Source organism: Teleopsis dalmanni, chromosome 1, assembly GCF_002237135.1.
Source record: "Teleopsis dalmanni isolate 2A chromosome 1, ASM223713v2, whole genome shotgun sequence".
NCBI lineage: Eukaryota > Metazoa > Arthropoda > Insecta > Diptera > Diopsidae > Teleopsis > Teleopsis dalmanni.
Window position 1 is genome coordinate 188,510,083 of NC_051846.1, and position 72,089 is coordinate 188,582,171.

Sequence of the window (72,089 nt, forward strand, 5' to 3'; positions counted from 1 at the left end):
TCGTTAGTTCGTGGTTCGTATCGTCATTTTTCCGAACAAATACGTTACTTTTTCTATTTATTATTTTACAGTTAAAAGGTACGAAAATATATACTTTAATCACAATCAATAAAGAAAAAAAATTTTCTCACCAATAGTTGCAATGTATTATTGTTCATTTACGAATTTTCAACTTTAAATTTTATTACGTGTTTTGCACATGTAAGCCTAACAAAAACTCCATTTTGTTCCGAGCTGCCACCGATAGTAATGCTTATTTTATTTGTTCTTTTGCGAGATGCTTCCAAAAGAAAAGGCCTTATGTTAATGAAATTTAGATATAATCTTTTATGCTTATGCGTTGCCAATAAATGTTTGAAATAAAATTCATGTAGTTTTTAACCACAAACGCATACCCCTCATCATATAAAACTGTTTATTGATGTCTACTGATGTTTTAATGCCATTTGTTGACACAAAAATTTATTGGGATATCTTAAATATTTTGATTTTAAATAGTTTTTATTAAAAAATAGGTTGGCAACGCAATATCAAATTTTTATAAACTGACATTAGTTTTGAAAAATAATTGGCAATTCTATATTGTAAATTCTATGCATGAAATATTATTTTGTTGGTAATGTAAAATTAGAATAAATTAATTAAAAATGAGTGGCACTGATAAAAAGGATAAAGATAATGAAGCTGACTGGATGGTAGTGGCCTCAAAATCGAGAATAGGACATTTCTACAAATTCAACAAAAGAACAGGCGAGAGGGTTTGGTGCAGTAGAAGTGGTACCGATATAAAAGCTGAAATACCAGCAACGCCAATAACAAACAGTTAGTTTACATTGCATTGCATAATTAAATAATAATATATAATTAAATATTAATATTTCGCTAATAGGTTCACTTAAAACTCCTGCACAGGATCGTTTAAAACGTTTACAAAATAATTTAAAGAAAAATAAAAATGATGAAAACAAAATTAATGAGAAAGCAAAAGCAGATTTGGAAGAAAGGATCAATGCCAGAAATAGAATATTTGGAAATAACAAGTACAAGGTACCAGCTGCTAAGCGTGATTCGAATCACGATGAGTCAACGGAAGGTGCAACTAAACGAAAAAGAAGTGACAGCATTAAAAGCGAGACCAAAAAGGAAGTGAATACGAATGCGACGAATAATGAGTTATTGGAGTCTTCAAATAAGTCTTCTGCTAAAACAAGTGATTCAGCTGAAGTAACACCAAAGAAAAGAAAACGCAAGGCCACAAAAACTAACTCAAACGATTTCATTCCATCGACAAAAATAAAAAAACCGGAATCTCAAACAAATTTAGTACCTGCAGAAAGCACGACCGCTGCCACAATTTGTGCAACTATCTGTAATAAAGCGATGCAACTCTTTAAGAAACAATTTTTCTCAAGCAAAACTAAAGTAGAAAACAAAAAACTAGAAGATAAAAAAGACAAAAAAACAAATGTGCCAAAGGAACCAAAGAAAAGCAGTGATATTGTTATTACCAAAGCTTGTGAATCATTGGTTACTACTTCACACACTAAAGATGTGTCTAAAACAAAATGTACTACAGCCACTGGAAGAGGTAAGCAGTATTTTGATGGTATATGCATATATTTGTTTTATAATTTCTGTTTTTAGCTAACAAGAGTTTACCGCTTTTTAATTCCAAACCCAGTGTATCAATGTTATCAACATCATATACTCAAGGTGTACCTAAATTAACTGGTGGTCCATTGACTGGAAAAGGTAAGCAGCATTTTATAACTGCATGCATACATAACATATCTAATTTTGCATTGCATCTAGACAATTTCAAATCTTGTGAATCATTGTTAGCTAGCTCAACCCTTAAAGTTGTGCCTAAATTACCTAGCTCTGCATTCACTGGAAAAGGTAAGCTGGACCTTAATTCTATATTAATATATAAATATAATATCGTATTGTTTTCAGCGAATGAACGCTTACAACGACTGCGACAGTCACTCAAACAGCAGGTAAACTTAATGGAATCCAATCTCAATGCAGACGGTGGTTCAATAAATAGGAGTTTTATTGATGCAGAGAGTCAAAATGAAAATTCTAACCCACAAGCTGTCATCAAGGAAAATGGTATAAGAAATTTGAAATAATATAAAATACGATTTAATATTAAATGTATTTACAGAAATTGAGCAAATGGATTGGGAACCCACAGAGTATACTATTGGAGAAGTATGTTACTTCGATTTTTTTTTTCAAACTGAGGCTATTATTCATATTTTATTTATTTCAAATTTTAGTACAATATAAACATTAATGTCACTTGTCCGCAACCAAAGCCAGAGCCAACTATAGAATCTACAGAAAAACAACGTATAAATGAAGACATACGTGACACCTATGAAATTTTAAATAAAAATCTTCTGCGTTTATCTGCCGAAAATAATTTTACAAATAAAACTATTACAAAAACTTGGCATAAAGACCATTTTTATTTTGTCGTGGATACAAATGTATTAATGAGACAACTTACATTTACTGATGATCTTACAAAAATGAAGTTATGCAGTAAGTACAAGTGTTATTCATACAATATTAATTTAATTTTTAATATTTTATTTATTTTTTTGTCAGATACTGAAGGCACTATTGTGTTTATACCGTATATAGTATTACAGGAGCTTGATAAACTAAAACAATTCGGTCAAACAGAGTCAGCGAAGACAATGGCATCGCGTGCTATACGCCACTTGAATGTTAAACTTGAAGCGAAAAATAAACATTTACAAGGTAAGGTATATGTTTTAATACAATGTGTAATGTTAAATATGTACTAATTAACTTCTCTCCATTTCCTTTAGCACAAAGTGTCGTCGAAGATCGCAGGCATTTAATTGATATAACTTCAGCAGATGATAGGATCATAAACTGTTGTTTACAGATTAAAGAAAATGTTGAAAATGTTATACTTTTGACTGAGGATGTTAATCTACAGAACAAAGCTCTGTGTAGCGATCTGGTAGCAACAACAAAATCAAACTTGCTTTCGTCACATCCCGAAACAAACACCAAATCATGACGAATTCAAAACTTTTTGTTTAATTTGTTTAAATTTAAGTGAAAATATATTATATAAATATATTTTTATGTATGCTTTTATGTTGAGTTTTGTCCAACAAACATGAATTATATATTTTTCTAAGTGGATTTATATAAAAATTTATTAATTAGAAATTCGATCAAATATCATTTATTAATGAAATATTTAATTAATGCATATAAGGACTAAAAGTATGTATAAAAACAAGTATTCGTATTCAAAACTAGCGGTAAATCAAAATCGATTTATATCTAATCTTTACAAGCAGTTTATCACGTTTATTTTGTAATAATTTTATTATTACTATAATAGTTTTAATAATGTAATAAATATTTTTTTATTATAACTTTATAATTATAATTACTTAATTATTGTAATAATTTTATCAATAAGTAAATTTCGATATTAAGATATTTTCTATGTAAATAACAAATTGAAAACGGTCTTAGCATATTTAGAATTTACGTTTTGAAGTTTATTGAATAAAATGTATTTAAGTTGAGCATCTTATTTGTATTTAATTGACATAACATCGCAACTCATATTTTTCGGCATCACTGATTTGACATCAAATTTTAGTAGAGCCAGTTAATTTGAAAAATCCGAATATAGTTTCTTCTCAAGATATTGACGCTTAAAGTTGTAAACTTTTTAATAATAACTTCCCCATCCCAAGAAAGGCAAAGAACAGTAGCAGTACTCAGCTTTTTTATACGGCACGTTGCTTCTAATTCTCTCTTCCACAAACCTTCCTAAGAGGTGGTTTTAATGGGTTCAATTCTCACACTGTGACTGTCGTTGCTTTCCACTAAATGCGAAAAAAAATGATTTTCCCTTTCAAAAAAAGTTAGACTACTTTTTTCCATTCCATTTTCATAAATACTTCCTACCTTTCTCTATTCATGATTCTTTCAATTTACAACGTTGAACTACTTTTTTCCATTCCATATTCCATTTTCATAACCACTTTCTACGTTTCTATATCACTTTTCATCATTAATCTACATTTTCCATCACCCTTTAAACTTCCTACCATTCAGCTCCTCTTTCTTGTATGAATTACTACTTCCCAACATTCATTCATACAACCTTACTACCACACATTATGAATTTTAATGTTCACTCTCACCCTATATCCACACTGTCGACTACTACATGCCATTCAGGATCATTTTTAACTATCACCTTTTTTCTTCCATATTTCAGCACTCTTATCAAACGTTCTACACTTTAAAGCCACTTCTCACCATTCTACCTCCTTTCCTACATAACATTGTCTCTCATATATATTCTCTTTCCGTTTCATCCCATTCACTTGTGTCTTCTACCATTTATCCTTAGTTTTCTATAATTTATTACTGTTTCTATTGCCATTTCCTATCTAACATTATCCTCGTTATTGCCCCTCGTTATTCCGGTTTTTTACTATTCATTATCAGTGGTAAACTTCACATCATCCACAGATCTCTTCGTATAACTTGACGTATCACTATTTTTCTACCATTTTCCTTCCTTCATTCATTTATTTCTGTTTCGTATAGTTCATTACCAGTTCCCACTATTCAACCTTGCCTAATGCATCGTCAGTATTGTGGTATCCCCGGTTTGCACGGACTAAAAACATAACCCCTCATATACCAGACCATTTCTATCATGGAACTCAGGCTATACAGGCTCCAGGCTACATTGGCTCCAGGCTATATGGGATATATAGCCTCCAGGCTATATAGGCTTCAGGCTATATAGGCTTCAGGCTATATAGGCTTCAGGCTATATAGGCTTCAGGCTATATAGGCTTCAGGCTATATAGGCTTCAGGCTATATAGGCTTCAGGCTATATAGGCTCCAGGCTATATAGGCTCCAGACTATATAGGCTCCAGACTATATAGGCTCCAGGCTATATAGGATCCAGGCTATATGGGCTCTAGGCTATATGGGCTCCAAGCTATATAGGCTTCAAGCTATATAGACTCCAGGCTATATAGGCTCCAGACTATATAGGCTCCAGGCTATATAGGCTCCAAGCTATATAGGCTCCAGGCTATATAGACTCCAGGCTATATAGACTCCAGGCTATATAGGCTCCAGGCTATATAGGCTCCAGGCTATATAGGCTCCAGGCTATATAGGCTCAGGCTATATAGGCTCCAGGCTATATAGGCTCCAGGCTATATAGGCTCCAGGCTATATAGGCTCCAGGCTATATAGGCTCCAGGCTATATAGGCTCCAGGGTATATAGGCTCCAGGCTCATTACAGGCTCCAATAACATTTTATCTATAGCTTGAGTTTTGCAAGAAAGGAGAACTTAAATCTGACATTCCCAGCAAAGATTTTCTTCACTTTAATTGCTTCCTCTTATTTGTTCAAATTCATCAAAATTTCATGGAATTTTTCCATTAAAGCTTTATTTAGAGATTAACTGGAGATCATTTTCTTATCAATTGAAAATCTTTGTAAACAAAAAAAAATTGAAACAGCTTCTTCCGTTTTCAGATTTTTGGTAGAGATAAAAACTTACTGTACACAGACAGCAACTTTATCAGCTTCCCTCCTGTGTTCTTGGTTAGCGATGCTGTGATGCCGCGATGCCATACCAATGGAATCTTGTATAAATATTTAATTAAAAAATGAAACCAAAGAGTAAAGAATTTAACTTTTACATTATAACTTTATTCATTTTTTACATATTTGTTTTTGTTTTTTTTTTTGTTTTGTTTTTTTGTTATTATTTTGCAATAAGTTTGGCGAAGAGTTTTGTCTGAGGTTCAATTGTTTTTATTACCGCAAAGTGTGTTACAGAGTTAAGAGGTGTAGTAACTAAGGCGCTCCAAGCAAGTCGCTTGCGTAAAAGTAAGTTTCCTTTTCTTAATTCTAAGCAATATATTTTTTTTTCTTCTTTTGTGTATGTAAAATGAAAAGTTAAAATTAAACAAACAATAAATCCATAATATAAAATGTTAAAAATAAATTACACAAAATATTAAATCCAGTAATAAGAAGTTTAAGCGAAAGACGGTGATAAATTGTCGCAATCCAAAATGTTAATATTTTGGCCAATATTTAATGTTTATGTAGGAATAACTAATTGAACTGGCAGGAGTTCAATATATGAGTGAGTGTATCCTAGTACTACGAACCGTAAATTAAAATGCGAAGCCACAGCTTTCAAAAGGTAAATGAGCAACTGTTGTAATTATGTAGTAGCGCTACTAACTACCGGAAACAGTATTCTCTTCCTTTACTTGTACTTCGTCCTTTTCGATTTTAACTTCGCTCGTATCGATCACATCCTTTTCGATCTTGATCTCATCAATCAATTTGAACGACGCCTCTGCACGCTGCAATTGATCGGACAGCGATTTCTGTTCAGCAGTCAAGCGAAAGACTTCCTGTTGTTCTTCGGCCGTGATTGGCTTTTGCTTAGCCTTATTTTGTACGGTACGCTTGTAGGTTTCTAAGATCTCCTGATCGACTAAATCTAATTTGCGTTTAATTTCTAAACGTTTTATTTCATTGGCTGAAGCCGTTTTCAATTGTCTTAAAGCTTTGCTATTATAATCCGATATAAGAGTTAACTCATTAGTGATACGTTTAATTTCATTCAGCACTTCATCATCGTTATTATCGTCAGGATCAAGTAGACCTTGTTTAATAAGCTCCTCTTTCAGACGATTCTCGATATCGATGCAATTGCGCATCATGGACAGTGAACGAAAGTTTAGTTGAGCGGACGAATGTGTATTTTCGCTGCTGCTATTACTCGAGTCTGCGGCATTTGTTACCAGTTCTGGTGGTAGTGTTATTAGCTGCTCTTCCATAAATGCTGAAATAAATCTTTGCGTAAGGGAACCAGTTACACATTCATCAACTAAAGCATCTCCCTTCTTCAACATGACATTGGCAACAGTATTTTGTTGCTTAAGCCGATTATAATTTGGATTTGATGCTTGTTGTAAGTCTTTTATATCATCTTCTGCCCATGTTTTCGAATAATGTGGACCCAATTCTGGTATGGCTGGTACTAATGGCTCTGTATATTGTTCCAAAAGATCGTCTATTAAGCGCAAATCTTCATTTGTTATAGGCATACAATATGGTTCTACAGACAACCAAAATTTATTTGGTGTATCATTTTTAGGCAGTGTCACTTTTGGCGCATGATGCTCGCCACTGCGCGCTTGGCCAGCTGGCACAGTTAAAGTATTTTGCACAACCGTTGGCGTGGAATCTGTACTATCGTCCGTATGCTGTTGTGGATTAGGACTTTTCTTAGCGTTTTTTATATGTTTTACGGAACTTTTCGGTTTACGTGTTAATTGTGTACTCGTGTCAGTATCACGCTTTCGTTTGCCCGATGAAGATTGCACAGCTGGTGATGAAGGCGCTTTCTCACCACTCGTTGTATGTTTCGATCGACGCTCATTGCGTCGTTCATCTTTATCTAAACTTTCATACTCAGCCTTGAGTACACGATATCGTAATGCAACATTTGACAATAAAGTTTCTAACTCAGCTTGTATTTTGTCTAAATCTTCAGCAGACAGATAGTCTTCACTTGAACGTTGAAGAACGTTATAGTAGGTTGGTAGTTGCTTGGCATTGTCCTTGCTTTTGATTAGTGGTATGCTGCCGTTGTTGACAGCATCTACGTACAGTACAAAATCTTTGTTAAAATCTTTCGTGTAATTATTGGAAATTGTGTTACCTGCGTTATTACTTGAGGAATATGATTTGGCATTTTTTGAAGCCATTTTATTTAGTATTAATAATTTATTTTATTATTAATTTATTTTGTTTACAATAATTAATATGGCAGCAAATATTTTTTCTGGAAATGTCAAAAATTAGCATTGCCAACTTCATTAATAACGCAAAGCGATATGGCATACCAATGCGTAAATGAATTTACACTTCGCTTGTGCGAACGAATAAATAATGCGCATTGGTTGTGAATGCTTATATATGCTGTGGAATTATAACATTTATTGCATAATCTTATATTTACATATAATGAAAATGTGGAAATCTGTATACGTATATATTTTTTCATTATTTTCAATAAACGTTTATAATCAATTGCAAACAATAAATTTAAGTTAATTAATATGTTGCTGTGACTACGGGGATCATAAAATATGAAGTTTATATTGTTGGGTGTTTTGTTAAATAAATTATTTATGTAAACACATATTTTTTTAATAATAATAATATTATTATTTCATTATCACGCTTTTTTATATGTTAGTATTTAAGAAATCATGTGGGGTATGTTATGATTGCAGTCACGTCACCGCAATTGTTGCTTTCAATGCAAAATGAAAATTTGACACTGACAGCTCACTACATTTAGCAGTAAAAGCAACAACAATTATGGTGACGTCACTGCAATCATAACAATTATTAAAGTGTAAACACTTAAATTTATTTTTTTTGGTTTATTTTCTACCTTTATTCATGTATAAATAAAATATTTAATTTTACCGGACTTTGAGTTGTTTATTTAACGTATTGAAAATGAAATCACATTAATTTTATTACATGAATCGTACATTTTTTTTATTTTTATTTTTAACAATTTTTTATAAATATTTCGACTTTCCTCGTAGATCGTGTGTATACAATCTAGAATATATTGATATATTAATAAAATTGTAGAAAGTGAAAATAAATTGTATGGTATTTTTAATTAATTTATACATTTATTAAATAATGTTTAACTTATGTGTATAAAGTAAATATTAATAACAAATGCAAATCACAATTTCCAATTTAATTTCAAATTGTTTTATAAACAATTTTTATTAATAACATTAGTTCTATTAATTTAATTTATATTCAATATTTATTATGTTGTCAGTAATTCAACTGAGATCAATAATCGTATCAATTATTTTATTATTATTTAGCTTTCATAAATAAACAATGAACATATTTATTATATATAATAAATTTTTGACAAACACTTCGGGCAACTAAATGTCAAAAGTGAAAATCGTTTGAGAAAACTAATTGAGAAAGTTGAGAATTGAGAATGAGCCACAGGTATAAAAAAACTTGCAACAAAAAGGTTAAACGCAGTCTTAACACAGATACTATCATCATCACCTACAGTTAATAATTCTCGCATAATATTTTTAACAGTTATTAAATTATATTACAATTATTAATATTTTCAAATAAAATTATGTTAGTCTATTAGAAAATATTTCAAAAATAATAATATATTATTTCACAAACATACCTTTTTGATGTAATTGTTTTCTCAACTTAATTAAAAAAAGTAGTTTTTAGTTAAGGCAACCCTGTTTTGTCTTCTCAGCTGATTTTGTGTTTAGTAGCCGTCGTACTTTTGTTGTGTTCGTTGCGTTCGCGTTTGTTGTTATTTCTTTTTTTTTTTATTGAAGACGTTTTATAATTTAATACTGTAAAACTTGTTAGTGTAAAAATATTTGATAAGGAAACTGAGTGTACTTAATTTACAACATGAAATAAAAATATACCTACGTAATTGCGACAACCTTAAATTAAAATTTATAAATGATTTTTCACAAATATAAAATAAAATAATAAATGTTATATATTAAACAAAACAATATTTGCGATATAAACAAGTTTCTTAGCTGTGCTAAAAGCAGCAACAGCAGCAGTAATTGGTAAATAAAATATTTTCTGTTTCACAGAGTTTTGTCAATATAAAAATTAATCTTAATCAACGCAGAACAACAATAACAACACAAAATAAAACAATAAAATAATTTAATTAATAAATAAGCAACAATTTGCAATATAATTACATAAAAACTTTATTCAATTATTGTTCTTAATTTCATACATAAACGTTTTTTTTTTCTAATATAAAACTCTAATATGAAACTCGTGACTTTTCTTGTAGTTTAATTAATTAATTGTTCTCATATGTGTAATTTAAAGAGACACAAAAATTAATTAATTGTAGTTCATTAAATGTTCTGATAGCGAACATCAGCGCTGTGAACATTTTCACAGAATCATGTTACATCAGCAATGCACACACTCCGCTTCCCCTTTGATTGCATTCGCTGCACTAAGTCTTCTTCTTCACGTGTGCAATTAATTCGCCTTTGCTCTTTTGTGCTTTTGTTTTGATGAAATTTATTGGAGAGTTCTTTTTTGCCGCTACAATATCGCCAGAACCCTTCTTATGATCGCTAAGAAAAAAATAATCATATTTTATTGTTTTACAGTTGGAAATGAAAAAGAAAAACAATATCTTAATACCGAACATGTGATAAGTCAACTTATTTTACTGCGAATTTGTAGTCATAAATTATTTAAACTTTCACACAAACGTGAATCACTTCAATGTCCGGCGGCGCCTAAGTAACTTCAGTACAGAAACTCTTCAATGAGTTTTAATTATAAACAAAATTTGTGATTCCCGCCTTTAATGTGTGAAACAAAAAGTTGCAGGTATTGGTTCTATATATGTATGTTCGATATGGGTCAGGGAGTTCATTAGAATAAAATCAATAATTTTCGGTATTATTTACGTGGAGTTTTTTTTTTAAACTCTTATTTATTTTTATATATAAAGAAATATTTTATATACTACTTTATATATTTGTTTTTATGCATTAATTTGTTTAAACAATTTATTTACACATCTATAAAAAAAATTATACTTAATTTAAAGTATGAACATAATGCGAGGGTTTTCATACTGAAACTGATCTTGAAATTAGGGTCTTTGATCGAAAAAATTTTTATTACTTTTAAGGCACAGGCAGATTGCTCCTAAGGGGAGCTCTTAAGCTGCAAGAGTGAAAAAGAAAACGAGATATGTGAATTTGAATGGATGAAACTGGAGTAATGTTCTTGTATGATATTCCAGATATAAACGTTTAGAGGAATAATATTCAAATCAGATTTTAAAATTTATTCCAGAAAGAAGTTATTCCAGAGAAGTAAAATAATCTCTACACATACTTAAATCACCAAAACTAAGATATCCCAGATATAAACGTTTAGACAACAATATTCAAACCTGATTTCAAAATTTCAAGTAGCGTTTATATACTATTTAGATAGAGAAGGAACTTTTTTTGGCACCAGCGTATCTCAGCCTTTCTCTTTTGTTATTCCAGAAAAGTAAAATAATCTCTACACGCACTTAAATCACCTAAAGTAACATATCCCGGATATAAAGGTTTACAGAATAATATTTAAACCAGATTTTGAAATTTCAAGTGGCGTTTATATACTACTTGGATAGAGAAGGAAATTTTACTGGCACCAGCAAATCTGAACTTTTCTCTTCGTTATTCCAGAAAAATTAAATAATCTCTACACGAACTTAAATCGAACTTAAAAATTCATTGCCTTCAACTGGATTAATTGTTGCAATAATAATTATTTTACAATTAATTAAATGATTTCTTCTCCCATCAAACTTTATTTTGTTTATAAAATCCATAAATATTTTAATATTATGTAGGTACTATATAGCAATCAATATCTGCAAATTTATAATACACTCTTTCATATTCAAAAAAACATAAATGAGATGGGAGAATGAGTAAACTTGTGCCAAAACTAAATATATCTGGCTGTCCATAAACCCACCTAATTACTTATAAATAATTAACTTGAATAATTAACGAAATCGGTAATGATATATGCCTTGTAGGTGATCATTGCTTTAACAGTTCTTATTTTCTGCGAAATACTTAGGACGTGTGCGAGTTAGGCTAAGTTGCGTTCTAAATGAGGGAAATTCTAAGTTGTGCCGATAATATATGTTAGTGATACTTGTTAATAAATGCTAAACGTGTGCAGTGCAAAAAATCCCAAAAAATCTCCCATTTTGTTTACCATCAACTTAGTCTAACTCGCATACGTCCTTAGTATATTTCATTTCATTTAATTTCATTCAGAACACTAACGAATGTATTCCGTAGAATTGTATACACTGACAAATAGATGTCGTCAAAGACAACAGCTATCATTCTTGATAAATAATTATGGAAAATTACTTAAAATAACAAGTATTTTAAGACTTTTAAGACAGAAAGGTCTTAAACACTCAACATTCCGTAAAATCATTCGAAATTTTTTTTATCAATAGATAATATACGTACTCATATATATAATAAAACATAAATATCAAAATACGTAGTTAATTAGGAATAAATCCGTGTTCCAGTATTTATAAATGAACAAATTAATTCTTTATTCGATATTTATATATATAAATTAAAAAAAGAAAAATTATTTATTATTTTATATGTATGCAATAAGAGATACCTCATCATTATATGGTATCCATCATACCCCATATGAGAATGAGAAGAAGACGATGAGCAACTTTATAAACAGAAAAAGGAAATAGAATCCACGAAAACTGATTGCAAAGTACAAGCCCATAGAATTGGACAAAGTGAAGTATCTATTTCGATGTATGTTTGGAGATAGAACATAAATTTTAAATATAAACATTTAATAAAATATAAACATTTAAATAAATATTAAAGAGAATAAAAAAGAACACAGGCACGTGTTGGGCCTTCTCTAGATGTATTCTTAATGCTATTCGCATATATGAGAATCCATATATTCTGTGTGAAGACCCAGAAGAAAATATGTGCAGAAATTAGGCAAATACTTTTTTGACAGTTTATTAGACTGTTCATCAGTAATGACGAAAGGTTGGTTAAACAATTCAACGCGATGGACTTATTTTTTGTTTTCTTACTATATATTTAAAACCGACAAAAACTGGTAATTATGGATAGCAGAAAAATATCTGCTAACTTGCCACTGCAATCATACATCCGGGGTTAACGTTAGATAAAAAATTTTAATAGGAGGAGCACAAGAGAAAATAAGCTTTTTATGCAACCAACCCTCATTTCACTTCGGTCACTTTTACAAAAGATTCTGAAAAGAATCTAAAAATAAAATTTATAAACTGAATTATAAACTATTTATAAAACCTAGTCCTTGATATGGGCTGATATGGACAATCACAGAGAATTTAGAATAGAACATGTGAAAAAGTATGTAAAGAATAAGACTATGAAATTATTTGTTTTAGTAGATAAACATAGTAAAACATCATTGTATTAATGTTAGAAAGAATCATTATCTTCAGTTTCTGTATCTCCCACTGGACCATAGGGTCTCAAGAATAGCATAAGCCAAGCATAGTTAGAAAGAATAACAGTATAAAAAATTACTAGAAATGTCAGTCAACCCAGTGGTATTTGAGAACAAACACAACAGAGGTCGGGTCAAAATTGTTAGGTGATGCTAATTCTATCATTGGATCTACACAGAATATCGAATATTGTATTATAGATTGAACTTATTCTTCTTCTAGTACTATGTTACTTGACGTTATGGATTTGATATATAAAAATATTTAAATAATTGAAATTAAATTAATTTTGTCCATAAAAATAACACTTTCCTTTAAATAATGTATGGTGAGGCATTACAAGCCCATAAAATTATATATTACACATGTTAAATGTTCTCTCTCAAAAAGTCTATGTTCTATAGTTAATTTCATTTATCAAAGTGTGAGTGACCAGCTCGCCTTAAAATAGTTAGATAAACTGTGATATGTATAGATTGATTCGTCACGTTGTTCTGATCAAGTATAAACTCGTGTAAACTGTATATACCTTTCCGACATTTCCATAATTGTGTGACAACTCATAAATAAAGTTAATATATGTACCCTTTTTGAAATGTCAGGTGCTTATTTTTGAGTGATGCTATCGGTAATTGTGATCACGATTTGTATCAACGTTAATAATAAATGCATTAATCAATATAAATAATTATTTTTCAATCCAATAATTTAAATCTAAAAATATATTTCTAACATTACTTCTAAAATATACACCGCCTCTCATTATTAAAAAGGAATTAAAAGATTGTGTCAATAACAACTACGAGTGTTTAGTTCGTTCCATTTAGTATATAAGCTTTTTATGATAACAAAATTATATAAAGTGAAATAAAATAAAATTGCACTTGTTCAATCACAATTATAGTTCATATGACTTATTTTTAAAATTATCAGATTTCAGTTATCGCAAGTACATTGAAGCATTTCCGATTTAAATCTGAATTTAAAATTAAAATCGTCGCGTACACTGCCAAAAATAGATTTAATTAAACTCAAGCGAATATATGAAATTATATCAAAATCAACAGAAAATGCATCTACTTTACTGGCTAATTAAAAAATTATCAAAGAAAATTTATTTAATTTACAAAATAATGTTTCTTTCTTAATCCCTTCCGTAGAGTTAAGCAAATATTTAACAAACGTGTAATTTTCATGTGCGATATTTCACATAAAAACATTCGAGATACTGGATTCGAGAGCAGCGCCACCACTGTTCTAGATAAGTGACTACAAGTTAACAACAATTATCGCTGATAAACGGTTAGATAAAGTGTATGGCTGTCCTCAGTCTGATGGCTTATCTTATTCATGTTTACAGATTTCCATTTTAAATTGGTTATGAAAAACAAGAGAAATAATTATTAATAATTATGCAAATAATTATGTAGTGTAAACTGACTTCTTAGTTTTTAATTATACCATAAATAACTTTTTTAAAATGTACTTTGCACAATTGAAGAGGTTTCTCCATAATTTTAATCGCGATGGGTGAGAACAACACTTCTGCAATTTCAGTTTTTAACATTCATCTATCACCCACTAATAAAGAAATTAAAAGTTTATCCATTTTGTGGTTGTAAATTGGCAGTACTATTTCATTAATATATAATAAATAGAACTGTCATCCATGGCAACATATGTTTAGTTTAAGATTTGCTATTTTACAATTGGTCTGTTCCACGAGCTACTCGTAGTAAAACTCAAGTAAAACACAAGTAAAGTACAAACTAAGAGTGTAGCATTAGTGAAGTGCAAAATTTAAAAGAAATGCCTTGATTGATTTCAGGGGAGGAGATCAGTGTCGCCCTTCCCTGAAGGGGAACACCCAGTGTTTAAAAGGTGAGAACCCCTCAAACCTCTCGCATTCGGCTAAGGGTCTGTGTGATAGGCCTATTTTACCTTTGTTGTGTAAGAAATTTTACTGACATAACTTTTCGTTTTGATGAATAAGCTAGACTAATTTTATGGTGTTACGCATAAGATTCATTTTATGCTGGTAATTCTCAAATCTCTACGCTTAGAAAGCGAACATTCGTCGAGTTATGGGTAAGCTATTGTCAATTGTGAGCCAGCAAAGGTACCGGAAATTACTTCAAAAGTATTCAGCAATATAAGATATCTCTTGGCAGACATTTGATTGATGTATTACACATCTAGAGACAAGTTTCAAACATTATATCAAACTAAAAATGTGATCTTAATCACAAGAATCTTTTATTTTCCTTTACTATCGGAACCATAAAAGGGATTATAATATATATATTTATATATATTATTTTATATATAAATAGTTGTCAAAGTTATCTTTTTCATACATTATTACAAAAGTCAGAAATCGTCCGCAAGTCAGCTGACAAACTACTTACTTTATAAATCACTTAACTTACAAGTCATTTAGTTTATAAGCCAATAAGCTTACAAGCTAGTTAGCTTATATGTCACTTATCGTAAATGCCACTTATACCCAATTCACACTAAGCGATTTAATGTTCATTATCTAGGCAACCTTCCGAAGTTGTTGTTTTTGTAAATATGTTTGTTGTTTTCAAACCTTTTTGTAACCTACTAGCACAAGAAGGCATGAAAATTATAAAATATGAATTCTCATTTCATTCACTTAGATTTCATATAAACTCTAAGTACTTCTAGATGCAAGCATTCACTCAATTGACATCTATATATTTAGTATTTTTTGTGTTTGATGTGACTTGCTATGCGAACTTTTGATGTTGGGATCTTGACGTGAATGGATTGAGTCGTACTCACCCGTCTGACTTGATGAGTAATGCAGGGAGGTAGGCACATTAAATTGGCTAATTACATTAAGACTGAAAAGTTTTCGGAAATTCTCATTTAAAATTCGCGCGCTGTATATTTTTCGATATTTTAAGTTTATGTAGTTTGGCAGCACTGTCCTTAATTACTATGCCAAAAATGAGCTCGATCTGTCAGACAGTTCGTTTACGGCAGCTGTTGAAACCAGTTCACCTCAGTAGTGCGTTGCGAAATGTCTTCGACGGTCGTACGACCGTCCTGGAAGGCTTTGTACCACTCATAAACTTGAGTTTTCGATAAAACTGATTCCCCATAAGCCTTTTGTAGCATTCGCAACGATTCTGCACACGAAATTTCGTTCGAAACACAAAATTTGATGCAAACTCTTTGTTCAATATTTTTTTCCATTGTTTTTTTCGCAACGCCCTACTGAGGTGAACTGGTTTCAACAGCTGCCGTAAACGAACTGTCTGACAGATCGCGCTCATTTTTGGCATAGTAATTAAGGACAGTGCTGCCAAACTACATAAACTTAAAATATCGAAAAATATACAGCGCGCGAATTTTAAATGAGAATTTCCGAAAACTTTTCGGTCTTAATGTATACCATGTAGCCCACTTAATAAATATCTACTGGATATGACCCTATATAAGTTTGGATGAATTTTTTGGATTAAAGCACACTTGAGCTTAAATAATATCTCGTTGTGATTTTATATAAGTATTTAAAAATATGTGCTTCAAAAGACTTATCTGTTAAAAGTCATCTGACATCTGACTTTTGCTGAAAAAAATATATCTGAAGCTGAATATATGAAATATAATCTTGATGCGAATGTTTACAATATAGTGTTGATTATATTTTTTATTATTAAATATAAAGCAAGTGATCTATACTTAGAGTGCAAATAATTCTATTGTTGATCTGCAAGTCCTTTATTCTTCTGGTAGTAGTTAACCACCCGGTTTTTCTTAATAAATGATATACTGCATTTTATTCTGTCATCTATTTATTTAGACTGTGTAGTAGTATAAAAATATATTACGGTCACAGCTCTCTGCTCCATTGGAAGCTATTCTGTGATCGTTATGTCTATATGACAAAAATAATGAAACTTTGATTTATTATGTTATATAGCAGAGATTAATAGGTAGATTGGATATTGTATATTACTATTAATGAAACCAGTTTTTAATTATCAGAAAATTGTGTAAGTCTTAACCATTATGTTATAGATTATGTTATATAGCAGAGATAAATAGGTAGATAGGATATTGTATATTACTATCAATGAAACCAGTTTTTAATTATCAGAAAACTGTTTAAGTCTTAACCATGATGTATGCATTTTACTACAAAAATCAATCAACTTTATTAGCAATACTGGATAGTAAATATTTAATATATCTTTCAATAGCCAATTTATAATATCAATAATTCGTAATTTAAATCTTTAAATGCAATCTTTGTAAACACATCCATCAAGCCTTCAGCACCCCATTGCCATGATTGATTTCGCTCATAAATTTTAATAAAAAGTGCTTCGCACACAAAATCTTATCGATTGGCTTTAACTTCTTAATTCCGGTAATTGCGAGAATTTATGTCAGTCGTTGTGTACACAATATCAGAAACCTCGTATCACTTTACATTAAGTTTATTAAATCGAATGAATTCGAAAAAAAAAAATAAATAAAATAATGGAATTATGTTTCCATAGCAATTTTTCTATTATTTTTTCAGTTTCTTTATTTCTAATTCAGTTGCTTTATTCCACCTTGAAAGTGTCATTTTCTCTATATTTAATCGTTTTCATTGTGAGTGCTTTGTTAGATTTTATATTAAGCGATATTAAGATATATAAACAGATATTTAATCTATATATTGAAAAAGTTCTTAAATGTAATAAAGTTACTTATTAAGTATAATTATTATTGAAAGGTGTTAAACATGGATGTTTAACAGGTCGAAGCCAACAACAGTCGTGTTTGCATTTTAGAACCACATAATAACAAACCTAAGTCTTTTTTTTGTTTATGATAGATATATTGTTTATTTTTATAAACAATATTTGTTATTGTTAAACTAATGTTATTGTTTATAATAGACAAGGTGTAAAGGTAACAGAACAAAAAACTGTTTACTTGAAAGTCGGTTACTACTGGTATATACAATCACTCTATTTTTTTGCGTTAGCGGATACATATGTAATTAGGAAAGTAGCGATGTCTTAGCTCTAAGCTTCCTTTATTCCTGCGCTCGAAACTCCCTAAGTACAAGTTAAAGATGTGTTTCAAAGAGCTACATTGGCTTAATCCTAAGAAATTCTTAATCAATTAAAAATTTCTTTCACTTCGGATATAACCAACAAAGACTTAATCATTTTTAAATCGATTTTTGATTACTCTGTTTGATACTCTTTTGGTGTATCAAATCAGTTCCAATTTCAGTTTGCACAAAATTCATCTCATAATATATAAGAACGAGGCATTCTCCAAGGATATGAGGGCTACAGTGTTTAATCAGTGAAAATCGTTTTATTGTATTTCGAAGTATTCTTCAAGATGATCAATACATTTTTGTGTTTATTTGAACCAATATTCGATACAGTTTAGCCATTCTGAAGTTGGTATCTGTAAAGCCACGGCTCGTACATTTTATTCTTAATGTTTGGGAATAAGAAGACCTTACTGAGGTAAGGGACTGTAAGATGGAAGAAGGGACTGAGGTGTACAAAAACTGTTTTGTTTGAAATGAAGTATTGGAGTTCGCGATATTGTGGTAGTGGATAATCTATTTTCAAAGGTTGGCTTTTCTCAATTATCCGAAGACTTCCGGCAAAAAAATGGTTCTGTACCATTCAGAATTGATCGTTCTACGTTCGGCAATTAGTACAAATGCAACATGACCAATTTTGCTAAAAAAATATGCTTCCGTTTGCTTGGATTTCCTCCGTACGTGAATAACGTTTGTTGGGTGCTGCTTACTTTGGAAGACCCAAAAAGTAGATTACTGTTTTGTTTCGGGCTTATAGGCGTAGATTCGTGATTCGACACCTACCACAATGTTGTAGACGTATTTTGACAGTGAACCAGTTATCACTCCAAACATTGTTTTAAAATCCAATCTGTTCACATTTAGCAGACATTTTTTTTTATTCGTAAAGTATTTTGGGAAGAAGGGAAGAACAGCATCCTGCTTTATTAGATCATTTGTGGTTGTGTTCATTGGTAAAGTATAGTTTGGCTCCGACCAATGTGACTGTATTGAGACAGTCTTTCTATCCAATTTAGCTGTCCTGTGCCCTGTGCAGGGCTTTACATGATATGTAATATTAACATTAAATATGTTTACCTTTAGATAAAGATCTTTCAATTCACAAGGTTTTAGTTCAGATTTATTGAAAGATATTTCTTTGTTCTATTAAGGTAGCTATTAAGCCTCTCGTTTACGTTTCTATCCTCTGATTACTGGATTGAAGTTTCCATTCACATTCAAGAATTTAGTTCAGATTTATTGAAAGAAATTTATTTGTTCTATTAAGGTAGCTATTAAGCCTCTCGCTTAAGCCTCTCTCCCCTGATTACTGGATTGAAGTTTTCACATTGGTGTGGAAATCTTTTCCATTCATTCTTTAGAGGTGTTTTAGTGGCTTCAAGTCTCACATGGTTCTATTATATTATATTATATTACTATTATTACTATTATACTATATTCTTAGTACAAAAGATCCAGTGTGTCTCATCGCAATACACTGCGCCACAAAAAGCCCGGAAACATGTTATACGTTGTATTATTATTTTCTTTCTTTTTTACAAATATTATTTGAGTCTCACTACTTTAAAAGAATATATAATTGCCGTAATATTATTTACTTAATGCAAAATAAATAAATAAGTTTTTCTTGACATCTGCGATAACTTTTTATTACAATTGACATGAAAATTGTTATTTAATTTTATTTTCTCTTATTATTGTTTTTTTTTTTAATTACATATTTTTATTTTTTTTTTAAATAATTTTGTTGTTTCTGTAAGTTTGTAATAATTTTATTGCCTTAGTTTAAGTATGTTAATAAAATTAAATTGCACAAATTTTCGTAAATAGTCTCGTTATCTGCATCCACACAAATCATATACAAATTGGCATGAAATGAATGCAAAAATACAATTTTATTGCATTTTACAGAAAATGTTGTAGATAATGCAACTCATTGAGATATTTTAGATATCTCTGAGATTTTTAGTTCAAGCGCTTGCCTACTTTAATTGCTTAATTGCAACTAATCGTATTTTTAGAAATAAATTCTTTTGAAGATTTTTCTTACACTTTTGTGATATTTGTATTTTTATCTGTGTTAAAATAATTAAATGTATCTCGAGATATTGCCATTAATTGTTGGATATGAGTTGACATTTGCACACAGTGCAAATATATACATTACAAATATTATCTTAAGATAATTATAAATAATTTTTATGTTTTTATGAATCATATTTTTATGAATCCAAGACGTCATCAGTTGCGATGATAAGAGATTTTGAGTTTAGAAGATACATCTAAAGAGTACATTATTTATATATTTACTTCACAATTATTTATTAAATTTTTATCGTGAAAAGAATTTTTTTTTTCCTTAAACTTTTTCTTAAAGTCATTTGAAAATCAGTGAAATATATCTTAACATGTGTCAATTTAAATATCGCCTCAAATCGTGGTGTTGATTTTTCCGAAATGTATACGCCTAATTATCTTTAATTTGCAGATAAGATATTGTCAGAGCCTGAGTAGCTAGCGAACTTGGTTAACTCAATCGAAAGATATTATTATTGTTTATTTGAAGTACTAATTTCAATTAATTAACATTGTTAGTAAAGTAATTCGTATAATATTTTAATAAAATATATTTGCATATAAACTCGAAAAAAAAGTAATTTTTGTGATTTGTTTATTTAATTACTTTTCATACAGAAAAAAGTCTGTCTAGAAAAATATTAGTGCTTTGAAAAATATTAAACTATCACGAGATTTGCTCAGCAGATTAACGTGAAGCATATTTAATATGAAATCAATCGACTGTGTAGTTATTGTGTTTTTTCATTCGTTCAACTAAATTTAACAAGTCATTTATAAATATATATTTTGACTAATCTATTAGTCACATCCAATAACAATGTATTAACACCTGCTAATGATACTCTGAAGTGTTGTGGGTCTTTGTGTTTTATTAGCTTCATCATTCTGAACTGAATAATGGAAATGTCACTAATCAATTTACTCCAGCATCAATGGAAGTTTTTTATTTTTTATTTGAGTTTTGACATGCAGAAATTAAATCGAAATATGATTATTAAATGATCATGTCTATAATGAAGATAATAATATCTTCTATTTTAAATACAGCTCTTTAACCTCCATAGTTGAGATTTCTATTTTATAAGAAAATTGTAAGATTACCTTTTTTGTTTTCCCTTTATTGGTAAAAATTCTTTACGAACAATTAAATATTAGAAATAATTCCAAAAGTCTACTTATGATGGGCTTTGAACAATAATCGAAACAGCTGTATGATCAGCCAAAAAATTTAATTAATTAAAAATAATATAAAAAGTTTTGTTGTTGCAATTTTACTAATGGTCTTTTAAAAACCTCTCTATAGAAAATAATGTCGTATATCAAAAATTAACTAACAAAATTTCTATTTCCCAATAATCCAACTTAAATTTTAAACTTACAAACAAATTCATACATTAAAAATGTTTTCATTACTAAGTCTATTTACCAATCTCCTAATTTACCCTTTACGTAAATAAAACAGTTATTTCATAAATCAAAAATTAACTATCAAAATTTCTATTTTCCAACAAACCAATTTTAATTTTAAACTTACAAACAAATTCATAATGGACACAAAATTACATCATTGTTGTTGCAAATTTATTGTTTTTTTGGCACACATAAATTATTACTCCTTGTTTTCTTTTGTATTTAAAAACAGTAATCCTCACATCAACTCATATAGAACATTAAACGATATCATTTTTGTTGCAAATTTGTTGTTTTTTGGTACACATAAATTATTACTCCTTGTTTTCTTTTGTATTTGAAAACAGTAATCCTCACATCAGCTCATATAGAACACAAAACTACATCATTGTTGTTGCAAATTTGTTGTTTTTTTCGTCTATAAAAATTTTTGCTGCCTACTTTTTTATAATTTTACAAACACCAATACTCAACTCAACTCTTACAGTACAGGTTTGTCTACATTAAATTATCATCCTTGTGTAACAAAGATCACAAATAATGGCCTGTTGTGACATCACAGATAAGTCATTATTCGAGCACTAGATCTAATGCACTACTTTAACGGTAAAAATTCGAAACATCTAGTGCCTAAACAACATCCTTTTTAGTATGTTAGACGCGACTCTTTCTCTTTAAATCAAACAGAACGAACCACAGATAAGTTTATAAACTTGGCTATATCCATAATTTTAAAGAATAATAGTTCTGTCGAGACAGTTAGGAAAGAAGCCTAATTCTTAATTCTGGTAATTAGTTAAATCCATAAACATGAGTCTACTTGTTCTACCTTTGAAAGTATTCTCTAAAGTTTACTTAACTTTACTTAATGAGCTAGAGCTAGATAAATTCCGTGATACTTGTGTCAGTCTCAAAATTCTAAAAGGATTTTGTAAAGATTGTTTTGTATATGACATCGTAAGCTTTTCGAAAATGAACCTTATCCCTTTTCTTAAATACCAAGACTACCATTTATACATATTTATTTGTTAGAATAAAAATATTAACATAAATGAATGGAGGCCCATCTAAATTTCTGCTGTTTTATGAGTCATAGCACTCGATGGAAAAAATGTGATTCCGCATTCAGTGGATGCATAAATGTCAACGCTTTTCTTGTGTTAATTAAAGTGTTTAAACACCGACTCAGTGTCCAGAACAAGCTCAGTTGTGGGCACTTGGATTCCGTGGTACATGATTTAACTTTTGGTGGAGTAAGTGAAAACTCACTTACTTTCAGTTACACTCTTAAACAAGGAGTGCCTAATAGATTTTAATCGCGTTTTACGACTGATAAGTTATACAAGACAATCGTTAGCAGGACTAAAACAGATTTTTTAGTATAATTGAACCCAACAATACACCAAGCCATTGTAGGAGAATATCCTCTAACTATTGAACCGTATTGTTCTGGGTGTTAATTCAACTGAACCACGTACCGAACCAATAGTTCAGTGTATTCTCGAACCATTAAACCAAATTACTTTGAAAGTGAACCAAACAATAGAGTGAACCAGTGGTTTAAAGTATACTCAAGCTACTGCATAGGATTGATTCTATAGTTTATGGAGTCTACAACCTAGATTCTGAAATCCGTTTCTTCCAAGTACAAAAGTTTGTTAACAATTCATTTTATTTTGGCTTCTGTTCGTCGTCAAATGCTGACCTGGGAGTCTATGTGTCTAAGTGTTATGAAACATAGTTAAATTAATTTATCTAATTCAAGTACATTTTCAAGTGACTTTTTTGTTTACTGAGCCATTTATGATATAATTGTCCAGTTGAACTTAACACTTAAGACGTGGTCACACTCCTACCGGCTATATAAAAAACCACTTCAAATTTGAAATCATAGACAGTATATACGGTGTCACATAGAGTATTTGCTTTTGTTATCCTTTTAATAATACATATTATAATATATTATACATATAATAAAAAAAATGGTGTCATATATCTATAAGCAATCGCATATAATATAGAAGTCAAAGTACAGGGTTTTTTTTTGCTTCAAAATTCTCATCAATTAAGACTTACGATACCTACGTTAGCAAGCCATTCCACCATAATTGATGTAATAAATGAATAATATTGATATAAAATAATTAGCGTAATTAATAAAAATAATTGACATTTGCGTTTTGAAATTAAATTACCAAAACTTAAGCAATGATTAAGGGTCACTTGAGAGAATAATTGTTGTTATCAAAAATTTGAATTTTTTTAATTGATTCGAAGTCGAGGAGGTCGTCCACGCTTAAATTATTCCACTATCGATCATAATAAATTAAATTCATAAACAAACAAATTTACTGTCGAAAATTATTTGTAATTATATATAAATATATATGTGTATATAGTTGACAATATATATATATATTTAAAATATATTTAATTTTTAAATTTTGTGAATTTTTTTATTTCAGATCTTGAACTATAAGTGAGCACGATGAAGTTTGCCGAACATCTGACGGCGCACATCACGCCAGAATGGCGTAAACAATATATAAACTATGAGGTAAGAAAATTAATAATATTTAATACTATATAATATAGTTTAAATCAGTTTTTAAAGAAAAATTTAAGTTTAAAAGAAAATGAGATTCGAATGTCGGCATATAGGTTTCTAGCCCAAACTTCTTGGTCAAGGTTAAGATAATAACATAGCGAAAATTTCAGAGCGTATCAAAAATCAAAATGAATTCAAAGTGGACAAAAAACAAATATTATTGAAAGATATTTTTTAAAAATTTTGTATTCAAGAACACGCTTAACAGGTAATTAATATTATATTATATATGTGTGTGTAACTCTGCACACAGGAAGAACTACCTAAATTGTAAAGTATGAGGTCTTAAATCTTATATATAAAAAAATTGTGAAAAGTCACAACATTATTTAACAGAATACATAGTAAATTTAAATAAAATACAAAAAAAATATTATATATAGGACTGTTTATAGTTAATATCAAAAAATTCTATTATAAGTTATATATATATATAGGTATATATAACATATAATATAAAATGCTTCAGTAAATGCTCTGCAATCGTATGCTATTCTAAGCTGTAATACAGATGTAGTTCGATGTACGAATATAATGTGTAGACTTAAGTTCGACGTCAATCATTCTTTTTTGGGTTGTTCACATCCTAATGAAAACATAAAGACATAACTTAATCAGTTTGTTTGTTTTTTCCTAGTTTTAAATACATAGAACAAACTATTACTTACTTACTGTAGTTCTCTTCTCCTCGTGGCTTATTTACTATACTAAAATATATAATGAGTTGAATACTTGGATAAAAGGCATCCAACGGAGCGAATTACTGCGACCATTTTAGATCTTTTGTGTTAGTAATCGACTTTAATCTAACTGAGAACACTCAGCCATTTGAACGAAGAAAAAAATTTTTGCCATTGATAGGAATATTTTCAATATCAGATGGAGATAGTTGTTTCCATTAGAGTATTCTGTTTCTAAGCCAAAGTAAAGTCGACCAACCACAAAGAATGTAATCAGATATATTTTTTGATTTCAAGCAGAGTCGACTTTTTTTCTTCTGGATATATCCATCTTGTTGGCATAGTTATACAGCGATCTATCAGATAATCTGTCAATAGCTTAAGTTCTATTCTGATTGGGAGAAACGCTTTACTTTAGTTGTAAACATGAGCCAGATCTTTAGCTTATCTTTTGTTGCCCGAAGTGAGTTTCACATACAAACTTAGGTCGTGTGCGAGTTAGGCTAAGTTGATGCTAAACCAAATGGGAGATTTTTTGGGATTTTTTGCACTGCACACATTTAGCCATTTATCAACACGTGTCGACACATCACTACATTATCGGCTCATCTTAGAATTTCCCTCATTTAGAACGCAACTTAGCCTAACTCGCACACGTCCTAAATAGGAAAAGTTTCCTGCAAATATTTTTAACTTAAGTCAATTATATAAAGGATCTGTGTAATATAGTTCCATATCTCTATGTACATGCAAAATGTAGTCCGCCCTATGTGTTCATTACTGTTCAGGGACTGAGTTTGATACCTTTGCCGTTGTATATTACCACAATGTAGACTTTGTCACAAAGAAGAGGAAACAGTAGAATACATTCTGTGTCATTGTGATAGTCTCGCCAGACTCAGACTTCGGTACTTATCAACTGCCTCTCCACTTATAACGGAATTAGGCACTAAAGTGAGTTTGTCACAATAATCCTCAAAGGATGCAGTGACGGATGTTTTCAGACGTCTTATAATAAAAGCTATATATATTATATTACTTTGTTTTAATTAAATGTAAAAAAAAATAAATTAATTTTTTTATAGGAAATGAAGGCCATGCTGTATTTGGCTGTAGAAGAAGCGCCATCTGTGGATAGTGTAGAAGATGATGTACTTAAAAGACATTTTGCGAATTTCGATGAAAATTTTTTTCATTATTGTGATAAAGAATTGAAGAAAATCAATACTTTTTATTCCGAAAAATTAGCTGAGGCAACACGTAAGTTTGCAACGCTTAAAGCAGAGCTAAAAACATGTGTGGAAGAATCAGAAAGAACGGCGAAAAAAGCAAAATCTCTAAAGAAAGCCGGGCTCCCACATCGAAAGGCACAAGAATTAAAACTTGCCTTTAGTGAATTTTATTTAAGTTTAATTTTATTACAAAACTATCAGAATTTAAATCACACTGGTTTCCGTAAGATACTAAAGAAACACGATAAGGTAAACAAAATAGTTTCCATACATCTATTATATATACAAAACATAAAAATATATTTTTATAGCTCTTACGTGTTGACACTGGTGCAAAATGGCGACAAGACTTTGTGGAGTCATCACATTTTTTCATCAATAAAGATATTGATAATATAATAAATGAAACTGAGACAACAGTTACAGGCGAACTTGAAGGCGGTGATCGTCAACGCGCGATGAAACGATTACGTGTACCACCACTGGGTGAACAACAAAGTCCGTGGACTACTTTTAAAGTGGGTCTATTCTCGGGTAGTTTTATTGTTTTGGGTATTGTAGTCGTACTTTCAGGTAAGTTGTATATATACTTTTTCGCTTTATAAATATTTTTTATATGTATAAATATATATAATTTCTGTGTGCATATATTTATTTGCAGCAATTTTCCATGATATAAGCGGTGAAAATCTAAAGGTCACATTTCGTCTCTATCGTGGTCCTTTACTAATAATAGAATTTATATTTTTAATTGGCGTTAATATATATGGTTGGCGATCGTCTGGTGTCAATCATGTACTCATATTCGAATTGGATCCGCGAAATCATCTATCAGAGCAACATTTAATGGAATTGGCGGCTATTTTTGGTGTTATATGGACTCTAAGTATGCTGAGCTTTTTATATAGTGCCAGTCTTAGCATACCAGCTTTTATAAATCCATTAACTTTAACGCTTGTAATGGTTGCCTTCTTGGTTAATCCCTTTCATGTTCTGCATCATGATGCACGGTTTTGGCTATTGCGCATCACGGTAAGTGGATATATAGTTATTATAGTATATATTTCTCTATACATATATGTATTTATTTTATATAAAAAAATTTAGGGGCGTATGGTTGCTGCACCATTCTTTCATGTCGGCTTTGCTGATTTCTGGCTTGGTGATCAGCTGAATTCTTTAGCGACTGCTTTACTGGATTTTGAATATCTGATTTGTTTTTATTTCACCAATGGTAATTGGACAGAAGCGCGTGATGCCTCGATATGCATGGAAAAAGATTTCATTATACGTCCAATATTCAATTGTTTGCCAGCTTGGTTTCGTTTTGCGCAATGCTTACGACGTTATCGAGATACTCGTGAAGCCTTTCCACATTTAGTGAATGCTGGAAAGTATGCAACCACATTTTTAGTAGTCATATCTGCCACTTTAAAGAGCTTTTATAGTCGTAAGTTTATTAGCTATATTTAAAATGTATATGTAAGGACTACGTTTACTATTTCTCTCTCTCTCTCTCTCTCTCTTTCTATCTCTCTTTTATATGTAGCGTATTATGCTGCCACTTTCGATAATCCATACACTTGGCTTTGGATGGCTGCATCAGTGGTATCGTCTTGCTATGCTTATACTTGGGATATCAAAATGGATTGGGGCTTATTCGATAAGAATGCAGGCGAAAATAAATTTTTACGTGAAGAAGTGGTTTATTCATCAACCGTAAGCGATTTTCATATATTATTTTATTTTCTATTTTATTTATTCTATATTATTTTAGGGTTTCTATTACTTCGCCATTATTGAGGATTTGTTATTACGATTTAGTTGGGCGTTATCATTCTATATTACCGAAATGAAATATGCAACTAGCGATATTATGACATCTGTAACTGGTATCTTAGAAGTTTTTCGGTAATTAAATAGTTTATAATAATTTTTTTTTGCTAAATAAATAATAAATTATTTTTTTTCATAGTCGTTTTGTCTGGAACTTCTTCCGTCTAGAGAACGAACATCTAAATAACTGTGGTAAATTCCGTGCCGTTCGTGATATATCTATAGCACCTATAGATTCTTCAGATCAAACATTAATATTACGTATGATGGATGAACCGGATGGTGTTATTAATCGCTACACAAAATCGAATCGTCCAAAACCGAAAAAATCGAAAGATCCAGAAAAACGTAGTCTACTAAATCCGCGTGGTTCACTACATGATTTGACTATTGATATTGAAGGTTCGAAAAAGTTGTAGAAATCAACGTAAAATGAACTGAACTTAAATACGAAATTTTTTGAATGCTTCCAATTTTATAAAAATTTTCGAAAAACTTATTTTTAATATAGATTAAGCATATTAAGCATATTTAGTTAATAAGCCTATTTAAAATAAGTAAGCATATAGAAATATATATAGCTTTTATTACGATTATTTACTGTATGAATTGATTACTTTAAAATTGAAATCGACGAGTCTTTCTTTTTATATACATAAAATTATTAAGATGTTATCTTCAGGTTTATATTAATACATAATTGAAATATTTTTGTATATACATTTTTTATATGGTAAAAATATTTGTGAATTTATACTAAAGTACTTAAAAAGACCCTGCATATTCCAAAACACCTATTTTTTAAGTTAATGTTATGTTCTTTTTTAATGTGCAAATATTTTTTTGTTTTATATTTCGTAGCAGTATTACTTATATAAAAATGTACAATAGAAAATAATAATTCACAAATTAAAATATTATCATTATAATATTTTGAGTACGTTTACAAAATGAATTGTGATTTAATGAAATATTTTTTTATTTAAAAGTACTAAATTATGAATTTTTTATTAAGAGTGTGTTAAATTTTATCACTTAGAATTAAATACGTTTAGATTACAAATTTTTATTAAATTAAATGATTGCTTTAATTTGAATTTAATAAAATAATATGCATATAACAGTTATCATAATACATAGCCATCAACTACAATACAAGATCGTAAACCAAAATCCTCAACTTCGAAATAATAATGAAATATTAATAAGTAATATTTAATTATATATCAAGATCACATAACTTCTTTCTAAAGTAATTTAAAAATATTTTTCAAATAATATCTCTCTTTTGCACATAAATTATTATAACATATTATTAAATGTATATTTTTTTGAGGTCTCTTTATTGGTATTTAGAATATGTAAAAAATAAAAATTAACATCATTTTGTACTGTAAGTGAAAAGTATTGTTGCTAACAAATTAATGTATAATGGATTATATATATTAGCATAACTAAACAATGCATAGTATATAAGTACATAATAAATATGCAATTCTTTACCTCGTAAATGCACTCAATTATAGAATTAAATACAAAATCCTTTTTTTATTCGAAATATATATTTTGTCATAGGCCATAAAATGTAATAATAAATAATTAATTTGCCATAATAACATCCATTAAAAATTAAGAAATTAATTTTTTTTTACTTTCACTATGTAAACGTACTCTATATAAAAAACCTAAGTACTTTGAAATTTATTTCCACTGTGTTATATATAATTGAACCTTCCCGAAAATTTTGTATACATTCCCTTTTATAAATGATAGTCAATTAAGTGCTGAAGTCAAACTTATATTAATTAATGAATGTTAATTTTAGTTATTGTAATTATTTTAAGTACACAAAAGCTCTTTTTTTGAGGAGCGCAAAAATAATAATGAACAATAAGTTATATTAAATATATTTTTAAACTATATATGTAATTCTAAAAATTAGATCTGTAAACTAAAGTAATTCATAATAAATACATTTAATGATGAAATCTATATAATATCTTTTTAATAGATAGATTTTACAGCTATTGTGCCAAAATTCTTCATTACCTCAAACCGCTATTTAGAAATAAAAATCTCAATGCTAAGAACATTAAATTGATATATAACCAAATAATTCGTCCGTCACTTCTATATGGTTGTGTAGCGTTTAGCAAAGCTTCAAACACTACTATTCACCAGCTAGAAATTACACAAGGCCAGGCTCTGAGAAGACTTTTCAAAGTTCCATGGTACATTAGGACGAATGATATCCTCAGGGACATCAAGATTGATCCCATCAAAAAATACATAAAGGATAGAGCCCTGAAATTATTTGCGAAATCTGATAGACTTACCAACACCGCGTTGTTAAATCTCAGAATGGTTACTGGCTCCTTGGGGAGGTATGCTGATCTGAGGTCAATTATTGCTTAGTCTGATGAAGTGATAAACAATAATCCAGTCAAGGCGTAGATAGGGGGTTTGAAGAAACCTCGCAGTTAATAGAGAGTAAATAATTGACCTCGGATCTGCATACCTCCCCGAGGAGCCTGTAACCGTTCTGAGATTAGATAACGCGGTGTTGGTAAGTTTGTCAGTTTGATTATTATTATTTATCCATTATTATAATCCAACATTTAAGTTGTGAAGCTTTGTCTGTTAAGAGTAGATAAAGTCTGCTATATGACATTTTCGGAAAGAATGTGCTGTGATATATATTATTGTCAAAAATCCAACTCAATACCTAAGGCTGCAGTAATTTCAACTATTTATAAAAATACACATATTTGAATTTCTAATATAATACTTTGAACTATCTATCATATATTTACAATTATAATACTTTAAACATTTTTAAATTGTATTTGAACTAAATATACATATATAATTTAGAAATCTTGTTTTATCTATAAAGAGGCTTTGAAAATGCAATTTAATTCCATTCTTTCTACACATTTAACAACAGAATGGCGTGTACAATATATGAATTACGAAGTGATTATTCAATTGTTCCGTAGATAGTATATTAGAATTTAATATTACATATCTTTTAGAATCTCAAAACCATGTTACTGACAGCTGTGGATAATTCACCCTCAAACCTAGCATTTGATTTACGTTCCATACGAAATTATTATGCAAATTTCGATGAAAAATTTTTCCAACAATGCGAACGAGAATTAAAAAAAGTTAATCGATTTTTTGAGGAAAAACTATCTGAAGCACATCGTAAACATGTAGCACTAGAAACCGAGCTCTACATATATCTTGATGAGGTTAAAGAGAAAGAAAATAGTCATCATGGCATATTAACAAAAAAGAAAATTAAAACTTTTAGAGAAAACTACAGCGAGTACTACTTGAGTTTAGTGTTGTTGCAAAATTATCAGAGTCTCAATTATACTTCCTTTCAAAAAATACTCCAGAAACACGATAAGGTGTGTATTACAATATTAAAAATAATAGATCCTTTCATGGTCGTAGCGCAAAACCGTATCTTAAAGTCACTCGGTATAGCAATCCATCAATGAAAAAAATGTCCTATGATAAGAAAACTATCATGGGAACCTTTTCTAACAGAAAAGGGATTAATTGAAGAGAAATTTTTAAATATAAAAATTTTATCTTCCATCGAGTGAATGTTTGGGAATTAGACCCTGTTTTTAGTTTTAAAAACTACCTCTTCTCCACCTTCTGAAAACTTACTATTATTATTTAAATATTTAGCTTGTGAAGATGGCGACTGGTGTGGACTGGCTACATGATATAGTGGACTGTGCATATTTCCATATCGATCGTGAACTTATGAATCTTCTGCGAGATACAGAAGACAAGTTTACCTCATATTTTGAAAATGGTGATCGGACACGCGCACTCAATCGCTTACGTATATCCTCATTGAACAGTGACTATAAACCGGGTATGTTATTTAGTTTGGGAAGTTTTACTGGAGTACTAATAATACTAATTATTTTTGCTGTATATACATGTGCGTAAGTAATGAATCTACTTAATTTCTCAAACTACAATAAATAATTTATAATATAGTTTTTACAAAACAACTAACAATTGGAAATTATACAACTCTTTTGCGTATATATCGGGGTCCATTTTTGTTCATATTATTTCTATTCTTTTGTGGTTTGAATATAAAAGATTGGCGTAAAGCCGGCATAAATTATATGCTTATATTAAATATTGATCCTTGTGATCATATAACCTCCTTGCATATAATGCAGTTAGCAATGGCATTTGCTGTGTTGTGGACCTTAAGTATTTTGGGGTTTTTCTACTGTAACTTAGTAGATGTACCGCGCTATATATTTCCATTGGCTTTATTTTGGGCAATGATTGGTTATCTCATAAATCCATTGCCAATAATGAACTATAATGCACGCATGTGGCTACTCAAAGTGATGGTAAGTTGCATATATATATCTTTTTTAATATAACTTTACTTTAGTTACCAATTTTATAATAGGGTCGTGTAATATCTGCTCCATGTTTGGCTGTCAATTTCGCAAATTTTTGGTTGGCTGAACAACTTTTATCGCTGGTTACTTGTTTAGTAGACTACGAATATATCATTTGCTTTTATACTACCAATTGGGATTATAGAAATGCTTCGGTCAATGATGTCTGCAGTGAGAATATGATTATTATTCCAATATTGCAATGTCTACCTGCATGGTTTTGTTTTGCTCAATCTGCGCGTCGTTTTACCGATAAACGTTCAGTATTTCCATTTCTATGCAATGCCGGAAAGTATGCTACAACATTTCCAGTTGTGATTTTTGGCACCTTGTCGTCTTACTATAAAGGTAATTTTTATAGTTCAAATAGCTGGGTGGTATATTTCAATAAATATTAATATTATTGGTTTTATTCCTTGATTTAGATGTTTATAGTAGTACTTTTCAAAATCCATTTGTTTGGGGTTACTTGATAAGTTCTATTATTTCCACTGTGTATTTTTATGCATGGGACGTCTTCAGAGATTTTGGAGTCTTCAAAAAATTTTCCGGAGATAATATCTTTTTGCGTGAACAAGTCGTATACGAACCGGTAAGTTCTTGTAAAATTTTTAAGCAGTTTATTAGGTATGGTATATATGTATATCTGATATAATATATATTGAAGTGCAGATTTCTTTTATTTTAAGAATTTTATGTCTCTTATAATAAACATTGCTCACTTATTAAAGACATTTATTTAACGTTAGTTTAGATAAGGTTTGCATCCACTCTAACGGAGTGTATTAATTGTATTATAATTTACAGTGTTTCTACTATTTTGCCATGATAGAAAATCTACTAATTCGTTTTTACTGGATTTTTGCATTTTACGTGGAGGAACAGAGATATATATCGAAGTATTGTATGACAACAATTGGAGCATGTTTGGAAATATTCAGGTATATTTAGATTTTTTAAATATCAAAATTAATAAATCAATATATTTGTTTATAGACGTTATATATGGAATTACTTACGTTTAGAGAATGAACAACTTTATAATTTGGGAAAATTTCGAACTATGCAAGATATCTCACTGTCACCCATATATTCAAACGATGAAGCTACGCTCCTACGTATGATGGAAGAAATTGATGGTGTGACCAATCGTGAAGTGGATGTGTAACATGATATATATATATTTGTTTTTTACATATGTGCTATATTTAATATGTGTGTACATTAATTAAAAAAATTAAATAAATATATATAATAAAAAATATTTGTTAAAAATATTTAAGCATATAACTTTGAAAACAATAACTTTGAGATCTCAATGTAACATCTCCACCGTTTTTTATGTTATCCATTAGACCTGTCTGCATAGGCCATTTATAACTTTTTAGTATTTCCAATGAAAATAAAAAATATCTTTGTTAATGTCCTATGTTTCAAAATTAATACAGTTTAATATCCATCCATGCTGCTTTCTCCTTTATGGGTTTCATATTTGAAAGCATTTATGTAATATATTTATGGAGTATATATATTTATTTAAAAGAGCAAAATTTTTATCTTCTTTAAATAATATATATTCAATGTCTAATTATAAATTGGCTAACGTGGCTCTTATATACTTTGTAAGATATATACAGAAGGAGGAGGGAAATACTATTTTTTTAAATATTGAGAAGAGAGAATTTAAAAAAAATTCCTCTTTATTAAAATAGTTTTTTTTATAAATTTGTACAAAATAAGTAAATATAAAAATAAAAGTTCTTAAAAAAAAGTCACTGTAAATAATAAAAAGAAATAAAATAAATAATTTAGCTACAACAAATTTAGGAAATATTTTCGGACACGCCTGTGACTAGAGCCGTACCGCGCATTATCCAATAATCGGGTGGGAATTTGCTTTGTAATAGTACAGATAGGACAAAGTTTGTTGAATGACCTGTCGTCGACAGAACACCAGAACGTGATTGCGTTTTGTAGCATGGAGACTCATAACGTTCAATTTTTCGTTGTTCTAAGCAAGGTATAAAACGTATTGTTGGCATACGACAATAAAGTTCACCACGCAGTGATTCTGATAAGCCACCCTGTGATGAATCCCAGCGAGCAGCTTCTATAAAAATACCATGTACATTGACACCACCTTCATTTGATTCTGGTAAATTGCCATAGATACTATCCACCTACAGAATAAGAAATTTAAAAATTTTTAAGCACCAAAATTAAAGCGTCAGCTACCTGTTGTTTATGTTGACGTCTTTCAAAGAAATCTTGTTGTATCATATAGTGATCAAAAACTGTAAATTCTATTTTTAAAGAATCAATCGGTAAAACACGCTTTCTTGCATGTGTTTGCAGCAGACCCGTTAGAAATGATTGTGGAAAGAAAAATCCACTTATCCAATAAGAACGTGGGTTACCTTCTACTGACCAAGTAGCTATAAAATCCAATCTTCGTTGAAAATCAGCTATATAACTGGGTAAAGGCTTGATGGAGAGAAAACTTTTCTTTTCCCATAAACGTGGCACCACATTTGTTAGTAGTGATTGAAAAACTTCCTCGAGAGTTTCAGACATAACAACTAAACCCTTTATGGCTTTAGCTAAATTGACTAAGCTGTCGTGTACAAGCGCTAGGAAATTATTGAAACGATCAACTTCTTGTACTAATACAGTTGTTAGTGAAAGTTGTTGACCGTTGTTATCGAGCTGTATGCCGAAACAAATATAAATATATGCACACTCAAATATATCCAAAATTAATTATAATATACTTACTTTTAATAACTCTGGGTTTATGTTATCTTTGTTTATTTTAGTAATTAGTACCTCTTTAATCTTGGCTATAACTTCAAGACACATATCGTTTTCTGCTGCTTGACCCTCATCGGCAGCAGCACGCGGTTGACCTAATAGCAAAGTACTAATGAAAAAGTTTGTTTCCTTTGTCTGTAACACAATATTTGCATTCTGATTCATGCCGAATATTTCTGGATCCTCTACAGTAGGAAAGAATTTCACATAGTTCAAGTATTCCTCAACAGTATCCTTGCCGGGGTCCATATAATAAGGATCACCGCGGCTGTATTTGTACTCGGGTTTTAAAATTTGTGCTGATGAGAATATTTTTAATATAGTACGCAAGCAACGTTGATCCCAGTAATCTGTTACGCGTCCACCCCAAGTAATTTCGGCATTTACATAGTAAATTGCATCCCAAGCAATATCATCCTCCACAACACGATCAATATAAAATTCTAATGTTTTAAGACCACATTCACGATCGCTTTCATTGAATTCATACATTATATTCCAACCTAATGGTCCAAATTTACGTCTCTCAAGTATGACAGCATGAAACATACAAAGACCAAAAACAATTGCACGCCATTTATATCCGAGTACATGTACTTCAAAGAAATCAGTGCTTAAATCATTAAGTGCACCCAAAACATTGGCTTTTATGCCTTTTGGTGGTTCATTTGTAAGCTTAACAGAGTTTTGTAGGACGCTAATTGGAAAATTCTTTGTTGGCATTGACGATAGGAATAAACGGAAATCGTCATGAGCTTTTGTTATTCCTAATGTAATATTTCTGACAATAGTTTCCATTGAACACATCCATGAGGTAGCCAAATGACAATTCTGCAAGAACACCCAGTGACCCATACGTAAACTTTTATCTATCAAACTTTCAGCAATTGGTCCCTGTCCTTGACCCAAAGATATTGAATAAAATTTATCCATATATTTCATTTCCTCGGCAAAGCGTAAAAAGTTTGACATTGGATCCGAACCAGTTGTCAGTACGAAGACAAGAGGAGTAACATTCGAAGTATCCAAAAATCTGTAAAAAGGCAGTGGACACTAATATAAAATATTATGTTTAAAGAGTGCAGTTCTTAGATTATTGATTTCATTATTAAAGTGTTTTAATGAGGGGATTTTAAAAAATAAAAATTATTCAACTATTCCAGAATATCCATTGTTCGATTAATATGATTATCTTCTAGTAGTGAGCGTATCAAATATATTTACTATACACTTTCTAAGATCTTATTAGAACATGAACTGTGTCATTTTAGTTAATAAAAACTTAAAAGTATTACTTTGAACTGATAATTTATTTTAATGAATCAAAGAAAGAAATATGTAAGTCCATTTGAATACTACTGGGATAGACAACTTTAGGTAAGGATACAATAATCTTGAAATGGAACACTATTCTGCTAACATAAGGTAGATACTTAAGGAAGGAAGATTCTAGAGTGGATATACATCTGGCATTAAAAATGATTACATTTTTATGCAGAAATTAAAAATCAGTTTTCGCACTTATCATTTAAGTGAATATTTTCATACTTACACAACTTTAAGCTGGTTTCCTGTGGCTGAGGCTTCAGTAAAATATTTCCCAACCGTAGAACGGAGATAGATCACGACATTAAGCAGAAAGCGTTCCGTACGAAAGACTTTTACAAACATTAGTTTTTGAAAGTTTGTTAGACGTTTATTCCAGGTAGCGACGGGTTCGGCATTACTTTGTGAAAAATTGAAGACCTTTAAAAAAGAAATTTGTAAAAAGTTTAAATAAATCTGAAAGTATGTTATATCTTACCTCTTTATTGTCCAGTATTTGTAGGAAAAAGGGAGTAGCTATAGCACTGGTGAATCCACTGAATTGTTGTGGAAAGTTGTCTTCCAAAAACTCACAAGATAGCCATTCTAATTCACTCATTTTAATATTAGCTGGCATACGTTTCTCAGAGACAGAACCCACAACACCGCGACTAAGAAAATTAAATTCCGCTTGATTTACACGATTCTCTTGTCTTTCTATACATAAAGCTAAGAGAAAACTGAATATCATTTTATGTTTTTCAAATAAACCACGTGAAACATTGTCATAAATAGCTTTCAGTTCATCCAATTTCAACAATCGGATCCGTTCCTCAACAGTTACTTTTTCATGCTCAAGACGTATAACATTACAGAAAACTTGTGAGAAGTATTTTAAGCTATACTGATACATTGGATCGATTTCTGCTAAGCCAGCCACAACGAAGTAGAGTATAGCACCACGTGAAGCAAGCGAACGATATTGTTCTCGGGTTTTGGTTATGACCTTTTCGGTCTCTTCCGTATCAATTAAACGTGCTGCTATGATTAATGACGTTTCCTAGGATAAATATAAAATTTACATTCACTAAGTTGTTCTCTTAGAAAAATTTGTTTTTAATTACTTTGGCATCATTCAGGGTTTCTACCAATTCTTCATCATCCAATATGTTGCCTTGAGAGTTGTAAAGCAATTTTAAAACTTTATCTTCTAAAGCAAGCAATTGTTGCTTATCTGTGTTAATTTTAACCACAAGATCATTACGTTGCTGTTCCATTGCTGGCAGTTCTATAGCTACAATATCACTATAAAAGAATTGAGATATAATGTAATGAACTTTTAACTCTAAATAATATGAGCCATAAAGACATAAAGAGTTGACAATGTACTAATATCTAATGTATGTATAGTAATAAATGTTAACTTACGCCAGCAATTGATCTTCAAGCCCACTTTCCGTTACTAGGAAATTAACTAAAGTCACGTTTATGCAAATTTCAGGTAAATAATGTGGATTTGCCAATTTTGTTGTCATGTATAGCTTGAAGTTTGGATCATAATCTATAACCACATCACCCAACTTTAGGTATACACGACCTTCTTGTACATATGTTTCTCTTTGGAGTACGGGACGTAAAGATGGATCAATAGTTTCATCGATATCTTCTAAAAGTACAGGTAGTCCTTGACGTATACAATTTTCAACAACTCGTAATAAGCTACCATCGGTCATTTTAATGACCTTTAAGTTGTTTGGTTTCTCCATGTTACGTATCCAACGATTGGCCTAAAACGCAAGAGTTAATCATTTCTGCATTGCTGGAGTTTAAGGATTTCTACAAATATTGAGGGATTATTAATGATACTCATCAGTGGCGTAGTCAGAATTGTGCAATTAGGGTACACATTTGAAAATATGCCTTTTTTTGGCAGTATCTTTGTGTTGTGTTATCTTAAGATTATATAGTCAATAGGAAGAGGAGATCTATTCCCTAATCCCTACGTAATACGCCAATGTAAGTAAGAAACATATTTGAAAATATGACTTTTTTTGGCAGTATCTCTGGATTGTGTTATTTTCAAATTATATAGTCAATGTGAAGAGAAAATCTGTCCCTTAATCTCTTCTGAAAAAGCCACTGCAAATAGGGCAGATGTTTGAAAATATAATTTTTTTTGCAATATCTTTGCATTGTGTTATTTGTAGATTATATAGTCAATAGGAAAGAGAGATTTATCCCCTAATACCTGCTGAAAATATGATTTTTTGACAGTATCTTTGCATTGTGTTATCTTTAGATTACATAGTTAATGGGAGGACAAGTTCTAACTCCTAATACCTCCTGAATACGCCACTGATATTCATTGATAATTTATGCAGAATACATTTAATAAAATAAAATCTAGTAATTAAAATTTAAATTTTCTTATATATATATTAGTAGGACTGTACTTAATACATTATTAAAAATACCTGTTCTTGTGGATCAATCATCAGTGGCCAACGTAACGCACGAGTGGCGTATAAACCATTTTCCACAGATATGTTGTCTTTAGGTAATCCGGCCATAGTCCAAGTACGCATTTCATATGCATCACCCAATATTGTTAACAAATTAAATTCCTTGCTGGAAGGAATTTTATATTCACGACATTTTTGCACCCAGCGATGTTCCAAATCGGTGCGGTAAGAAGTTGAAAATGCACCTAAGTAAGCGACACAAGCTGCACTCACCAAAACATCACCGGGTACACATCCCAAGTCACTAGTTAAAGTCTAAAATGTTTTTTGTTTTTATTTTTATTTTATAATATATATCTATTATATTATAATATATCTATTATAATATGAATATATCTATTTTTGTTATTATATGATTCTGATTATTATGATATTGACATAACAATGCACCTTAACAGTTTGCTTCCAACGAATTTCTTCTTCTGACAGTGCAGATGTTAGACGAGCAGCACGATTAAGTCGTGTATAACTTAGATCCACTTTATCCTGAATAATCTTAAATTCACGATTTTTTTCATCAATATCATCTTTGAGTGCTTGTATTTTTTCCTCAACATCAGCTAATTCCTTTTGTTTGCGGCGTAACAATTCTGTTACGGCTTTCAGTTCTCCTTCAGCTGCTTCTTTCCGTTTTATTTTTGGTTCCACAACTTTATAGACTTTGGCAAATTTATCCATAGCAATTACCCAAAGACTTACCGATTTTGCTACTTTCGAAACTTTTTCAAATTTCTACAATAGATTGTTTGGCATTGGATTAGAAGTTTTGTTATTCTTATGATAAATGGTGTACTTACGACAGGTGAAAAGTCCGGATGGTCAATATATTTCTTAACTTTATTTAAAACATCTTCTTTAATGTGTTCCTTGTCATATTCAAATAGTCGTTTTAAGAAATTCACATCATTCATAACGACCTTAGCTGCAGCCCAAGTGGGTCTTAAGAAAATAAGAAATTATAATTTGCATTTAAGTTGAAATGTTTATACCCACTTTGCTCCAAGTAGTATACAAACAGCTTCCATACAAAACTGCACTAGCGCTGGTGGAGTTGTGAAAGATTTCAATTCATTTATATCAGCTTTACTAATACTATTAAGCGCTGCTTCAGCTTCGCGTAGTGCTGGCATTGCTATTTCTAAATCTTTACTAGCATCGTCTGATATAACTTTACACTGTTCTGATTTCTCCTTTGCTACTGCTTCATCCTGCATAACGGCGTGTTTGACTTTATCAGCAGCCTTATTGTCAACATCTAAGCGATCTAGTAGTACTTTCATACTTGCTGATTGCTCATCGAGCAGTGGTACCATAACTTCTAATTCACGTTGCATTACTACGATCTGAAGTATAGAGATGTACAAAAAATGAGTATAGGCTAATAACATTTTTAATTAAAATGATAAAATAAAATATCTATTAAAATCACGAGTACACAGTAATGTCGACAACAGTAATACCCCACGCAGGTGACAACTGCAGACAGAAACCGCAATAGCATCCACAGTTCCACAAAGTTCAATCAACTCAACTTTTCGGGTCTTTGCATGTAAAGCACATACACTCTCTGAATGTGGTAGTCATCTGATAGAATATAATTTTGTATATATATAGTAGTGATAAATAACGTCTTCTATTAACACTCCGTCTTCTAGCCAATTTTTGTAGCTGAATGCTCGAAAAGTGCCTAGAGGGCTTTGAAATACAAACAATTCCATTATTTTTTGTTTTTTATCCTATATGGATATTTCCAAAAAGTATACGGTTTTACACTCGGGACTTATATCCCAATTTTCAATGGCATGTAACGTTTTGTTAGTATCAGTAGTTCTATCTTTTCTCTAGTGACTCTTAAGCTGTGTCTGCTTAGCCACTTGTATCATCATTATCTTGAGTTTTCATTGAGCGCTTTCGGGGTTTATTGCCCCGAAATAAAATTAAGATAGCTATTAACTAATAATAATTTGAATAATAATTTGTTGAATAACAAAAAAGAAAATTGAGCTGATTGCACATTTTTAATAGGGATACCAATGCGAACACTGAGAGATCCATAAACAGTTGCACTTAGTGAAATTTTTTCTTTGTGGGACATAACGCGAGCATAGTATAAATATAAATATAGCGAACAAATAACATATAGCACACATGTGTATATACAGAGTACCCACAAAAATTTATTGGTACTATTACTTACCACTTCATTTGTTTCCAGAAGCTTATTTAAGCCATTGCTAATACGCTTACGTTTAGCTATGATTTCTTCGGTTTTGGTTTTCAATAAATTTTGATAGAGTTTAAGTAATTCCAGATAACTGCTGGGTGTGGTATAATAATGACGTTTCATTTCTTTATAATATTGTTTTGACGCTTCCTCTACAGTCTGTAATATAAGATTTATTATTTAGACAAAAGATTTAAATAAACGAAAGGATTTCTAAATAAAATTTTTCGTAATTAAACAATACTAACCATATGCATAAATACAGTTGTACTGGCTAAAGCTATTCTCTCTTCTTCAGATTTTGTTATCTCCACTAACAAGCCTAAAGCCACAGAATACAAAGCTTCAGTTGGCCAACTGGTAAACCAATCGATAGTAGTAGCATTCACTAATGAAGGAAACATACGGCAGCGACGTCTAAAAGCATCACCCACAGGACTCATGGAGAGGACAACGTGTAAATTATTACGTACGCGATTAATAAAGAATTTGTAAATGTCATCACGAGTGCAACCCTTAGATAAAGCAGAAAATATATATTTTAAAAGCAACGAAATGGAATTACTATATATTTTTGATTAATAGAGTTATATTATTTCTGAAATAATTATTTTTGACAGTAAAAGTCTATTGCTTACGCCTCCTTTAGTCGCTGCATTACACGATTCACGTGTGTCCAGTATAACTTTCTCATAATCATCACCTTCAAACAGATTTGGCACTTCACCAGAATTCAATATATTATTCATATCTTCTAGGAATTCTTCTTCTACTATTTGTGTATCAATCATCAAAAATACAACTGGAGTATTCTCAACCTTCCAAAAAATTCAAATTAAAATGAACGAAAAAGTGAAGCGATGTATTAAAGACAGTAACTTACACCTGCTATTTGATATATAACCTTTAAGTCTTCATGGAAAGCATTCAAATCATAATTTCTTTTCAATTCAATTTGTATACACTTATACTCATTCACATGAGAAGCAAGTTTCGTTAGGGATTGTTTACCCATACCGGCAATACCAACGAGCAAACCATTGCCACGATCACTACGTAGTAAACGTACCAAACGTACTGTATGTTCTATAGCATCTTGAAAAAGTATAAGACGCATACTTTTGCCAGTTGATGAGTTAAAATCTTCAACATAATCCATTAAAATACTTTCAAGTTTTTTATAATCTCTTATTTCTTCATAGACACGCTCTGGTTTTGGTCGACCGAATATCATAAAATCTCCAAAAACTATTGGTGGTTCATTTGGTTTTACCACTTGTTTACCAAATTGTTTCAAACAAACATCATTTAACAAATTATTAAAGAATGTTTTATCTTCTTTATTTATAAGCCGATCGTGGAACACGCGAGTGGTCTCATGATAGAAGAGACGCAATAACTGTGATTCCATGATATAATTTGCATAGCTTGCTTGTAGGATGCCTTGTATGCATTTGGAGAGATCACGCAAATTGAATATATAATGCGATTTGTCTGGTGTTGGTAACATTTCCTGTGATACACGCATATATACATCGACACATGCATTAACGATTGGTGTACATAATTCATGTAAGGCAGGTGTAAAGTCACTCAGAAATCTGAAAAGAAAAATTATTTAAACCGTGTTAGTAATATAGGTTTAATTTAAAGGATATATAATGCATTATCTTATATTTATGTAGAAAAAGAGAATGAAGTAGTGTAGAATACTTCTAATGGACTAGAGCACTGCGACTATAATAGATTATTTGTGCTAAAAAATTAACCTAATCAAACAGAAATTATTTAGATTTTAGGAAGAATCTATAAACTTAAAATCTCTCACTGAGGTAGATCTGATATTCAATGAGACAAGAAAATTAGCACTATATTCTATTTGCAGCACTATTTCAAACCTGTTAATCACAAAGAATGCGGTTTGGAATCATTCTATTCCAGGAAGAGCTGATATTCTGTCATACGTCTAAACGATAGCGTACGTTTAGATGATGCAGTTAAAGAAGTCAGTTAGATAATATTGTTTTCGTGCTTCTGATAATAGATGGAATATGATAGATGACAGTATTCTCTTTTGAACTTAGATCAGAGCCAATTAGCTATAAAGAAATCGGTTTGGTATCTTATCCTTTTCTGTTGATTTAGTTGATATTCTATCACATAGGTACACATAACGTTGCTTAAATGATACCGCAAATTGAGATGATTCGCCAGTTTAGTTAAATAATATTTTTTTTTTTCTTTTAGCATATCTCATTGAGGTGCTGCTGGTATTTGATGAGGCATAGTATATATGCCGACGAGTTTCCGGCATAGTATTCTCTTTTCAACTCGAATCGAAATCAGTTCATTATAAATAATGTAATTTGATATTTTACGCTATCCTAGTAAAGTTGTTATGGGTCTGTCGTTTCAGACTTTTTGCATAAGTTAAGAGGATTCGTTGAATGAATTCTTTTAAAAATTTTTCAATTAAATATTATATTAAATTGATTTTTAACGTCCGTTTTGACGAAAGAAACTACATTCTTAATATGAACTATAGTTTTCAATAGAGAGGTAATTCCAAAGATAGAAAGGTTAAATATTATATTATGTGTGTGTGTGAATATCTCATAACAGGAAACACATCTGAACTAAGCTTCATGTAATACTTATCTTATGTCATGTGCATAGTAAATTTACTTACCCTCCTAGGATACCACTAAATATAGTTGTTAAGGTTTCATCGAGCGGCTTTGGCAAGGAGAAGAGAGCAAAGTGTCTTACGAAACTAAAATAGTAAATAATATTTTTATATAAATTTTATTTCAATTTAATTTCAAGTTTTTACCGTGGAGTTAAAGGATTCCTACCACCTCCAGGAGGAGCGCATGCACATCCAAGTACAACGTCTAAAATTTCTTTCCAAAACAGTTTCTCCCGATCGTAAAGACCTCCAAAGTCTAAAAATTGTCTAAAGTGAAAAATATAAAACATAAATAAGTGTTTAAGGTAAATTTTTTCTTGCCGATAATGGCGTGTCTTTTTATGACGAAAGAAACTATTTAAAAGTTAGACCGATTCGAATAGCAAAGAAAGGCAAAAACAAAAATTTTTTATTTAATTTATTGAAATTTGGCTGACCATACAACGCTGTTTCGAGTATTGCCAAGTACTCTTCATCAGTGGTCTTTCGAAATAATCGAATTTTATTTAATTAGTTTATAGTCCGTATATAATTTGTTTGGACTGCAAGTGCCAGGCTTAGAACTCGTGCCTGTCAAATTAGAAGCGATGACTAATCGTGTTTATCCACAAGAAGCCAAGGCTGCACAAACTTTCAATGCTCAAGTTCCAGGTTTTATTGTCACTTATTTTTTATTTAATTAGTGACACCAACCAAAGCACTTGCCGTGCTTTAAATTAGAACGAGCTTATAAACTACAGCTTTATTTGGAAACACAAGTTCAACGAATTGAAAGTTAATCTTTGAGCTTGCCTATTTTTGTTTCAAAGCTATTCTTTTTGTAGAGACATCTAAACATAAATAAGTGTTGCTTTTTTTAAATTTGTATTTTATTTTCAATTTAATGTTGAACTTATTTCTAAAGCTTTATTTCATGTTATTTTTAAATATTGAAAAATTATTCTTAGAAATCACTTTTATTATGTGCTACATATTTCAGGGCGTAATTAACGCTTGAAATCTTTCTCACAAGATTTTTTAAGAAAATCATTCAGTTTCTTTAATTTAACAACCGTATCTTAAAAATGCTCACCATTTAGCAGCACTCGATTAAAATACTACATAATGATAATGATCGATTTTAGAACAGTGGAAGAATACAACAGATAACTGCTATCTTCTTTCTCTTACACGATTATTCGCTCACATTTCACTCCCCTGGCTATTGAAATAAAGTTTCCACATTGCTGTGGAAATCTTTACCATTTATTTCTAAGAGGTGGTTTTAGTGACTTCTATTACGATTAAGGCGATCATTCAAAACGAGACACTTCCATTCGGTTACGGCACGAGTGGAAGTAAAACTCACATACCATTGTAGATGTTTTGACATAAGTGACCTCGTAATAATCATAATGAAGACAAAAAATTTTTTGAGTATATTAAATATAAATAGTTTATATAACAAATTTCGGACACTTTTTCAATAGAGAATAACTGTTTTCAACACATTTATAAAAAAAGAACAAACAAAATATACCTTAGTAGTTCAATAGCATGCTGACTACCGTAAGTATCCAATTTAGGCATATTGACATCATCAATAAATATGATAACCGTTTTTCCGATTGGTGCACCGAGTTGAGTACGCTTCCTCTTTTCAAGAGAACCCTCAATCATTTCTTGGGTACGTGAGCTGGTAGTTTGTGCAGAAAAGTTAATAAAAGCTGGAACAATTTTTCCTGTGGAGAGCTTTTTAAGAGTTTTAGCAGCTAGCACAGTTTTACCAAAGCCAGTATCACCCGTATACATAACCGGAAATCTGCGCAGGAACAGAAGTTCGGAAACGTACCTGATATTAAAAAATTAAAAGAAATTATAGTGTTAAGTTTTTTAAAGACTGTTTAGTCTTACCCAAATTTTGTGGTATCTATTGTAGGTACTTGCATATCAAAATACTTATCATTTGGATCATAAGCGAACTCTTCAATGAGATGACTCCAATTCTCCCATTCTTCACGTTCAACATTAACACGATAATCCCAAAGACTACTATTTGGAAATCTGAAAACATTTAATATAGAAACCATAAATTATGAAATACAAAAAATAATGTATACAAGTAAGGATCTTAAAAAATAGTCAAAATAATACTATAATTGTTACTATTATAATATTACATTTATTAGCTTATAAAGCTTATTAGTTTATTATAGAACTATCCTGGTTTACTTACTTCATAAATGGTTCTTTTCCCATCACTTCGCGTACGGATTTTTCAAAATTCCTCTTTTCAGCATCTTTGAAATTGCACGCCACTGACCATAATGCACCCCAAGCAAACATTTTGCACAGCAAACGCTGATAGTTTTCATCGCCAATTCCGGACCAACGTAATGGCTCTATTTGAGCTGCAAGTAGTTCACACAAGAGCCGAACTTTAGCATTTGTTACTTGATGAATTAAAAACGCTCCATACTTTATACCAATTTTTACCAGATCAAAAAGATGATTTATAAATAATGAGTATAAATATTCCATCTGTGCCGGAGATAATTTCGCTTTAATATCTCCATTCTTCCAAGAATCGACCAGTGGTAACCAACCCAAATCATCAGGGTCTACATATACCATACCGCAACGTGAAACCGTAGCAGGTGAAGCCTGTATCAAATCCTGTACTTCAAAGACCATATGCACCCATGCGGTAAGTTTTATACGTTCTGAGTTTGCTAAGCACAACATTTTATTATCATCCAGTACAGTATTTAAATTCTCAATCCACACAGCATCGACTGGGCCATCATTTACAATCCATTGATGAATTTCATCTAGAAGAGATTAAAAACAATAATATTAATGAATAAATCAATACGATTACCAATTTATTACTTTTTACCTTCTATATTTACTGCCGTTCTTACAGCTAAACCTAATAAGCCATCTTGCCACTCGAGTGTTTTGGAATCCACATAACCATAAAGTTCGTTCATAGTAACTGCTTTGGGATTCATTGTCTGTATGGTGACGTGTCGAAAATTTGGACCGGGCACTTGAATATCATATAAATGCGCCAGAGCAAATTCTAGAGCATGCAAGACTGTCGATTTACCACCACCGGTTGGACCAACCAACATAACACCCCAACGTACACACATTGTTTCATATAATTGTATACATTTACGTATCGTTGTAGGCGTAGATTGTAGATTTTTCTCAGTTAGGCCAATTTTTAGACTCTCTTCTAAATCTGGATGAGAAGAATCGGGTAAAACAACTCCCGGAAATAGATCACTAAGTATGCCACGGAATAATAGTGCATCGTCAGCCAAAAATTTAGGTATATTCGAGTCACGCAACGCAGCGATCAATGTAATATCCTCACGTTGATCTGGCGCTGCACGTTTCAATGCGCCTGCCATTACCAAAACAGATTTCACAGCTCGCATACCGAAATCATAATGATTTTGTTGACTTAACTGTTCACTGCACAGTTTGTACATTTGTACCATTTTATTGGCCAACACTTTGGGATATTCGAAGCCTTCGGAATATAATATGACTTCAGAAATTAGAGCATAATCAGGTACCATCATAGCAATAGGACGGAAAAGTGCCTTTAAGTTATCAGGCAATTCAGTACGTCCAGCATATCCGGGATTCATGGTAATATATACAGAACATGAACTACTTAACTTTATTTCACGACCCTCAAACATAAAACTATAAGTAGACAAATTATTAAAGCGAAGACATTATAAGGAATTTGTACTATTTGCATACCGTTTAACTTTAGCCACTTTTGCATTACGTATTGTAATCAATTGTTGAGCAATGACTGAGAGTACTTCAATATCAATTCGATTAAATTCATCAAAGCAACACCATGCACCACACTGTGCCAATCCAGAAAAGAAACGTCCCATCATTTTATAATCTAAGCCATCGGAACAATTGAATACAACGCATTGTTTTGCTACTGCTTTTGCTAAATCTTTTGTTGTTTCTGTTTTACCAGTACCAGCAGGTCCAGCTGGCGCACCACCTAAATCCATCTGAAACGCACCCATCAAGCATAAGTAACAACGATCAGTCAACGGAGTTAACACCAAAACACCACCGGCACCCAAATACTCATAGTAGTAAGGTATGTTGGCAGAAGCCATACGTGAGTATGCCGTATCATTATCTGGATTCCAATAGAATCGTAACATTTTCAACCAGTTGAAATCAGTGCTAAAAAGAGAAATAGATCACTATCAGAACCGAAATTTAAAGTATCTCAAGAATAGACTTACATTTTGGTAACTCTTTTTTCTAGTAAAAGATTCACAGAATCCTTTGCGTGTACATCAATTGTGATGAGGGCGCATAGTATTTTACGGAGTAATGAGGTAATATTAGTTCTTGTTAATGCTGCCAAAGCAGCTAAGTTTTTGAAGCATTTCTTCTCAAATAGTTGCATGTTTTTCACAATATTTGATTTTTCGTCGTCTTGACCAGCATCTAATCGTAGTTTTACTTCACCACCGGCGAAAATCATGTGTACATCAGCTGCCCACTGCTGTTGTGAAACAGTCAAAACAATTTGATTTGGATGATCTAATAAAATTGATTAATTGATAAAATAAATTGCATAATATATATCTATAAAATAATTAAAATAAACATATACTAAAAATAATATAACCTTGAAACCATTCATGTCGCTCCTTTGCTGGATAACATTGATAACCAAAGCGCATATAACGTTTGACCGCTATGAACATAGCTTCTTCGACTTTGCTTAGCCATTCCTCCACAGCACCGCGTGCCTTAAGACCTTTACCAAAGAGTAATTTTTCTCCCTCAGGTGATATAAAGGCTAAAATATCATTTGTTGGACTTGGTTTACCACCTTCTCCACCTTCCTTCTGACCGAACTCAAGACGATAAATGGCATCGAAGCATTTGCGCAAATGCGGTTGCACAGCTTGAGGTACACGTGTTTGCGCCAAAATTTCAAGAAGTTCATCATTAGACAAAAAGTAGAATCTAAAGCATTTCGTTAGAATTAAAAAATAAATTATTTTAAATATTTTTAAATAAAAACCTTGGAAATACCACACGTTTCACTTCTAGATAAGCTTCTAGTCCTCTTGTTATCAAATCCAGTAAACGATTGTTCTCTTTAAGTGCCTCATAGTTTTCTCTATCTGCCATTACAGCAAGCGCTAGTGAAGTCTTTTTAGCACTCCTCACAATTTCTTTGAATTTCTTATCAACCACCAAAAACATTTTGGCTTCTTTGGGCAGTTGTCGTTGTATATCTGGTGAAGCGAAAATCGCTTCTAAATAAATCCAAGATGTTTGACATTCCATCCAAACCTCTAAAAGTTAATTTAAACTTTTTTTTTTATATTTTTTTTTTAATTATAAATTACCTAAAGTTTCACCAAATTGTTCCAAATCGGTTATCCACTCATTAACTTTATTTCTTATAGGACCCACGAACTTTGATGCCGCTATAGTATTTATATTCACATTAGAGTCGTCCAATATAAGTTGCAACTCTTCAGTACCCGCAAGTATAAATACATCATTTTGATCGTGATGTTGTACAATCGATAATTCAGTAGTTTTCCAAATATTCTCAAGATTCTTGAGCATGGATTCAAGTTGCGCTTCACCCGTGGCTTGTGATGATACTTCCATCAAAACCTCCATGACTTCATCAGTAAAAGCATTCAATTCCTCAAATGTTTTTATGTGTATGTTTTGTTCTCCGCATAGTTTCTTTTGTAAGAGATTCTCAATAATGGTCCAGTGGCGCTAAAGTTTTATTGGAAATATATATATTGTATTCAATGTATTGTATATTATACACACAAATACTTACAATTTTGAGATTCGGATTACGTAAGTAGGTGAGCACCGGCAATTTAGTTTTGAATTCTTCAGCAGATTCCCTCAGCATTGGTACAATTTCATTTTCTGGTAAATATTTTTCATACTGCATGCAATTTTTAATTATCTTTGTATTAAGATTGACCATGTCTTCAACATTGAGAGAACTGAATTCCATGCCATACCATTCTTCCAATGCAAGCTCCCATTCTTCCCAATTGTTCCAGAGATTTTGACGTAAACGAATCTTTTGGAACGTATTACCTATTTCCTCGAAACGTGTTATATCGAGCTATGTGGATGAATGTGTAAAGATCAATTAGATCAATTAGATTAAGTATAAAATAATCTAAAATTTTTTAAGATGTCAATAGGTGTCCATAAATATTTACCTTAAATTCACGTTGGAAGCCAACCAATTCATTAGATTTTTCTTGACATTTCACAAGTCGATCATACAATGCGTTTAGTTCTGGCAAAACCTTTTCAGAATCTGACTTAATCTAGATATTAATAGACATTACATTTTTATTAAATAAGTCACCTATTATATACAAAATGATGTCAATGTGTAACTTACATCCAACAAATGAGGTGCTTCTGTTTCTTTTGTTATCTGTGCTATGTCTTCAAATAATTTGATAATATCTTCATCTATCTTTTCTTTTAGAAGATTTACGAATTCTTGTCGTTTTTCACGTGTTTCATGTAATGTGTCAATGGTACGATTAACTAAATCTTCACAATCCATATAATCCTCTTTGCGTTCGTCATCAATGGGTATTTCAAAATCTTTCATAATTATGAATAAGTCATGGGCATAGTCAACTTGAGTCATTAAAGCTAGCAAAGAGCTCTCGACATTTTCAAGAAAATGTAAATGTTCAACAATGGCTAGTGTTGAATCAGGTAACGCTATTATCCTTCTATATAATTCCGAACATTCATGCGTTACACGTGTCACTTCCTGCATAGCAAGTCTACAAATTTAAACACGATAAATTATAAATAAATAAATAAATAAAGTATATAATAAAGTATTGCAGTTGTATTAAGCATTTTTTTATGTACATATTACAATACACTCAACACATGATATGCTCTCATTTAGACAGTGTTGCTCATTAAAGTCGCTAATGAGGATAATATACCAATCAAAGAGTTTTCATTTAAATGAGCTCATTATAAAAAAATCAACTTATTTAAGGCGAAAAATGTTCAATGCAACCCTTACAAATAAAGTTCCCACTAGGGAAATAATCAACATTTGAAATATTTGTCATATTTTTTATATGTAAAATGTAAAGAAACAAGCTATTTCACATACTTAAATAAACTAACATTAATGGAAACGACTAAATCTTAATTTCATTAATATAAATAGTTTTAGCTTCAGTGGAAACATGATATAATGTTTTAATTTATGACTCTTACTCACTTTGGAATCCACATTGCCAAAACATTTTGAAGTTTATGGCACACTGGTGTCACAGTGTCCTTAAAGCTGGATTGTGTTAATCTCAATAAACCTAAATTGACATCAGACAAAATACCATCTAAAGCACGTACATTATTGCAATATCGATCACAATATTCGCGCAATTTTTCCAAGTCTGTATAAATAGATATATAAATATCGATATAACATATAATGAAAACAATAAATTGTGAGATAATATGGGATAATGCTGAAACATACCTCTTTCCGTGCTAAGTAACGTTGGATCGGTTGTCAAATCAATTTCATAGTTAAGCCGTATCGTCGTAAAACGTTTGGTATAGGCTATGGCCTTAATGTAGGCATTATGTATATTTGTGTAGATAGATTTGCTATAAACAAAAAGAAATGTTTTTTTTTATTGGATATATAGTAAAACTACATATTACTTTTACCGATTGGCTTGATAAACTTTATCTGTACGAAACAAAAATGATAGTGCTGGCGCTGGTTCCGATAAACGTTCCTCTTGTCTTCCCATTATACAGGGTCTATTCAAGAAATAATTATGTAAATTAAAATGTGAATAATTCGGTTAAAATTGTGAATATTTATACTAACTCAGTAAATTGGTTAAACGTTGGATCATCAGTAAATGATTTGAATGCCATTACAGTGTCCAAAATAAGTGAATGAATACGATGAAATATTACTCTCAATATTTCTCTAAAATTTTATAAGATTGTATTATAAAAATTTTTACATAATAGATTTTATGTATTTACTCAGATGGGTCAACTTCAATGCGATCAGAAAGCATAATAAGTTCAGCAAGTAGGAACGGTCTCTATAGATAATAATTATAAATTTTTATTTGTGTTTAATTTGAAAATATAAAAAAATTATATATATGTTATACCTGTGGTTTATTATCTGGTCTCTTTGGCTCGATTTGTTCACTTACTGAGAGATTTCCTTCTATTTGTTCCACTGTTGGGCCCAGTTCATCATGTGTTTGCAAAGCTACTGCCAGATCGTTAGTGCTCTGTGCAACTATCTTGTGCAACATATGTCCTACTACACGATCACAAAAACTTAAGAAACTGAAATAATAAAAAATGTATTTAAATATTAAAGACTTTGAAGTAATACATACAATTAAGAAACATCTGTTGTTAAAAGTGAGAAGAAAAAGCATTCAAAAATTCTTAACAATAAATTAATATTTGTAATATAAAAGTTGATGACGTCTACCGCATCCGTATGAACCACGAGCTTTATCACGACTTTAACCTCATTCAGCAAATTAACATTCAGATAAGAATAAAATATGATACTACAGGGAAAGGTGTTTAAAGTAGCAGTAATCCAGTAACTCCACTGATAGCACTGCACTTGTCTCGTCAAAAACAAGTGCTCTGTTAGTGTTCCCTAAACTTCGGTGCTGAAGACCATGCGAGCGCAACAGAGGCAACTGGAGAAGTAAAGCGTCAGACAGAAACCCAATAACTGGTTGTTGTACTTAAAAAATTAAGTAGGTAAGTAACAACTTACTCACTTGTAGTTATTAGCAATACCGCCCTTCAATAATCACTGACTTTCAGAATATAGATATATATATAATTTGATATTATATTCACAACGGTCTGTAAATCGATATCGTTAAAAAATATTTCAAGGGCACAGCATTAAAACTTCTCCACAATGTAGCCCGTCAATATAAAAAGGGTTCACACACTAACAGACTTAACTTTATATTTTATATCTATATCTTATGTTGATTAAGAGGATTTAATTATTTACATCCACTCACACTAAAGGTATTATTTGGCATTAACTCATATCAACTCACCGATATATACATCTATACTTGATTAACATCTCATTTTTTTTCTATATTAAATTATTAATAAAAAAGATAACTTTATTCTATGATGCAATGCTCAGATTCGTTGCTTAACTTGTTACAAATAGTAATTCTAAAATGCATTATAGTGCAATTTAAAGCAAACTAAGGTAAAACTAAATACTGTTATGTGTATATAAATAGTATTGTTGAGTTTAAGTAATGTGTATAGTACCATAGAAATACATTTAATATAAAAACTTACTTGGAGAGCATTTTGCAGTAATTCCGCTTTTTAGCCCTATCCATGAAACTGAGTGCATCTCTCATTTTTTTAATAGAAGGAAAGTAGTTTACTTCATCATCGGGATAGAAACCTTTTTCGAGCAAAGCAAAGAGACATGCCTCATCTAAAATAATTTATAAATATAACTACAGTATACCATATTATATTATACCAGAATTTAACTCACATAGATATGCTTGTGTCTCTTTCCGGAAATAATAGAATTTTTCTTGCATTTGCTCATAGATACGCATATGCAATTCAAGGAAGTAAAATGAATGCCAATCCTCGATAACTATATGAAGAATTTTTTTTTAAGATTTTTAAGTATATATATATATATATATAAAGCATGTATATATACAGAAATATTTAAAAGTATTATTTTACCGGTGACATTAATAAAATTCAATTTTTCCAATTTCACAACCTCTTTTCGCAGTTTTAATATAGCTTTGCCTAACTGCGGTATAGCAATGAAGAGATTATCTTCCAAATGTAATTTAGCTTCATTAAATTTTTTCCACTTTACTCTCTTCTCCCAGACCTTGAAACCCTTCCACAGACGAAAATTAGCAAAAGTTCTCACTTTAATGATACTTAAGAATTGTTGAAACTCCTGTTGCCACTGACGTAGCGGTGTAAAGAAGTTCTCATCGAGATGCCAGTGAGTAACGCCATGCCGGCTCATGGTGAAGTAATGATGTGGATCTGGTAATTTTCTGTACTCAACCTCTCTACAGCATAAATATAATATTAAAGTAATTGTATATTTTATAAAAATATACTTACATTAAACTGTATGGCGTAAAATATTTATCTGAGGAGGGTAGCATATAAGAGATATATATGAAACTGTCATCTTTCATTTTTGCCATACGTTCGACCAAAATATTTAAGTCCGGTATAAGCGAAGCAGCGGTTATCAAAGTATCTTTATCCAAATGTTTTAGTATTTCCGGTTGCTCATAATGAACCTTACTTATTTCCCTAAAACATCTTTTGTATTGTGCAATCTCTTCCAAGACTTGCTTATTTGTTAATTTAAGTGAGGGTTTTTCAAGCTTCGATAACATTTTGTTTTTTATTTGTTCTTATGTTTCTATAGATAATTATTTACAAATCCGTCAGTGTTTTTAAAATATCTTTCCAATTCCTTTACTATCGAATGATATCAGCACAGTTACGAATATTCAAATGAAAAAATGGTAAATAATTTTAAAAATTTGTTTATTTATTTATTTTTAATATTTGTCATGGTAACTAAAATATTTTTTTTTGAAAAATTTTTTTACAGTTGTTTTAAGTATAAAATTCAATACGAATAACTATATTTCAGTGTATAAATATTTTGAAAGGTCTACTAAAACAAAAGTCCTAGTAACCGGCATTCCTCACCAGTGACACTACATGGCAACTTTGAAACATGAGGAAAAAAAACTTTCGTTTAGGACTTTGCGATATTTAAGTAAGTAGGAATGTATCTAGATTAACATTTCATAGCATGGTTTGCATTCCTCCCTTATAATAATTAACACAAAAAAATAATGATTTTATCTTTTCACCATATATTTACGAAAAGCAAGCAATTGGGTCTGAAAATGCACTCAATGTACTGGTTTCTTTGCTAAAATCAAAATCTATCACTGAACAATAAAATATTTCTATATTAAGTTATTTAAAAACTTATATGGACTAACGGTGTCTCGATCTGGAGAACAGTAGCGAAATCTAATATAGCAATATTACAGACATTTGAATCAATAAAACTTCGTTTATGTGCTGCTACTCCATGGTATGTTCCAAATAGTGCTTTGCAGCGGGATCTCCAGGTCCCATCAGTGTATGAAACAATATAAAGAGTCAGCATAAATTTCCGAACAAGGCTATCAAATCATTCGAACTAGCACATGAACTGTTAACAGATATCAATCATTCATGTCGACTAAGAAGACTTTCTACGATGAATCTGCCAAATAAAACACAAAATACGTTAATCATAATCATGAACCTACTGATATTAAACATTTATAGCCACCTACTTATTCTACATTTCATTTTTTTTCTATTTTATATCCAAAAGTAATACTGAATGTTCTTTTATAGATTGTATTAGAAATAATAAATAAAAAAAATAAAAAAAAACGATATTTTTGCAGGTTACATCTACGATAAAAAAAGATCTTATGTTAGAAGTTGAGAAGACATATGTACAGCAATGGTTAAAATATCAATAAAATAATTTTTTTACTCAAACCGAAATATTTCTAAAGCTTTTCAAAAATTTATTACGCTATATTTATTATAATGAGATATCCATCTCGAATCTATTATAGAGCCTAAAACGCTATTTAAAGACAGGCTCTACAGATGACTAAATCCTCTTAGAAAGTGAGGATAGTCAACCTATGCTGTATTAGTGCTGGATAGTAAAAAAGTAGATGAGAAATGGCTTCTCCATCTTCTTCACAGTTGTGGGAAGAGTCATTAAAGATTTTATTCAATTTTCCAGTACTTTAATGAGATTTGCAAGCTTTTTCTGATTTTGAGAGAGGTCAACAGAATGCAGATGTGAGCAACTTGAGGTAATCTGTGGCTTATTATCAATATAGTGAGCTTAAAAAGCATTTAGTGTAATGATCTGGAAACTTAAACTTTTTGTATATATCTAGTTCTTCAGACAAAAGTCCACTACTAGCTCTTCAGACAGAAATCCACTACTTATCATATATATTGTTCTATGTTGTAAAATAAGAATAATATGTTTTTTGCAATAATATTGTTATGAAAAGTATTAAACCACTATTATTGGGAAGAAAGTGATCATAGGTACTACGAGTTCTATATGAGACATAATTTAAAATTGTTAAAATTATATGCGACAGATATTAAGCAAAGTTAATTCCGATTCCTATTAATAATTCCTATTGAATCAATTTATTATATACGTATTTAGAAACACGCTTTTAGATAACAGTTTAATAAAGCATTGCTCTTCGAGTATATGTTTGACATGGACTTATCATTCTTCAAACGTGTGGTACTTACATTATATACACCAGTCAACATTTTTTTTCAATTAGAAGTATAGATAAGGAAATATTTATTATAAAGCTTATTTAATGAGATCCATTGAAATACTTTACGTATTTGTTTATTATTCAGCATTGTTTGCGATATATTTACTACTTCGTATTTATCTCCTATGTGGTGGTATTGTTTCTTATTTTTTTAAACTTATGCCTTCTTACTGATGGTCATTTCCGTGGTCCATTTCTGTTAATGCGAAGTTATCTTAGTTTCCGTTTAATAATATCAAGTATTTATATTTTATTATCTATAGGAAGCTAGTTGAGGTGTTTAAACTACCTGGAGCTTTTACCGCATAATTAAATCAAAATTGTTAGAATTCTTTGAGTGTCATTTTTTATATTTTAATTTATATCTCACCCAGTTGTTAAATAAAAAAAACCAAATAAATTTAAACATTTCATATTTTATTAAAAATATAATATTTTTATATTTATAATCTGCTAATGAAGTTAGTTTTATTTTAAATTTTATAAATAATTCCTTCTATATACACAATGTAATATATATAAACTTATATTAGTTCAACATTGATATATAATACATAAACATTTTTAACTTAAAATTAAATAAAAATAAAAATTAAAAATTAATTTTTATATATTTTAAATGCCCGATATAATTCAGATGTTTGAAACCTCATTTTTTAATATTTACTTAAGTGATAGAAATAGAAAATATATATGTATATATTATATATAAGAATTGCACTTTCAGTTTTATATTTTTTTATTTTAATATATTAAATATATATATTTTTTTTATATATCGAGCTTCAATTTTGTATATATTTTTGCAGCTTTGGATGATATTTTGTAGAATTTTAATTTTTGCCGGAAATGGCACTCATTAAAAAATGTTTTTGCTTGATATTTTTATAACTAAATTTTTATATATTTCATTTATTTAGCATATTTAGCATATGAATTAATCGATTTAATTTATGAATTTTTATATGAAAATTATATATAAACTAAACCAAGTTTTTCATATAAATTTTGTGATAAGCAAAAATTACTTTTTATTGAACAAAAAGTCACTTTTGCTAAGCGCTGCTCTCTTAGATTATTTATATATATTTTTTATTATTTAATATTATAAATGTTAGATTTGTGCACAAATAAATACTAATTAAGTTCTTTTTTTTAAAAACAACAAAATAGCATGAAACTAATAAAAACTAATATATTTTTAAGATACATCCTCCGATTCTCTAAGAGTTTTGTTTGTTTGACTTTTGGATTAGAATTAAAATTACAGTTTTAAAATAGCTCTCACGACTACTGCTTTATGTGTTAATTGTTTTTACTAACTTTTAGTAACTTAATTTAACTAATTTATTATGAAAACTATATTTAGTATCGTTGTTGTGATATTTCATTGCTCAACGTTAATGGTGATGACCATAGTTGGTCAATAATGTCCGCCACTATGTCTGTGATGTTGATGTTCTCGTCGTCCTGAAGATTGATCACGGTATTCACTATTTCGGGAGCTACTTTTATGATGATGATGATGGTGACGTTTCTTTTCCCCTAAAATTGTAATAAAATATATTTGTATTACGTATAAATAAATATTAAATAAATATTATATATTAAATTATTTTATTTTAAGGTTTTTTCGTAGGCTATTAGGTAAATTAATTTTTTTAATAAAAACAAAACATTTTGGTTTTATATAATCATATTTTTAAATACAATTTTAATAAAATTAAATTATTTATTTATGTTTTGATTATATAAAAACAATATTGACGTAACAGCCAAACAAAAACATTAAAATGAAATAAAACCTTTTGTTCACTAAAATAAATGAATTTTATATCAAATTGAAAAATTTGATATATATTAAGAAATATTTATAATATGTAACATTTTCTAAATATTACATAAACTGCATCATACCTTTTAAGCATGCATCTGATACAACCATTTCTGAATTATCTCTCATACCGTAATTATCACGACCGCATCTATAATTTTAATTTAAATAATACCATTTTTAATTATATTAAATAAATTTAAATAATTAAAATATACCATTAGTTTGTTTAATAATAATATTTAATTTAATTAATTTTGGTGGAATTTAATTTAATTTCAATTAATTTGGTTTAAATTAAATTAATTTAATTTAATTTAATTTAATTTAATTTAATTTAATTTAATTTAAATTAATTTATTTGATTTAATTGATTTAATTTTACTAATTTAATAATAGATTTATTTTTGAATTTGACTTAAAACCTCCATATTCACAACATAAGAGCGAAAGGACCAAAATATTAAATAAAATATAAAATATCTGTCTCTCTCTCTCTTATCCTTATCTTCCAGTGGATCATAGGGATATTTAGTTTATTTAATAATAAATTTATTTTTGAATTTGACTGAAAGGCTCCATATACACAACATAAGAGCGAAAGGACCAAAATATTAAATAAAATATATAATATCTCTCTCTCTTCTCATCACCCAGTGAAGCATAGGGCTTCCACAAATATAAATATTATATAAATTATAGTTATGTATATTATATTAATTCAATATAATCATGACAACACAGTGCTCAAAGTGCGATTTTACATATAATTTATATATAGGTGTAGACATGCTCCTGTATAGTGCATAGTGCTTAATATAATAATATTACTAATTTATATATAATTAAATTTATATAAATATAAATAATTTGTATAGCTATTCCTTTAAAAAAAAGAATATTTGATTATTTATTTAAAATTATTGTTGAGATTCCTGTGAGATTGTAACACAGATTTACTTTCTGATATATATGTATAAGTTTTGTTACCGATAACAGATTTGACTGTATGCGAATTGTTTTTTGATTCATCAAATTTAAAATTTGAATAGACATATGTGTCAAAGTAAACTCTAAACGGAAGAAACAGTCTGTCATAAAATTGTCAATATCTCTAGATCATGTAATTATTTTGGTTGAAGAAGCAAAAATCGGTAAAGTAGCTTTAACAGTTTGAATACATGTTATTATATTTGTATTATATGTACTCATATACATGGTATTTTCAAATTATAAGTTATAAATTTTCGAGGTTATCCCTTCATTCAATAAAAACGTTCTGGAGGGTGCTCGAACTTTAGTCCGCTTGGGAACATTCCATATACACATATATACTATATATGTATACATATATCTCTATTTATGTTTACATTATGCATTAATAGTAATATAAGTATTTGTTAGTTACGAACCCTTTCATTACTACCTTTTAAACTAACCTGTCAAGATTTTCTCTGGAACGTTGCATATTTTCACGCAAGTTATCACGTGAACGTGTCATACTAGGTGGGTCCAAAGTTTCTTTGCGGCGTAAAGCATTGTGTGAGCTATTTTTTGAAGCAGATTCATGTAAATTTTCCCAAGCTTGACGATAATAGCTAATAGAAAAATTAAACTTTATTTCATTCCTTATATATAATATACGAAACTGTAATGACATACCGGTTTAAACCATTTCTGGAGCCAGAAGTTGAGCTATCGAAGGATGCAACTGTATTGCAATCGGGTGAGGCACGATGGCGATAATGTTGTGTTGTACGATTTCTGTAAATATTAAAAAAAAGAAAATAATGTTTAATTTTCTATAATGTATGAAGATTTAAAAGGGACACAGAAAGGTTTTTCGAGCAAAAGTCAGTGTATATAGTGGAACTACGTGTAACCAGCACATGCGGCTTAATCAAAAAATTGTGTATATTGAAATATTGGGTGTAGAAGTGTTGATTGTATTTTAGTATATATATTCAATTAATTGAGTAAATAAAAAGTTAATCACAAAAAATGTATTGGACTAAAGTACGTTTTAATAAATCTTTTGACCATGCCCAGATTCTTAGAAATACATACATAAAACACTATATACTTTTGGTGATAATGATATATATTGAAAACGTGCATTTGGGTTTAGAACTGGTTTAGGTTTATTGATGAAAATGAAAACATATATAAGTGCATAAACAGCAAGGCGGCATTTGCATTAGAATTACTTTAATTTGATATTACAACACCAACAACAATTATAGAGAATTTAACTTCTTACGTGTTTCCAGTGTTTAACTTAATGGATATATGGCATTTGACTTGTACAAATGTTATCGATAAATACTCGTTTGTTATATTTCGATATATTTTATATCTTTGGCACTTTTTAATCGGTTTATTAAATTCATTTTGATCGTTTAATTATTTAAAACTAATTGCTTTTTTCTTAGAATTCGAGATTTTTACGTTTATTCGGTTTAAATTCGGATGAACTAAAGACGTCTGCTCTTGCTCCATAGCCACGTCCATATGTGCTTATTTCACGTCTACCCAGTTTTTGATCGTCAAATGGGAGCGCTAAGACACTATACCACATAGATGGTGGTTCGACTCTTGTACTCGAACTGTAACTTCGCAGGCTTTGATGATCATAGAAACGTAATGGGTTTATATAATCAGAACCTTTGAATTGTGATCTGGAAGCGGATATTGAGTAATTTTGCAGTTGAGATCTGTGGATATGATTGATATAGTGTTTTGCATTGTGCCGCCGTTTGCTGTTCGAGGTGCTAAATAAATACGATACACAACGAATGAGTACGATAGGCGGATTAGTAAGCGAAACTATATATAGTTATTATAAAATGATAGCGGGGGCAAGAAAAGGTTTTCATAAGAATAGATAAAAATATACAAGATTGCATGAATATATTATAAAATAACTAAAATTAAAGATATTTTTATCAAATTATTTCACAATTAGTCTAACGATTTTAAGGAGGCATGAAAGACTACTTAAGATCATTTTAATGATGTTTTTAAATAATAATTTTATAATAAGTCTAATTTAATAAATAAAAACCAATTATAAAAATTAAATTATATAAAAAAGAATTATATTAATTAAAATAATAAAAAAGTTTTGTTGTTGTAGTTATTACTGTTCGAAACTTCTCTAAAAATAAAAACCTAAAAGATCGAAGTCAGATTTTTTACTTTAAATATTATGAAGTTAATAACTTATTCGTATAAGTGATTTCACACATATTTTCAATTTAAGTTTTCAACAATCTTAAATATTAAGTTCAATATATTACATTTTTTAAAATTAAAAATCAAAATATTTTCCTCAACCCCAACCACCAATGGCAGTACGAGGTATTTAACTCTTTAAAAGCTTTCTAAATTCTTAATATAATCCCTTCAGCTTCAATAATTAGGATAATCAATACAACTCACTCACCTTCTGACTAAAATCACAATTGTGGTTATAACTGCCGCTAAGAAGACGAACGCACCAAAAGCACCCAAAGCCACAATAGCACCCAAATTCAATTTGGCTTCCTTGGTATCCTTGCGATTAGCATTATCAAGAGAGAATGGAACATTAACATTGGGCGATTGATTCTGTCGTATATTGACGCTATCGGCAATTTCATTATCCTGTGGATGTGCGTTGAGTATGATGGTTTGTGTGTCTCGTGTTGTCGTTTCAGTTGGTGAACTAGGACGTGTTTTTGTTGGTACACCGGCGGGAGATGTTGAAGTTGTCGGATATGAGGTAGTTGGTGCTTGATATGCAGGTGTTGTATTGGATTTCTTTGGAATAAGTATAGGTCGTAACGTACGACGTGGTGGGAATTCCTCACGTACGGTTCCCGGAACAACAAAGGTGACATCTTCATCTGATGATTCAGGAGCTGCGAAAATAATGTAATATACATAAATATTTATATATAAATATTAATCATGAATTGTTAAACACTTACTTTCACCATTGATTTCCACATGTGGTGTGGAGCTTGTTCCATGTGTTGTTGTGCTTGTTGTTGTTGTTGTCGGTGAAGGTTTATATGGTCGCTTCGTTGAAGATACAATTTTGGGTCTAAATGCTGTTGTTGATGGTATAGTAGGTGCTGCTGATGGAGTTGGTGGTATTGTTGATGGTTCCAATTTAATGCAACGCGGCAAAGCACTGCTCCATTGACCATTTGCCAAACAAGTAAGCATTTTTGGTCCTTCCAAACGATAACCAGGTGGACAACTGATTTCAGCTTGTGAACCATAATAGGTACCATTTGGTGCAGAAATAATTGTGCTATAATAATTGCCAGGAAGAGTGTCGCACTCCACAACTAATTGAAATTAAAAAATTTTATGGTTATTAATAAAGTTTCGATTGGAATATTTAATTAGATTACTTTCATGTATATAGATTATCCACCATATGTAGTTTTATAATTTACATATGGTTTAGGTTCACATACATAAGTGTATAGACTTGTAGTTTTTACTTACTTTCACAACGTGGTGGTGGACCATTCCAGCGCTCATCAAAATCACAAGTTAACAAAGCACGTCCAATCATCTCATAGCCTTCTTGACAGGAGTATTTCACAAGACTTAGGTAACCTACAGTGCCGTTGGTGAGTTCATATGAGCCATGTGGTATGGAAGCTGGTAAACCACATTCTATGTCTATAAAGAATTTATATCAAAATTGAATTACTTATTATTGAATAATATAAAATAATGATTATATTATTTTAAATTATAAATATATTAATACATATATTAAAATACACATGTAGAATAAAACTTAAATTATAAAGAATAGGCATTATACATATGCTAACATATGTTTGTACACATATATGTTTGTGCTTTACTACTGCATTAATTGTACTATAAGAAGTTGTTGGAAACATAAAAACCAATTTAATTAAGATTTCTTGACTTGAACGTGGAAGAAATCTTATATCAACTGATCGAGTATTGAATATTTTCATTGCGTTTCTTTGTGTGCAAAGTATTTAGTGATCGCTTTGAACTTGTGTTGTTTGTGTAATCTATCGTTTTACTTTGCGTGTAATCTATCATAAATAATTATTTTGTCTATGTTCTGATAATTCAGTTTTATACAAATTCTCATAACACAAATGCTCCAGCACCATATATTGTTCGAACATACTCGTGTGGCTGGTTGTATTCGAGCCAAATGCTCAGGTGTTTTTCTATATTGAACATAAAAATCTTCGAAGTTTTCAACAGCTTGCATTATATTAAAACCACTAGTCGTTATTCATAATTACGTTGGATTTAATATATAAAAGTATAGTATAGTTATTGTCATACTCGAACATAAAAATCAATTTTCGAAGATTCCAACAGCTTAAATTATATTTAAACTACTAGTCGTCATATATAATTACATTCGATTTCATATATAAAAGTTTACTTACATTTACAGATTGGAGGGAATTCATTGTAAAATCCGGTTTCTAAACAAGTTCGTGTTGTAGGTCCCACAAGCAAATGATTAGCATCGCAAGAATATTGTATTTGTGCACCAACTTCGAAACCATTCAAAGCAACCATTGTAGAGTTAGGTGGTTGTTCTGGGCGTCCACAAGTCTTTGGACGATGTTGACAAATGAAATTAAGTAAAGTATTACAATTGGTATCACTCCATAGCCAACCCTTGGCACCATCAAAACGTGCACAATCTTCATCACCACCAGGATGATTCCAGAAAGAAACTGTTACTTCATCACCATTAACCCATTTCCAAATATTACGATCAGTACCATCCCTCACTGCACCCATCCAGTACTGTGAACTAACATCGCTGCGATGACGACGCCACAATTCCCAACTAATGAATCCTTGTAATGCTGGATTACTTTCACTAATCAGTGTACCACCGCGTGAACGGCAAAATGACAACGAGTCCAAGAAGTTCAATGGTTGTCGATTATAGAAGATATAACATTTGCCATTATATGAGGCCAATGCACCTGGTGGCTGATCGCGGAATGTAGGACAACGTTCAATTGGCAATGCCTGATCCGTGTACACAAAAGCTTCACATATCGATAACTGATTTGGCGTGTTGTTTTCTAAATGTACAGACACAAATGCACCAGGCATTGGTGGATTGCATGGTAAGAAGAGTGGTTGCCCTTCTTCAAGCAAACCAGTAAAACGATTGCAAATTGGATTTGTGCCCAAGTCCGGACGATTGTTGCCCACACGTACGACAATTGTGGCTGGTTTATTGCCTGCAATAAAAGTGTAGAATATTTTAAAATTTATTGGTAATACAATTTTGCCGCTTATTAGAGTTCAACAAACTCAGCATCTAAACGTTGTACTAAGATGAACAGAGCTAGAGTCTAACATATTGTTTAGTTAAACTTTGTTTTGCCCACAATTTCAGTGAAAGTAATCATAAATTGTGTAAATCTTTCACAGCAAATTATGGTAACTGAAACCATATGCGTCGACCCGCGCAACCTCTTTTCTAACCACTGCCTTACTCAAGCCGCCGCTGTAGGCACGTAGTAGACATTTCGGGAAAATAAAATAAAAGCATTAATACAAAAATAAAAAATTAAAAGTTAAAAGTTAAAAAAAATTAAAAGAGGAAAAAATCACATAACAAGCTACGTTGTTGGCAGCATTGTTGCTGTTTTTTTTTGTTTCTGTTTTTGTTGTGAGTCAAGTGAAAGCATTTATGTTGCGAGTGCCTGCAACTGGGAAATACTTGCATACCGCAAATATAGGCGACCATGCATTTTGGCAACCCTTTTGGTATACTCGCATGGCTGTTCAAATGCGGCCGCACCGCTTATGCGAAGAGACCAGCTCGAAATCGAATTAGAGACATAAATTAGCTACTTGACGTGGGCTCTACCATGAACGGTACACAGCCGCGTCGGCTTTGTTTTTGGTAAGGTCAATGAATTTTCATTAAATTAAGTTATAAAGAGAAAAGATAGGTTGAGGCTGTTAAAATTTATAATTTTTTTAAATAAGCTAAAATTGGTTTTATTTATATTTCAAATTTCTTTGCTTTTATATTTAAATTCAATTCAATTATCTGTTTTAGCATCTGCTTTTTTAATGAGTTCATTTTATTTAATGCACCTTGTTTGGTTAGTTTCGTTCCTCGTTGGTTACTTACCACAACATGATTTTCCGAAATCCAAACGCACTAATTGCACCATGTATGGTTCCAGCAGATTTACATACCACCAGGGCGAACGCTCGGATTTTGTTAGCGAACATGTTTCAGGCGTGAAGAAAGCGGATGTTGAACCATCGATGGCTTTTTGCGGCGCTCCAGCACCTTCAGTTGAGATTTGCATAGGTGCTTTTCCGGCTGCAACATTGAGTACTGCAAAAAATAAGCATTTAAGTAAGGGTACGATTAGTTTTAAGTTGAAGTTTTCAAAGGAAATTACTAATTCGTATTTGTTTATGATTAAAAGACATGCTAATTGTAATAAGGAAGCTGTAGGTACTTAATAAGTAAATAAATTAAACATATGAATGAGCTTAATAATTTTTATATTAAAGTTAAAGGATTAGATCCGAATCAAGTTTTTGAGTTAGTGATTTGAAATTTTACACCGGAACTGTTGAGTAAATTAAGTTGAGTAATGGATGAAATTTGTTAATTATAATGTGTAACACCAGTAGAGGTGTTTCGATTAGAGCATTAAGTATAAAAAATAACTATTATTATTATTATTTATAATTATATATGCAATTTTTTTTTATTTTCAATTATCTGTATGTTGTTTTTTCCCTTGTGGTAACGCTTAGGTCTATGTGAGGCGCTTACAAGCCAGTTATTTAACTGTTAGTCTGAGGAATATTAAAGCTTTGTGGAGTTAATAAGAAAAATATATACCTAAACAGGCGATTGAAACACAATTACAATTAACATTGGTTACTAAGAAATTCACCCCCACTCGGTAGATACCTTGACGTAGTGGAGGCTTAATTATAAACACTCTTCCTGACTACGGGATTTCTATACGCTATATGTGTAATGAAAAGGGAACCTGATCCCGGTCTAGTTCTAAGTACAACAAAGAACTTCAAGTAGTCATACTATCTCGTAGTGTTTCAAACCATTTGTATAACCTAAGATAGCAGACCTAGTGACTGAATAATATTCGCAAGATAGTAAATTTATAATATTTTCAATCCACGTTATATATTGTCATAGATATTGACAATGTGGATTTAAAGCAATTATTTCATTTAACTCACAGTTGCTGCTGTGAGTACTCAGAGTTTCTTCACCAATAGTGATTCATCTATACACCTAACATAAAAATGAAATTTCTCTATCTTTAGGGACTCTTCTTGTTTATCCTGAACTGTTTCTACATACCACAAGTTCTTTAGATGAAAAAGTGGTTTTCAGTAGCATGTTGAGATTATTCGGATCTTAACAATGATCTACGTATATAAACGCAAACAGTTTGGTTGCCTAGTCCGCATTTCAATTGCTTGCGATATCACTATATCGACATCACTCTCAAATATACATAGTATCCAAAAACTGTTCTAGTTGTAAACTGAACTAAACTCAAGAACTTCAAAGCAGCTTAATTATGTCATGGAAATATATGACCTCTTCAGGTTAAACAACCTCTAGCCTTCGTAAGGTCAACAACTTTCCAAGAAAAAAACTACAATGAACAAGAAGTTTCTTAACGAAAACTGCTTTTTCTACTTCGTTACATATCTTGCAAGGGAAAGTCCAAGAGGTTAGGTACTTCACTAATAAAGAACCTCTCGACAATCAATTGTCTGTAAATGTTTTTTAGTTTAGTTTTTAAGTACACTATGATTAGTGTATTATTGATTTACTAAAATGTTTATCGATGAACATAAACAAATGAATACTTTAAAGTTAATAGTTAGTTTAATAGGTAGTAGGCAACTCATTGCTTAAACGTCATGAGAATATTTACATATAACCTTACTTAAATTTTCTATTTAAGCTTTCATTAAAGTTTTTCCACATATACTTATAGTTATTTTTTAATAATTATTTACGGTGCAAAAAGTAATATTTATTTAGGTATCTTTAAAGTGTAAGTATCTTTGAACAACTGAAATCCATGACCTTCTTTCCCTAACAAATGCCGTTTAAAAGTTTAATTAAATAAACATAAAATAATTTTCCTCAATTGTTAAGAAATATTTACGTTATTTAATATAATTACTGTGTGTAAATTTAGCTGAGAACTAAACAAAATATAATTTTTATTGTTTTTAATTTTTCATATTACAAACAATAAAAATTTGACAAGACCTTCGCATTTGCTGCTTCTTTAAATCGTTAGGCTTTTAACTCTTTTAAAAATTGTATCTTACAAAATATGTTATTTCAGATGGCACTAATGAATATATAAAGAAGAATTTCATAATTGGATGAAAGAATTCATTTTTAAGAAAAAAAATTTGTAGACACTAAAAACTAAGTTTTCACATCGTTTAATGTAATTATTCAGGGTTGTTAAAACAGCTATATGGATTTTTTTAAGTTAATTGAATAACTGCTTTATGAAAATTTAAATATAAGTATTATCTATTATTAGGAGTTGCAAATTATGTTTGGTTTATTTATTATAATGTATATAACAGTTGTTCGTTTTAGTCATAAACTTTTATAGAATAGGTTACATTATTACAGCGGTACTAGAAATACACATGAAATTTTCAGTCCATTGTTATCACACAAATCTGTAAGCTTCAAAAACCATTTCTAACCAATCACGTAGTTTTAAAGACTTTAAGCTCTGTAAGTAGTTAGAGGAGTTGATAATGTCGATAAGTTGAAAAGCAACCCTTTAAGATGGTGTTAAAACTGACTAACATGCTTTTACAATAAGTTCCTACCACTTTTGATCTATTTCTTCCTGTACTAAATAATGAAACAATAGATGTGGAGCACTGCATTCCTAATTATTATAATTATAATTCTTAAGGGATGTGGTACTGTGACCGTCAGGTCTATTGTGCCCGCTTCTGGGTTTAGAGTAGGTTTCTAAGCTTTGTTGCTTCAATAAAAAGTAGCATAGCACCGACTTTACAAAGTTTTATTGCCTCTTCTGTAATGGTTTACATTCCTCGGAGTTTATTCCGTTTGTGTATTAGCGTAGGGCATTTTTACAGAACATGTGTGGCTGATTCATCATTATCCTCACTGAGTGTACAGTTTGCATCCGTTAATATACCCAGGGTCGTAAGGTGGTATTTTAGTTCACAATGCTCTGTTAGGATTCCTGTGATGATTCTAAGTTTTTCTTTTGATTCGTAATTATAAACTATTAATTTAATTTCTATATTGGCAGTAGTGAATATGGAATAAGTCTTTTTAATAAAATCACAGAATCACATTGATCAATTCTTATCTTGTGAATATGAAATATATGAACATATGTTGACTCCTACATATTTGTAACTAAAAATTCAGCAATTTTATTTATCAATTAAAAATATTTTCAGGATTATATAATGGAAACAGTTTTATATAAAATTAGTGTACTAAACTGATTAAAAAGTTTTATAGATATTTATGTGCTATCATAGATTGGGGGTGGTACATATTCTACATCTTGACAGAGACTCCACTAAAATAGTTTGTTGTATTAAACAGCTATTTATGAAACAACAGAATATATGGTGGTGTATTCAATTAAAATACAATATATTACTAACAAGTAATTGATTTAAAGAAAATTGTTTTAAACCACCATATATTGTCACCCTTGAAGTATTCAGAATAATGTAAAAATATCTTCTAATTAAATTAATTTTCAACGTCCATTTTGACGAAAGAAACTGATTTCTTAACATAAACTATTATTTTCAAACTATAAACTATTTCAAAGTTAGAAGGATTCGAATAGAAATAAAAAGACAACAACAAATATTGTAGTTAATTTATTGAAATTTAGTTGACCATACAACGCTGTTTCGAGTATTGCTAAGTTCTTTTTAATTAGTTTTAAGTCCGTAGTATATAATTTGTTTGGACTGCAAGTGGGAGGCTTAGAACTCGTGCTTGTCAAATTTTTGTTGTTGTTTTTTCATTTCTATTTACACCCAACTTTAAAATAGTTTGCTTCCGTCATAAGATGCATCACTTTCGGCAAGAAAAAATCAACAAATTAAATTTATAAACTATTTCTTCTAACTAAATTTGGTACACTAGTAAGTAAATCCAGCCGTTATAAGAGTTGAGAAAACCTCGTTATCTATTATACAGTGTCATATATATATAGAAGTGATGAATAAAAAGGGTACAATATTCCACCTAGACATTGCGAGACCCCATAATTACTGCTAAGAATTGGATATGAACATGCTGATATCCAAGGCAATGAAATGGCAGACAAACCTGCAAGAAGAAACGTGCCCTTAAGAGTGTTAGGCCCAGAACCATTCTGTGGTCGAGGCAAAGGAACTCTATTCGTTCTTATGAACGGCGCAGAGGAAAAAGAAAGAAAACTTTATTGGGAAAGACTATCAAGGCTTTCACAATCTAAAATACTGTTATAATTAAAATTTAGCCTAAAGTCTCCGAGCACAACTGAAATGATAAAATATCAACATGATCATTATTTTTTTTTTTTTTCCTAACACCTGCCGGAGCTTAAGGTCTTAATTTTCTAAAATAATTGTAACTAATTTTTTATACAATAAAAGGGCACATGCTTGGCATTTCTCGCATAAATCTGTCGTTTTTTAAAAACAATAAATTAACCTGTTTCCACTACTGTTTTTGTATTTCGTTATTTACTTGTAAATATTTTAGTTAAATATTTTTTTTGTTATAAAAATTAAAAAGTGAAATTTCAACTTTTTCTTTCGTATCAACGGCAAATCACAATTTATCTTGGGTTGCATCTCTTAACTTAAAACTTAAAGCTGGAAGCGTTGAGCTGGTGCTGGTGCTGCTGCTGGTGCTGGTGCAAGATTAAAAACCAAATCAAATGCAGTTCGGAATTCATAATTTCTCGCATATATTTCAAGTGCGTTTTACAACAACAACAATAACAACAACAACAATAAATAAATAAAATTCAACACAAGATAAAAAATTAAAAAAATACTAATAATAATACTGATAAAGAAGAGATGAAATAAAACTAATTTATATATTTTGAATCGACACACAACTGTGTTGCAAGCACATAAGAAAATCTGTTGACACTGATTTTTTCGCGCTACGAGATACGAGTATCTTTCAGATACAAAAGCAAGTGCAAGATGTATGAGTGGATATGATAGAGTTGAGCTTGAGTTTCCACTTCCGTAACTAATTACTAACATAGATTGACATAGTTTTGTTTTAGATACATATAAAAGTATTTAGAGAGCAGAAAAAGTAAAATTTCATTAGTTAACATACGCCTGCCTTTCTGCATTTACATATATTGGTGCTATATAAAAATATATACAAAAAAAAAAAAGAAATATTTTAGGTAAAATTAAATTTTTAAATTGATTGTGAAGATCTTCGAGATAGATTTGTCATTAGCACGAAAATTAATGCAAAGACACAGAGTCTATGGCGAAACCTAAGCCTAAGCCTAACTATGGTGGATTAGACGACATCCGAGCAGCTTATGCAAGTAAAATATGAAAATTTTCTATTCGAAGAGTTAAATTTTTATTTATTTGTTTATTTTCTAAAAAAAAGTGAAATAATTTTTGGCAATTTTTTTTCACTGTTAATCTGCGGTTTAATCTCAATTTCACTTTTCAGTTTAATTGTTTTAATAATCAAAAAAAATAAATGTATTTTTGAATTTTATTTTTTGTACTCCAAATGCCTACAACTGCTTGAGTGTTTAACCGAATATGAATTATTCATATGTGCGGCAGAAGTCTGAGTTACACACACCTCGGAATTGTGTCACTTTCAACTTTTCGAAACGCCAAAATATTTCAACAAGAATTTGTGGAATTTTTGCTTCCCAGTTTTGTGACTGCAAGTGCGATTTAGTCGCACTTTACGCCGCCCGTGCGTTTCGCAGTACGTGTTCGAGCGTGGCTTTTATTTAACCGCAGCTCTGTTCATTTTAATTAAGTTTCACTTTCGCAAAGTTGCAGTGAATTTATGCATAAAGAATTACCTGACAGATTGATGCACTTTTCCGGCTTTTTTTTTCAACTTTTAATATGGCTTTTTACTGCTCTTGTGTGTTTCTTGTATAAACTCAATTATTATGAACTTTAACGGCAGAAAGTTTATAAGAAATGCATTAATTTTTAAAACAAATAAACAATAAATATTAAAAAATATAAATTTCTTTAAAAAAATTTGTTTTATATAGTATCTTATGATTGTAAGAAACATTTTCGTTAAAAGAGATGATTAAACGATGATTTTAAAAAAATTATACAAAGCGAAAATTATTTTTATAACACATTGGTTAGAAAATTTTTATTCTAACATAAGCCATAATTTTTTCTTTCAGAGTAGCGAAAAAATACTCGCAACTGACGAAAGAAAACATGTGAAGCAACAACAATGCTCTTAAAATCTTAAGAGTT

General features: G+C 30.4%; 6 protein-coding genes across 9 annotated transcripts in view; 3 read left to right on the top strand and 3 right to left on the bottom strand.

The window, feature by feature from the left end:
* Positions 1-546: 546 nt before the first annotated feature.
* Positions 547-3,184, top strand: LOC119670823 (transcriptional protein SWT1). Its single transcript, XM_038081242.1, has 9 exons — positions 547-822; positions 890-1,588; positions 1,645-1,752; positions 1,813-1,899; positions 1,957-2,115; positions 2,171-2,217; positions 2,286-2,553; positions 2,620-2,775; positions 2,847-3,184. Exons 1-9 carry the CDS (start codon positions 648-650, stop codon positions 3,062-3,064), a joined length of 1,917 nt encoding a protein of 638 aa, XP_037937170.1. The 5' UTR covers positions 547-647; the 3' UTR covers positions 3,065-3,184.
* Positions 3,185-5,783: 2,599 nt separating this feature from the next.
* On the top strand, positions 5,784-28,687 carry LOC119670824 (xenotropic and polytropic retrovirus receptor 1). 3 transcript variants are annotated; one of them, XM_038081244.1, is made up of 9 exons: positions 5,784-5,938; positions 24,273-24,364; positions 26,181-26,576; positions 26,639-26,900; positions 26,989-27,359; positions 27,435-27,777; positions 27,877-28,046; positions 28,105-28,238; positions 28,303-28,687. In XM_038081244.1, exons 2-9 carry the CDS (start codon positions 24,296-24,298, stop codon positions 28,580-28,582), a joined length of 2,025 nt encoding a protein of 674 aa, XP_037937172.1. In that variant the 5' UTR covers positions 5,784-5,938; positions 24,273-24,295; the 3' UTR covers positions 28,583-28,687. The 3 variants fall into 3 exon arrangements, with proteins under 3 accessions (XP_037937172.1, XP_037937171.1, XP_037937173.1); XM_038081243.1 differs by lacking the exon at positions 5,784-5,938 and adding an exon at positions 9,636-9,741; XM_038081245.1 differs by lacking the exons at positions 5,784-5,938; positions 24,273-24,364 and adding an exon at positions 24,600-24,623.
* LOC119670826 (transcriptional adapter 3-A) lies at positions 5,934-7,885 on the bottom strand. The gene is made up of 2 exons (XM_038081246.1): positions 7,794-7,885; positions 5,934-7,733 (listed from the first exon to the last, which is right to left on the bottom strand). The coding sequence occupies exons 1-2, from the start codon at positions 7,837-7,839 to the stop codon at positions 6,298-6,300; spliced, it is 1,482 nt and encodes a 493-aa protein (XP_037937174.1). The 5' UTR covers positions 7,840-7,885; the 3' UTR covers positions 5,934-6,297.
* A 2,339-nt stretch (positions 28,688-31,026) lies between the features above and the next one.
* LOC119666916 (xenotropic and polytropic retrovirus receptor 1-like) lies at positions 31,027-33,813 on the top strand. Its single transcript, XM_038076195.1, has 8 exons — positions 31,027-31,139; positions 31,199-31,582; positions 31,872-32,138; positions 32,189-32,563; positions 32,626-32,965; positions 33,043-33,209; positions 33,425-33,558; positions 33,614-33,813. The coding sequence occupies exons 1-8, from the start codon at positions 31,071-31,073 to the stop codon at positions 33,783-33,785; spliced, it is 1,908 nt and encodes a 635-aa protein (XP_037932123.1). The 5' UTR covers positions 31,027-31,070; the 3' UTR covers positions 33,786-33,813.
* A 581-nt stretch (positions 33,814-34,394) lies between these two features.
* On the bottom strand, positions 34,395-54,789 carry LOC119670828 (dynein heavy chain 6, axonemal). Its single transcript, XM_038081249.1, has 39 exons — positions 54,396-54,789; positions 53,994-54,340; positions 53,791-53,898; positions 53,583-53,727; positions 52,391-52,574; positions 52,257-52,318; positions 52,093-52,197; positions 51,927-52,022; positions 51,733-51,863; positions 51,472-51,646; positions 50,614-51,013; positions 50,426-50,536; positions 50,026-50,325; positions 49,571-49,958; positions 49,240-49,516; positions 48,838-49,181; positions 48,446-48,749; positions 47,931-48,383; positions 47,047-47,870; positions 46,384-46,978; positions 46,062-46,211; positions 45,688-45,999; positions 44,313-44,435; positions 44,169-44,252; positions 42,363-43,080; positions 42,118-42,297; positions 41,728-41,994; positions 41,453-41,638; positions 40,249-40,598; positions 40,053-40,194; positions 39,646-39,987; positions 39,208-39,510; positions 38,162-38,520; positions 37,858-38,038; positions 37,233-37,793; positions 36,981-37,174; positions 35,393-36,461; positions 34,853-35,323; positions 34,395-34,797 (listed from the first exon to the last, which is right to left on the bottom strand). Exons 1-39 carry the CDS (start codon positions 54,677-54,679, stop codon positions 34,441-34,443), a joined length of 11,982 nt encoding a protein of 3,993 aa, XP_037937177.1. The 5' UTR covers positions 54,680-54,789; the 3' UTR covers positions 34,395-34,440.
* A 3,113-nt stretch (positions 54,790-57,902) lies between these two features.
* LOC119670829 overlaps positions 57,903-72,089 on the bottom strand; it is a 146,531-nt gene continuing 132,344 nt past the window's right edge. Inside the window, exons 3-11 of one of the 2 annotated variants that reach the window (XM_038081250.1) lie at positions 65,686-65,898; positions 63,962-64,780; positions 63,018-63,197; positions 62,489-62,854; positions 61,963-62,419; positions 60,180-60,281; positions 59,957-60,115; positions 58,601-58,668; positions 57,903-58,228 (exon numbers count right to left, since the gene is read on the bottom strand). In XM_038081250.1, the coding sequence (XP_037937178.1) occupies positions 58,107-58,228; positions 58,601-58,668; positions 59,957-60,115; positions 60,180-60,281; positions 61,963-62,419; positions 62,489-62,854; positions 63,018-63,197; positions 63,962-64,780; positions 65,686-65,898 (2,486 nt within the window). In that variant the 3' untranslated portion in view covers positions 57,903-58,106. Of the gene's footprint in view, positions 58,229-58,600; positions 58,669-59,956; positions 60,116-60,179; positions 60,282-60,896; positions 61,289-61,962; positions 62,420-62,488; positions 62,855-63,017; positions 63,198-63,961; positions 64,781-65,685; positions 65,899-72,089 lie in introns of those variants that run through there. The other variant, XM_038081251.1, reaches the window with a different exon arrangement.

Bases quoted from the DNA above. Each gene is read 5' to 3' on its own strand.
- LOC119670823 (XM_038081242.1), top strand. From the start codon at position 648: ATGAGTGGCACTGATAAAAAGGATAAAGATAATGAAGCTGACTGGATG. The intron at 2,116-2,170 runs GTATAAGAAATT...ATGTATTTACAG, and splicing joins AGCTGTCATCAAGGAAAATG to AAATTGAGCAAATGGATTGG. The intron at 2,554-2,619 runs GTAAGTACAAGT...TTTTTTTGTCAG, and splicing joins TACAAAAATGAAGTTATGCA to ATACTGAAGGCACTATTGTG.
- LOC119670826 (XM_038081246.1), bottom strand. From the start codon at position 7,839: ATGGCTTCAAAAAATGCCAAATCATATTCCTCAAGTAATAACGCAG. The intron at 7,734-7,793 runs GTAACACAATTT...TACTGTACGTAG, and splicing joins TTCCTCAAGTAATAACGCAG to ATGCTGTCAACAACGGCAGC.
- LOC119670824 (XM_038081244.1), top strand. From the start codon at position 24,296: ATGAAGTTTGCCGAACATCTGACGGCGCACATCACGCCAGAATGGCGT. The intron at 24,365-26,180 runs GTAAGAAAATTA...ATTTTTTTATAG, and splicing joins AACAATATATAAACTATGAG to GAAATGAAGGCCATGCTGTA. The intron at 27,778-27,876 runs GTAAGTTTATTA...TTTTATATGTAG, and splicing joins TTTAAAGAGCTTTTATAGTC to CGTATTATGCTGCCACTTTC.
- LOC119666916 (XM_038076195.1), top strand. From the start codon at position 31,071: ATGCAATTTAATTCCATTCTTTCTACACATTTAACAACAGAATGGCGT. The intron at 32,966-33,042 runs GTAATTTTTATA...TCCTTGATTTAG, and splicing joins CTTGTCGTCTTACTATAAAG to ATGTTTATAGTAGTACTTTT. The intron at 33,559-33,613 runs GTATATTTAGAT...ATTTGTTTATAG, and splicing joins GCATGTTTGGAAATATTCAG to ACGTTATATATGGAATTACT.
- LOC119670828 (XM_038081249.1), bottom strand. From the start codon at position 54,679: ATGTTATCGAAGCTTGAAAAACCCTCACTTAAATTAACAAATAAGCAA. The intron at 49,517-49,570 runs GTAATTTATAAT...ATTAACTTTTAG, and splicing joins ACAATTTGGTGAAACTTTAG to AGGTTTGGATGGAATGTCAA. The intron at 44,253-44,312 runs GTAAAAACTTGA...TTACTATTTTAG, and splicing joins AGGAATCCTTTAACTCCACG to TTTCGTAAGACACTTTGCTC.